The sequence below is a fragment of the Manis pentadactyla genome, chromosome 9 (genome assembly GCF_030020395.1).
Source record: "Manis pentadactyla isolate mManPen7 chromosome 9, mManPen7.hap1, whole genome shotgun sequence".
NCBI classification, from domain to species: Eukaryota; Metazoa; Chordata; class Mammalia; order Pholidota; family Manidae; genus Manis; species Manis pentadactyla.
The window spans coordinates 74,311,220-74,372,167 of NC_080027.1; the positions used below are offsets into that span (position 1 = coordinate 74,311,220).

Genomic DNA, 60,948 nt, shown 5'->3' on the forward strand with positions numbered 1-60,948 from the left:
AAATATATATGAGAAAATTAGGGCAAAGGGAAATAAAGGTCTGAATAATGATTTATTAATCTATAACTTAATTGCAACACTGATTTTTAAGTTGGTATCTTCACTTGAGATAATTAATGTTACTAGTGCCAAGATTTCTAGAATCAATAAAATCTTTTGGATTAAGCACCTCTCGTTTTGCCATAAATAGATCTACTTATATTTCACTGTACATTTCAGTTGGCAGGAAAGGTCCTGGAAAAACAGCCTCTCTTCCATTGGGTTAAGTTGGTCGGTTCAGTCTAGGAAGGTATCCAGTGTATGTATGGTGATCAGGTGGGAAGCAGTGGAGGCCAACAGGTAAAAACTAGAAAGCAGCTAAAAAACAAGCTTCAGACTCCTGGCTTTATCATTTATTAGGTATGGACCTTGAGCAGGTCATCTTTCTAAGCTTCGGTTTCCTTGTCAGTAAAGTGGGTGAATAATAGTACTTGCAACATAGGATTGTTGTGAGAATTAAATGAGGTAATCTGAATAGCATATAGTAAATTTTCGTAAATGTTAGCTAATATCACCATTTTAGTTAGTGGAGAGAGACTGGATTGCAGGAAGGAGAGGGTCTCTGGTTCTTGGGCAGCTGAAATTTTATCGTAAGGCTAAGTGGGTGGGTATTAATTATGACACTTTGGTAGCCAGTCGAATAGAGGTAATACTGGTAGTTTGAAAATTCTTAATATGCTTTTATGTTTAGCTTGTCAGAGCACATGATCTTCACCCTAGTCTTCGTGAGGCATCCTTCTGCCTAGGGAGATTAAAAGCATTACAGAGGAGTGCACAGAGGAAATCCAGCTTCTGGCACTCAAAATTCAGACTTTTCTGCACCACTCTAGCTTTGAAAGCCAGACTATTAAGAGAGGATTGCATATTTTCCTTTACCTCCATCTTTATTTATCAAGGTCCAGGCTTGTAGAGCTCCATATAGGAAGAGGAAGAGAGGAAATCCTGCCCCCTTTTGACCCCAGAGGCATTGTAGGAAGAAAGATAAAGAAAAAGAGGGAAACCAAGTGTTTAAACGTGGGTCTCAGTTTTCCCTGTCTGGGCTTTAGCATGAGTCTGTTGCCCTGTTGTCTATATGGTCTCTGGGAAGGAGACACCTTGATAGCCATTCTAAGGCAACAAGGAGAATAGTCAAACAACATCCATTAAATTTGGGAGCTTAGCTTGGTGCAGAGGCAATCTTAAAGTTTAGGTTTCCTGAGCTGCTCTGAAGCACCAAAGGCTGCAATTAGCCTGCCATGCTGGTTCAAAGCCATCTACCCCACCCAGAAGCTGGTGGGACCCTAGTGGGGGTGTACCCCAGGCTGGGAACCAGATGGGTGAGGCAGAGGCTCAGCAGTCTGTAGCCAGGAACAATGAGAGGAGGCCAAGACGGCAAAGGGGAGAACTGACTGCATCATCCACTTCAACTGTCCGTTACTCGCCCCCAGAACATTGAAAGAAGCCTGTTCTGTATGACCTTGACAGGCCCTTTAGCCACTCTGGACATCAAGCTCCTCATCTGTAAAATAAAGAGGTAAGCGGAATAATCTCCAATGCTCTATTTAGTTATGAAATTCTATGATCTATAATTCAAATCAATGTCAAATCTCCTAATACCTACAATTTGTAATATTAAGACAACTTAGTGAAAACCTCTGGGAAGCTTGATATTCCAAGAGTTGCAGCAGATTTATAAGGCCTCATACTTAATGAATTTCAGACATGCTACCTCTGACAAAAATGTCCTGTGTTATCATATTAAAGTAAAAGATTACACAGAATTAACAAACTTCTATTTTATGAATTTCAAGATCAGATATTCTTACTACTTGGCAATAAAATGCAACAAATTATTGATACAGGCAACAACATGGATAAATCTCAAAAAAAATACTATTCTGAGTGAAGGAAGCCAGACATAAAAGAGTGCAAAATGTATAATTCCATTTGTATGAAACTTCCTGTCTGTAATGACAGAGGGAAGATAGGTGGATGCTTGGGGTTGGGGTGCATGGAGGGGATTACAAAAGGGGCATGAGGAGACTTTTGGGGGAATGGATATGTTCACTATCTTGATGGTTGGTAATGGTTTCATGAATGTAAACATATGACAAAATTATAAAAATTGCACACTTTAGGTAGTTTACTGTGTGCCATTTACACTTTCAATAAAACTACTTGCCAAAAGATTTAATTTTAAAAAGCAAAAGAAACTATGTATTCCTTCATTTGTCAACTTTGGTAGGAAATATATGATGAAATAAAAAATTGAACTTTTAGCTACTATATGTGAGGAAAAAGAAATGTATATATACATACACACACACATACATACACATAATAGATTATATACATGTGATTATATGAACTCCAAATAAGGCTTCCCCCTTTAATGGTCACAACACTCAAATATGACTGGCTAGACTTGACTAGAAAGTGGTCATCCCACAAAGTAACAAAATATGAAATGCCGTACATTTCTAAGGTATAAATGGTGCAAGCTACTTAAGCTTCAAGGACCTAAGTAACAATATTGCCATTTGTTTTGGTTTTACTCAATCAGCACCTGAGATGCTGTTTACTTCTTCTTGGATGATTTGCCCACAACTAAAGTACGCTGTCACCATGGAGCAGTTCTCTCTCAGTTTTAGCAACCAGGTATAACTGGCAGGTCTTCCACCTTGTGAGTGGCTGAATGAGAAAAACCAGAAATGAACACTCACCTCTAAAGGACTAAACAAAGACTTTAAAATGATTTTTTAATCCATATTGGTTATATTCCTTTGTTTGAATTTTAACATTTTTTAAGAAATCAGTACAGAAGTACAATTTTATTATTTTCTTGCAAATCCCTCATTGTTATACTTTTGGTCCTCTTCGGAAAGAAAAGCTTTTAAGAAATAAGCACTGCAACTCAGAGAGAAGCATGAGAAAAGTGTGTCGAAGCCCAAAACAAAAATCTCTTGTTCTGAAAAAATGTGTGGATTTGAAAAGATTAGTAGAAGACAAGCTCAATTCATGTAATGGTATACACATTCTTAGTATAAATTTAAAATGCTTTCTGTTTTCAGGGTGCTAAGCTAGTGTGCAACAGGATTAAGACCATATCCATCAAACTGTGCCTGTTTGAAGTCTCAGGTTGACTTTAAATTCTAAAGTTGACTTTTTCTTCTTTTACAGGTACTGAGATTTTTAAAGCCGAATTTCAAGGTATATGGTGACTGAAGGTTTGTGGGGATGGGTTGACAATTTCAGCCTTATTTCAAATTCATTGAAGGACCCCTTCATTCTGAAGTAACTGAAAGCTTAAACTTGTGGCTATCCTTGTCTCATTATCCTCATAGCAATGGAGAAGGAAGCCAGGATACCAGCAATGGAGAAGAATCTGCTGGAATGTGGATAAGGTTAAAAGAAAAAAGAAAAAAAAGAAAAAGAAATCATTCTATTTGGGATGATGGATGAGAACTCCTTTTGGGTCCAGGACAAAGTGTTTGTAGTGGACATTTTCTCTCCTGGTAATAGCCGCCAGGTTTTGTTTTGAGGGGATCCCCCATCCCCCATCATTTAGCCATGTGGTCTGGGTGGGATTGAGTCCAGCTGCAGTCCTAGGATGGGCTGTACTTGGCTTAATGCACCCAAGGCTCCATGGCTGCCAGGGTCTTTCCAAGACAGGTACTCAGTGTGAACTGAGATTATTAGATGCAAGGAGATGTTGGGATCTGGGGGAAGTTTCCTTTCTCTTCAGGGGTAATTCACAAAAGGAGCCGCTGTAAGGACTAGAGGCCTCCCTGCTTGATAGTCGTTTTACTCCTGAGGATGGGGGACCCAGGGCTGCCAGCTTTGACTTTGTGGAGGATAAAGTCAGCCCAGCAGAGGACAGAGAAAAAATATGGAGAGAAACAAGGCCTTAGTTGAGGTCACTTTAGCTACTGGATCAAAACATAACTGAAATCAGATACCTCCGTCCTTTCAGTTAAATAAACCAATAAACTCACTTTATGGCTTAAATGAATTTTCTGTAACTTGAAACCTAAGAAGTTCTAATCACTGATCATTTTATAAGGGTTGTAGACAGCCCTAAAACTGCCCGAGATAAAAGTGGTTAAGAAGGTAAATTGTTACATATATTTTACCATGACTTTCTATTTTAATGTAGCAACATTTGGGGAAAAAAAGATGCCCAAACTTATGAGCCTGGAGTTGGTGAGTACCCCAAAGGTCCCTGGAGAGGCTACTCACTTGTTCAAAATCTACCTTTGCCATAGTCCTCTAAGAAGGCTTTTTATTCTGCAGGTCTGTATAGGCATCCCACCTTTTATTCTTTTATTATTGCTGGATTATTTAGGCCCTGGTAGAAAAACGAGAGCTAACTCTCAATTGGGTACTATGATGAGTAATTTATGTGCATTCATCTAATTTTGTTTTAGTAGCTACTATTCTTATTATCACACCTATTCTACAGATAGAAAAAAGTGAGGGGTAGAGGAACTAAGAAACTTGCCTATGCTCACACAGGTAGCAAGTGACAGCAGTAGGACTTGAACTCTTTCAGGACCATGTTGCAGGATAAAGGCTCTCCTTAATAATGTTAGATATCAGTGGAAGAATCCACAGAGGCTGCTCCAAAATCTCTAGGGCAGAGAGACACTCTAGACAATGTTTTCTCCTCTCCAGGCCATAAAAGCAGAGAAGAAAACATTGGTTAGCAGCACACATACTTCCGCATCAATTACATGAAACCCAGGATCATTTAGTTCTGATTAGAAATCTCCCAACAAATTCTACGTTGGAAAAAGAACTGAAATTTCTTATGCTTTTGTTACTTTTGCACTGTCGTTATATGTGTTAGGTTGTGGTCGGTAAAGATGTGGGTGGGGCAGGACAAGAGCTGGAAGGAAGACTGAAGAGACATTCAAAGGGTCCTGAATGCTTTCTAACATTGTGGGTTTTGAGCAAGATAGGCATGGACAACTGCCCTAAGGACAAAGGTGAATCTGAGATGTAGCATAGATTGGGCTCTGAGGAGATGGACTGGGAATGCCCCAAATTCTACAAGGGGCAGATTTTATAGGAAAGAATGGGCAGAGACTGATGTCCAGATCTCCAAGTTTGATAGGAATGCGCTATTGGATTGTGTAGGCTTGGACAGATGTCCAAATGTCCAGGCCAGGAAAAAGAGCAAGGAGTTCTTGTTGGAACTGTGGCTAAGCCTGGGCACAAAGGAATGTAATAGCACCTAACATTTGAATGATCATTTGGTATTTGGCACAATGCAAACTTTACTTACATCATCTCATTTAACTCTCATCTATGGTGTAGGTATAGATGAGGAAAGTAAAGTTTAGAAAGCCGGTTAACTTACCCAGATTCCCAGTCTGTCTAACTAGACACCTGGTCCTTGGTATATTCTCCCTAGGCAAGGAATGAGAAGGACCTGGGAACTGGGAACAGCATCTTGGCTGTTGGTCTAGGATTAGAAGCTTGATGCTCTGCTCTGAATTTTAACTGATCAAGTAAGTGAGACTCTGAAGATTGTGATAATTGCAAATGCAGAATTGATTCTCTGAGTACCCATAACTTTCATCACATGGTCAGAACAGAATTGTTGAGCTGTATCATGGCCAATTGTCAAAAATTATAATATTATAATGGCTGTGAATTTTTCCATTTCTTGCATCATACGTAGATGAGTCGAATCATTTGACAAACATTTACTGATGTTTGTGTGTCTGGCACTGTCTTAGGAGCTAGAAGTATAAACAGGACACAGCCACTGCCTTCAAGAATTAAAGTCTATTGAAGAAAATAAATATTGGAGAAAATAAAATACTATATACTAAATGCTAAAATAGAAGTATGTGAATAATTCTGCTAAAGATACTTCAAAAAGATAATATTGGACCTGAGTGTTGACAGATTAAACAAATTCTTCTAGTACATTACGGGAACGAAAGATTCTGGACAGAGGATTTGGGGTTTATAAGGATGTGAAGAATGCAGTATGCCTACAAATCAAAATCATGATTTGTGAGGCTAGAAGACAGGGTGCAGTAAGAAGGATTTGGTGGGAAGGGGAGCAGTATGGAGGAAGTAAATTTAAGTGTCAAAAGGGGACTCAACTGCAATATGTTTGTTTATCTTTTTTGAGGTGGCTGAGAGGTAAAATAGTAGGGTATTAGTTAAGATTTGTACCAAGATATATCAATCTGCATGTAATCTGAGGAGAGAAATCATAATAGTAAAATAGCAAGTAAAGTTTAATATAAATAATTATTAACTATACAGGGTTTTGAATAATGAAAAATTGGCTAGTAAGAGATAAAATGAACTCTAAAGAATATAGGAATAACAGCTATAATAGCAAATCTATTATATAACATTATATGTAAGAGTCATTGGCCCTGAGGTTGCCTTAGAGCACTGAAGGGAGAGCCCCCATGTCCCCTAAGGTTGAGATCCAGATCTTATTGAAGAGGGCATGGTCATGGCTCACAGGATGGCAGAAAAGTCTGTGGTATTGTGTAAACAGAACGTACCAGAAGTCTGCTCTCTGGAGTGCACACCACTATCAAACTGCCTGAAAGAGGTACCAGGGAAACCTGGCCATTGTGCCACCATGTACTTCAGGGGTAGGACACTGGAAAAAAGTCCTCGTGCAGCAGGAGCTGAGCACTGGGGAACTCACATGTGCTGCAGAAGACTGGTGATGGAGGAAGCCACACAGGAACACAAGTACGCTGTAGGAACCAAGAAGTAAAATCCTTTTGTCTGGTGTCACTCCAGCACCTTCTACTCACAAATATTCAGTGTCAGCTGGCAAAAGACAAATATTTAAAGGCCCAGATCCATTTTCAACACACAGCCCAAAAGACTGAATTTGGAGCTGAAAGGCAACCAATATATAACTGACATGCAAGGACTGGTGCAAATACTTCTGCCATGCTGTGGGGAAGTTATTTCCAAACTAAATTCACAGTTTCAAAGTGTTGCAATAAATAAAATATTTTATAGCAGCTAAAAATGCCAAATGGTTCAGGATCCTTCAAGACTTGCACAGTCATACCCCACTTACTAACATTACCTTACTAATACCAAGATTGGAGAAAGTTATTTCAATTTTTATTTGTGATTAAAGTGGTATCATGTACCTTATTTTTAAATGGTAGTCAAAAACAAAACAGGACCTTTAGAGTTGACAAATCTGAGTTCAAGGTAGGTGTGGCCCCTTACTAACCCTATGCCCTCAGGTAAGTTATTTGACTGATTCCAGCCTTGATTTTCTCATCTGTAAAATGGGATAGTACTTACTTTGTGGGTTTGCAGTGACAATTAATTGAGATAACAAATTTACATTTCTTATGCACATATTATCAAACTTCTAATAATAGCAGCTCAAAGAATGATAGCTACTATAATAACACTTAAAAATAATTTACTATGTACCAGGCATAGCAGTCACTTTAAAATATTACTTATTCACCTAATAATATATATCAATTTTTATTAATTAAATCTTGAAATTTTGGAAAGAGATTGGTTACAAATGCCAAGGAGTTATATCAATATGGCAATTAGAATGCATCAGCCTTTTCTCCATGCTTTTGAAATGCCTTATTTACATACCTATTATAGTACCTATGTCATTGTCTCTTGTATCATGGTATCAAAGAAGATGGTGTTCACTAGACTGTGATATTTCTTCATGAACAATTCTGAAGTCATTTTTCTTTTCCCTCCAGACTTTTAAAAATTATGTATTTTGTGTATAATAGGCCATAGATATTTGCCAAAATGGAATTTTCTAACTTTATCACTAGTCTTTTCTTATTCTTGCATATCTTGAAATTTTTACAAATTTCTTATGAAGCTTTAGAAGGAACAAAAAGTTTAATAATCTTGTTTTACAGTAGAGGATCCTGAGTGAGTTACCTACATAAGGTCACACAGCTAGTTCAAGAAGAGGTCCAGGACTAGGATCTAAGTTTTGTTTATGTATTAGTCATTTGTCAAATATTGACTTAGGTACCATGTTGGGCTTTAGAGGTCCGTAAATAAAGCACATAGTCTTTGCTTTCAAAGAGATGGTAATATATGGGGGTGGGGGACATATAAAAAGAATCCAATGAATACCAAGCAATGTGTTGAGTGCACTACAGGGAAATCACGCCGATGCTCCAGCACCCGGGCATGATGGTCCAAATACTGAGATATTTTTATACCATTGATCAATAACCACCTCCCCTGCTACCATCTCCCAGACAGTCCCATGATCCAGAAACTAAAGGATTAGTGCATGAATGTCCAAAACACTGTTCCTGTTTTTGGGACCAGACTCTCTTCTGATTGGTCGTTCCCAAAGCAGAGCCAGTTTTTATGTATCATTATGTATTGTGAGTATCGCTGGGTATAGGCATGGTGAATTGCGATTTCACAGAGTGTGGCTCAGGAGAGGAACATAATCAGAACAAAAGGTTAAAAAAAAACAACACTTTCAAGAACTGGAAAAAGGCTTTTTTTCCCTAATGATAACATTGTAGAAAATTTGGGAAATACATACATAGTCATGTAAGATGGTATGGTATGAACCAAATGAAGGGTAACAATACCTCTCTGTACTAGTTTTGCATCTTCCTGTGAATCTCTAATTATTTCAAAATTTAATGTTTTTTTTTTTTAATGTGAAGGAAGCCTATCTAGGTTGGTACCGTTAATTACAAAAATATCCAATATACCATTGTAAATGGAATTTTCCTGGTGCTTAATTAAAATACAAGCATTTTAATAAAAAAAAAAAGATAGCCTAAAATAGAGTTGAAATATTCCACTTCACCACTTTGGAGCATAATTTAGGTCACTTCTTTTAATAGTCAAATATAAAGAACTTGGACTTCTAGGAAGTTCCTTCTTCTGAGATTCTCCCTCACAGATGCCCATTCTTTATGATGGATGTGGAGCCTGCTACACTTTGCACCTAGGGAAACTCAGACTGCTGGAGTAGTCCTAGGAAATGCTGATTCACTGCTGCCATTATCACTTCCCTTGGTAATTACTTGGAGAGCTTGGTTAGGAAGGTTCTAGAATCCACTACTTTTTCAACCAGGAGGTATTTGTTCCAAGCAAAAGCAAAGTCGTCACCCTTAAATTCTCCCAAATTAAAAGCAAGCCCCACCATGCAAAAGCAATCCTAATAGTCCACATTACTTCCCTTCTACTCTCTGACCAGTCTAACTGAAATCACTAAAGTACTAGGAAGTCATTTCTTTTTCTTCTTCCGAGTCACCTGCTGGCTGAATGCAAGCTCAGTTTGCAATACTAAACAGAATACAAAACCTCAGTCTGTAGTATCATCGTGCAGATTTAAGGTGAGCTGCATAGCTTGCTTGGAGATCAGTAGGTGAATGTTTGCCTTATATATAAATAAAGAGTCCATTGTGGTGAGTTTTCCAAAACCAAGGAATCAGCTCCAAAGGTAACTCCAGAAGCTGAAACAAATGACAGTTCCTTTGTATAAAAAACTTTGTACACAACATGCATACACACCTACAACATATGTGCACACATATTTACACATTATTCTTAGAGTTTTCTTTTTATATATTTTTTAGTTCTTCTGGTATCCTATAAGGTAATAAAATAGATCACCTATAAACACAAAATCACAAATAAAAGAAATTAAATTTTAAGATTATATCTTTTCACTCTCCTTGGTACATTTCACTTTCCTTTAGCAGTATGTACTAATTCACATGTACAATCATTTGTTATACAAAGTTGAAAATAAAAGGTATTACATATATTATTGTATGTTGTGTGCTATTCATATTTTATAAAAATAAAATGTAAAGCACACATACATACATATGCATGTATATAATGTACACACACATACATGCATGCTTGCACACACTTTTCCCCCAGAGAGCCAGTTGTTGAACATTCACCAGCACCATTGGGCTTACCTCATCTTAGTATACCTTTCTGAAGTTATAATCTGGAAAAGATCAAGTCCTCAATCCTTTTACTCTGCAATTGCAAGTCACTAAAATCTGCCAGGATGGACTTGGGTGACCCTTGGGTGCCTGTGACAGGAAATACAAAAAAAAGCACTGTGATAAAACTGCCCGTGAGGATAAAAAGAACATAAACCGGTGGGCTAACTTCTGCATGATGCAAAGTAAAATGAAGTTCCTGAGTCTATAAAAAGGCCTTGACTCAATGTCCTTGAAATCAGGCCTCCAGAGAATGACAGTATTGAGAATGCTGACTTGCTGTGACATAGGGCGTTCAGGGTGATCTTACCCTGGGGTAAAGATCATCAGCCCCAGTCCCATACCTGGCCTGCTAGAGTGTCAGCGGGCAGTGAGACCAGTGTTGAGCAGAACCTTCTCTTCACACCAGTGCAGGTTTCAGTCAGCAAGCAGGCAGCATCCAGGCACAGATGTAGAAAACTTCAGGCTCAAGCAGTTTAGTTTGACTTTGAACCCCAAAGCTGGAGAAGCCAGGCTGTGCTAATCCCCCAAGTCCCAGAAAGCTTTTGGCTCTAAGTGAAGTTTTACTATCAGATGAGATTAGTTTTCTGCAGAAGTAGCAGAAGCTTAATTTTAAAAGATGGGGAAGGGAAAAAACAGTTTGCCTGGTCTTTAACAACTGACAGGAAGTTGGATTCAAATCTAGCCTCATGGCAAAGGGCAGGACGTTCATCCTTATGGCAAAAGTGGAATGGAAGGGAAGGTTCTCATATACACAAATCTTGGGAGGTTGCCAAAGGGTAATGTCTGAGTGTATAGGAGAACTTGCCACCAAAGCCAGAGGTAGGGAGAGAGAGAAAGGTAGAGAGTGTCTCCTAAAGAAAGTACTTTAAAATGTCAGTCTTTCATAATGACTGTTTTCTTGCCCTCTAAATTTCATGCCCAGCATCAGACAAAGCTTCAGTTAACTTTCACCTAAATTATAGCTCTAAGTCTTAGCTAAATCATTTAAAGGCTTTGAGTGTCCAGTCTCTCATATGGTAGAATAGCACCCACCTCATTGGGTTATTGTGCAGATTAAATGAGAACACAAAGAAGTGCTTGGCACATAGAAAGTACTCAGTAAATGGCAGTCATAATTATTGCTATTTAGGTCTTTCAACCAGATGAGATCAGCAGGGCTTCATATTAGATTACTTTTTAAGTCTGAGAAAATACTTGACTTTACTTAGGGTTTCTTTCCTTAATTTTTGCTCTGAAACTAGCAATTGCTTCATTAGTGATTTCTACAGAAGAGTTATTGAAGATGTTTGATAAGAGTAGGTTTCCTGGGACTTAGGAAAAACAGTCCAGTTTGACAGGTAGTCGTATACAGGTACCATCATTCATCTTTTCTATGTTACCTAAATTTCAAGCAGAATGTGTGGAAACAGCCTCTGAAGGACCCCACAAAGCAAATTCATAAAGATGTGTATTTTAGGGAAAAAGTGCCACTTGTGATTTTGATGTGTGCTCATAAATCTTTACTTGAATGAATGAATTTCCAATCCCCTAAACCCTGCAGTGGAGAACCTTTGGGAGCCATGCTCCAGTTCTGCTGCCAAGCCGTGCTTATGCGCCCTGATGCCCAGTTAACTTTAGCATGCCACGAGGGCACATAGCACAATAGTTTTAGACCTTCTAAGGACTTGCCAGACAGGTATTTCATATCTTGGTAGATCCCTGTCTCTGTAAGGGCTTGCCCTGCCCTTTGCCCCAAGCCAGGGTATTTATGGGAAGCCCTACTCTGTTCCCACAGCCAATTTAAAGGCAGGGCCCAATATGAATTCAGTTTCATCTTGAGAAGTGACAGAAGTGGGGTTAGTTTTGTTCTTTTCATGGGGCCTAATAGGCTAAGTGCATGTGACTTTGGGTCATCAGCGTCCTCTGAACACTTTGTAGAATCCATTTGTACCCCTTTAGGATATTGGTGGCTGAGAAGGAGTTCCACCTGCAATCCCCAGAGAATTGGCTGGGCTCTGACTCAAAATGCCACTCTTTTCTCTACGGTAGTTCCTACATTTTGTTCAGACTGAACTTTCAGAATTATTCTGACTCGCATGCTCGTGTTTTTGTCTGTAAGGACACACGTGACTTCTCCCTTTACTAGTAGGCTAGCAGCAAATGATGGCCAGGAGTGAGTCACATGTGTGATCTTCCTTGGGAACTTCACAAATGTTAGGAGAGAGGGAAAGCTGACAGATATCATACCATCGTCAAGTCAACTAAGACAGGGCTTGGAACTCTGAGTTTCTGGATTTAACCTTCAAAATTATTCCTGGAATTGAAGCCAAAGAGTATCAATGAGGTACTCTTAAATAAGTATCCCAAACTTCAGTTCTCCAACCCTCCCCAAATAGTTTCAGGGAAAACTCTGGAAACAGTTTAAATGCCTGCTAGTGAATTAGGTAAAGTGTTGGAGCATCAAGAAAAGGGGTATTGGTGTATTAGGGGTATTGATATTGGGGTATTGTGACTTCATTTATATAATCCAGTCTGTGAAGTCCGAGACCTTAGAGTTATTTCAACTCTATGTTATTGTTCTGATCAAGTTGCCCAAGCCTGACAGTCCATGGTTCTTTCAAGCCCTGTCACTGTACTTAGGGGAGCTAGATGCCTGATTCTATCACTGCTGAGCTAGAATTCACAATCCAAGCCCCAGCAATTCCACTGGATGCACTTGCAGGCCAGCATCCATCCACTGGATCATGCATAAATATCCTTCAATTCACAATAGAGCATTGCTCTGTGCTGGTTCCTGGGAAGGATGCCCCATCCTAAGATCTCCATGCTCACATGCTCTCCTGGTTTTCTTACTGCCCTTTTCAGTTTCTGTGTTGACTCCCATTGACATAACCTGTAAATGTTGGTGTTATCCTGTGTCCTCTTCTCTTGACTTTAATATCTCAATAGATCTCACTTATTCTCATGTTGTAGCTTCAATTGCTATCTATATGTGAATGAATCCTACATTAAATGTTTAACCAACACTTTTTTTTCTGAACTCCAGCTCTGACTCAAATATCTGCTTAGCAAATCATTTGGGTGTCTCATAAAACCTACAAATGTAACGTCTATGAAACTGAACTTTTTCTCTCTTAATACTCCATCTAGTCTTTCTGCAAAGATGATTATACCATCCACTCAGATGCACAAATCAGAAACCTAGGAGTCATCTGTGACTCCTCTCTCTCCCTCACCATCCCCTCAGATTCCATCAATTACCACATTCTATTTATTCTCCCTCTGAAATATGTGAAATACATATTAAGTCCACTCAGTTCCCTCCATGTCCCCTGTCAATCTCTGGTTGAAGCCACCATCACCTCTTGCCTCACTGACTACAGTGGCCTCTTGTACTCCTGCATCCATATTTGCCTCCCTCCAATCTATTTTCCATTAAGCAGCCAGAGTGATCTTTTAAAAATGCAAATCTGATTAAACCAATATATCCCGTTTCACTCCCCTGGAGTTCAAAATGAGGTCACATTCCTCTTAATGTTCAAATTAGATGACTTAGAACCTTCAACTTGTCTCCCTCGTGTGATAACGTCAGATTCCAAAGGTTCAGATTGTCTTGATAAGGAGCTGGAAAGTCTGCTCATATTCTTTTTGACTGCTATGATTGTCAGTAAAACACCAGGCTTCACTGGTCCTCTGTCCTTGGGTTGTCTGTATCCATTGCTGACCATATTCATGATCTGCAGTGACCGGGCATAAATGTCCGCCAAATAGCCCGAGGTGATCCTTATTCAGTGAAAGAAAGTGTTTTTGTGATCTAGGTCCAACAGTCTTTCAATTCTTGAAGTAGGGGGAAGAAATTTCTTTCCAAGTGTTATATTAAGCTTTGATGGCTCAATGCCATGGTAGGCCTGGGCCCCAAATGTTAAAACTCTTCCCATACAGCTCTTTTAATTCACAGCAATGGATAGAGTGCTGGTAGGTGTCATAATCTGCTTCCATTTCCCAAGGCAAAGCCTTAGTGCCTTTGTGAATTAGTGTATGTGAATTGATTTGTTCCTGCCCAAGCCTACTCCTGCAACACAGAAGGCCCAAATGCAAAGGATGTCACCAAAAGCCAGCAGCCTATGTCTCCATGTTAATCAGGACACACTTGAATCCTAAGGAGTTAGGGTGTAGTCTATTTCTTTCCAAGAAAGAAGGTTATTTTTAATCAAAATAGTTTGTGTCTTTGGTAGGTGGTCTGACCAAGGAGCTAGAAACATAGCAGAATCCCAGAAGCTATCTTTTCCCTTAGCCCTCACATCTAATAAGGAACCCATCCTTGACTCTACCCATGAATATTCTGATAATTTAGCTCTGAAACTCTTACTTCAATCCTTTATCTGTTATTTTGCCATTTTAAAGTGATTCCTACATGTCACTCTGGCTCAACGTCAATCTAACCCCCATATTGCTTTCACTGATCTTTCTAAAATACAAATTGGGTCCTGCCTCTGTTCTGTTTAAAGCTGTTTTATTAATCCTCATTGTCTTTTGCAAGAATAGGATTCCCAATCTGAGATGCATAAAGCGGGAGCCGATGGATGGGCATCAGAGGAACTGCGAATTCTGTGCAGAATTTTATATGTGCATTTTTCCAAAATGATGGCCCATACTTTTAATGAAACTTTCTATTTCCATAGAAAGGCAAAGACCTATAGTTTAAGCTCAAGCTGTTTGGCTAGGATAAAAGGGATTTTCATGATCTGGTCACTGGTTATCTGGCCAGTCTTATCTACAGCTTCCTCCCTACCTTCCCTCCCCAATAAATACTCCAAAAATATAGAATGGCTTTGATTGCTGAAACATGCCATACAATTTTATCCCTGCATGTGCTTTTGAGCATCCTGTTCCCTCTGCCTGCAATGCCTTTCCCCTTTCCTTTACCCACTTTTGTCTGCTTGTAAAAAATGATCGTTCAAAATTCAGTTCTGGGAACATTTCCAGAGAGCCTTCCCTAATTCCCTCCCATAAAAAGGTAACCACTCTCACTTATGAGCCACCTCTCTTGCTTGTACAGGCTTCTGGTTTTGCCTATCTTTGTGCCCATAAAAAACTGAAATGTTTTGAGGAGGCATTTTTATTGAAGCATAACATAGCTCTAGAAGTCTGCGAACCATAAGTATGCAGAAGCTCAGTGAATACACCTGTGAAACTACCATTCTGATCAAAAAAGAGAATCTTGCCAGGACCTGAAAGCCTCTCCCATGCTTCATCCCAGCCATTACCTAACTTCAAATGAACCCACCGTTCTGATTTCTTTTACCTTGCCATTAGTTTGCCCATTTTTTAAAGTCCCATATTTTTGAATCTAGCTTCTTTGATTCAACATTCTGTGTGTTAGACTCATCCATGTTGTTACTAGTATCAGGGGCTTGTTCATTTCCACTGCTACATAGTATTCCATTGTATAGATAACACTGTTTACTTATCCTTTTCTTCTGTTGCTAGGCATGGAACTATTTCTGCTTTTGACTACTAAAAACAATGTTGCTATGGATATTGTCTCTGTCTTTCAGTTACCATATGTGTACATTTCTAGTAGGTATATATCTGAAAGTAGAATGTCTGGGTTACAGGGCATGTGAATATTCAGCTTCAGGAGATACTGCCAAGTACTGTTCTAAAGAGGTTGGGTCAATTTATACTCTCATTAATAGTGTATGATATCTAATTGGTCTACATTTTCACTGTTACTCGTCCATTTCAGTTTTCAAGTTTTAGCCACTTTGGTTACTGTCATAGCACCTCACTGAGGTATATTCCACTGACTTTATTTCTTTATATATCAGTCTACTCTTCTCAGCATTGATTTTCTTGAGGCCATGGGACTGTCTTATTCAGTCTTTTGTATCAACATGTACAGTGCCTGGCACACACTAGGTGTGAAGGAAGTATTTTTTGAATGAACAGCAGGTTAGAAAATAAGGGGCTGAGAAGTCTGCTTGATACTAAATCAAGCTCTTTAAGTAAGTGACCACCTACCTTGCCTAAGTTTAAATCAAGTCCTAGTCATCAGACATGTTTGAGTATCCACCCCCTGCCAGTATTATTCTTCTAGTATTTTCTAAGGGCTCACCAGCAAGGTACTTCACAGCATTGACTGGGACTGTATACACTAGAGCTGTAATAAGTCTAACCATAAAATTAAAAAGGACCTTGAAATATAATTGGTGTTTCCCCTGCTTTCTGGAAAAATCACCTAAATCAGGAAAATAAGCTAATCCTTGTTTAAAGATACCTAGTGATGCAAATCGAACCCACAGTGGGATATCACTTCTAATTGAGACACATTTACTAGAATGGCTATAATAAATAAATAAATAAATAATATAATAAGTTGGCAAGGATGTGGAGAATTGGAAGCCCCATATACTGCTGGTAGGAGTGCAAAATGGTGTAACTGCTTTGGAAAACAGTTTGTTAGTTGCTCAAAAAGTTAAATAGAGTTACCATATGATGCATAAATTTTACTCCAGGTATGTATCTAGAAAACTGTAAACATATGTTCATAAGAAAACTTATACATGTATGTTCACAGCAGCATTATTCATAAAACTGAAAAGTGGAAATGACCCACATGTCCACAGCTGATGAATGGATAGACAAACTCTTGTGTATCCTTACAATGGAATGTTATTCAGACATAAAAGGCATGAAATGCATGCTACAAGATGGATGAATCTTGAAAATATTACGCTAAGTGAAATAAGCCAGACACAAAGGCCACTTACTGTATGGGTCCATCTATATAAAATGTCCAAAACAGGCAAGTCCATAGAGGCAGAAATTAGATTAGTGGTAGCCAGGGGCTGGAGGGAGGGATAGATGTGGAGATACTGCTAATGGGTACATGTTCCTTTCTGGGGTGATAAAAATGTACTAAAATTAGATAATGATGATAGTTGCATTACTCTGCTAATATACTAAAACCCACTGAATTATATGCCTTAAAAAGGTGAATTTTATGGTATGTAAATTATACTTCAATCAAGCTGTTATACAACACATTGAACTGCTACATTTTACTTTTTTTGCATAATTCTTACCTGAATTATTTGTAAGGAGCTTGTATTACTCTTGCAATTTCAAAAAAACAAAGGTTTTAAAACATACTTATGATTTGCAAGGTTTTTCCCTGTGATAAAGTTGCTCAAATGTATTTCCTGTCACATTATCACCTCTCCTTTTTCTCTCCTCAAGCCAGCCTGCACGATCCTAAAGAGCCGGCCTCTCTTTAGGTGGATGTTAGCATAAGGCTCATGACAAGTGTCACCAGCTCTAACTCCAAAGAATGCCAAATCATAAAGATCTTGCAGTACGACAGGGCAGCCAGAGGCATTTGGTTTCAATGAGAAGAACCTAGAGAAAAAGTTGCTTGTTCCTTCCCTCATTGTCTTCTGGAAGCAACATCTTAAAGGAGTTTGACAAGCCTGACCAATATTTTCTGCTTTTTTTTTTCTTCTGGCCTCTTGAGGAGGAAAATACAAAATGAAGAGTAACAATATAAAACGTAACAGTAATATACTATTGTCACCTTTTACTACTTTTTATATTTTCGTCTTCCTTAGTTTCCAAAAAAAATTCCTCTAATCCTGTGCTTCTCAAAATGTGGTTCCCAGACCAGTTGCAACATCAGGAGAGGACTTGTTAGACATGTAAATTACTGTCCCATCTCATATCTAGACAATCAGACACCCTAGGGTGGGGCCCAGTGAGCAATGCGCATTAACAAGCCCTCCGGGCGAATCTGAAACACCCTCAACTTTTAGCACTACTGCTCTAATTCGGGTTACGTTTTCTCAGTCATCAGCTTTTCAAGTATAATAGTCATTACTGGGCGCTATGGAGTCCTTGAGTCACCTTCCTTTCTCTTACCCTATCCTTTGCACTCACTACCCTGCTTGGATTCTCTCCTCAGCATATTTCCCTCAACATTTTCTTTCCCATCTGGGAGTCTGATCGCTCCTTCCTAAATCAGCAACTTGAATTTATGGTCCTTTTCCACCTATCTGGCAATTGTCAACATGCCCTACTTAAGAGATCCTCACAGCACTTTGTGGGAAGAAAGAAAAGAGGATACCATGAAAGAGTAATTTTTGTTTGAACATGTGTGGTATTTTTGTGAAAATAAGTGTGCTACTTGTATGGAGCAGAGATTTACAAATTTGAATGTGCAAAGGGGAGTTTGATTTGATTTTGTAAATGCATATTCCTAGGTCTCAGATTCTGGGATGCAGATGCAATATCTGGAGTGGAGTTAAGGAATCTACATTCTTTCAAGGGTTTCAGGTGATTATGAAGGTGGTGGGCCTTGTCCCTTTTGAGAAGCCACACGTAAAGGATGAGGCTTAGGGGCAGAGGGTTCCACCTCTCCTCTTTGCAAAGTCTACATTCACTGGGAATCTATACAGGAAAAAATATCAGTAACACAGGATCTACATCTTTCCACACATTTTTCTTGTCTTCAACTTAATGATTTAGTGCTTAGGAGACCTTTCAAGCAAGTTCTTAGACTCAAGATAAAAAGAAATGTTTTTAACACTTGGAGGGCAAACCATTAATGTAGAGGGAGTTGTGCTGTTAGGTGTAAAAGTTATTCTTGAAATAATACCTATCTTGACCAGTTGTAGAAATAATCCTGAATAAGCTCATACCTTTATAGGCAGTCTCCTGGTATGTAACTTTGAGATACATAGTTATATGTCTTCCAAAATTTGTAAATCAGTTGTCACTCTGAAGGAAATTCTTTTCCTCAGAAGAGTATTGTTCACAGTGGGTTGAATGTATTATTGATAGTATTAGTGAGAGAAATTAACATATATATACTATGCATCGCCTGAAAAAGACCATGATTATGTATCAGTTGCTAAGATGCAAGACGATCGTTGTTCACCCATTCACAATTCAGTGTTACTTTCTTTCGAAAGCCTTTTTTTTTTTTGCCAGTATCATCTCAGTATTTTTACTTGTAAAGTGCTGGAACAAATAAGTACATTTTTGGTCTCATAAAGTAGAATAAAGTTGCCCAAGCTCAGCATCACTGACATTTTGGCCTGGATAATTCCATGTTGTCCTGTATGTTGCAGGACTTTTGGAAGCATCCTTGGCCTGTACCCACTAGATGTCAGTATCACCTCCTACCCAAGTTGTGCCAACTTGAAAATACCTCCAGACATTGCCAGAAGTCCTTGGGCAGGGTGGGGGGAGCAAAATTGCCACAGACTGAGAACTGTGGAAGTAGAAACATTAAGTTAAGGGAATGTACAATTCACATAAATACATCATACATTCTATTGTCAGTGGTCAGAGTACTTTTGCTTTTATGTTGAAAATAGTGTGTAGTGTCTAATAGTGTTCAATAAAAAATAATGGCATTTTGTGAAATCTGAAAAAACTATTTTGTACCTATTGGACCTCCAAAAAATATGAAGTGTATTTTTAAGCAGAATATTAAGAAAACTAAGAAAAGGTGGACTTAAGAAATTGTTAAGTGGGATGTTATCTCAGGTGATAACCACAGTGTAACAGAGTAAAGAGGCATATGCACCAATAATACTGCCACACTAATATGTTAATACAGTAGGCAATATATTGATAAAACATTTGTGCTGGGCATATTACTACTTCTGAGGATACAGAGATGAAAAACAAAATGACTGACTTCTTCCCTCTTAAAGCTCAGAGTCTAGTGGGGCTCATGGACACAAATAATTACATTGAATTACTGCAAGAAGGGAAGTGCTGGAAAAATCATGATAGAAATGTCTACTGCTGCACTGTAGTAAAATGATTGAAAAACAAAATTAAGAGACTTTAAAAGGCTTAGCTGTGTGAGCAGTGTGGTTCACATCTAGGCCAGGTTTCTCACTGTCAACCTGGTGCAGAGAGGTGTCAGATGAAATTCAGATTGCTACAAATAAACCTGACATTAGCTTATTGGGTGATTCAATTTGAAGCAGCTGAAAGATTTTGCCAAAATGACCAGGATAAATAGTAATTCACTTCACCTGACTGTGGAGACTTCAGCGTGCTGTGGTCTAATGAATTAAACAAGTAACCATCAACTTGGGAGATTTGTGTTATTATATGAATATTGCACTTAACTTTAATACCAAGGTTCCTGGGGAAAACATTTTTCACTTACATTCTGCTCTCCCACTGGTTAGGTGGTAAAACCCTTTAATTTTCCTATTTCATCAGTGATACAATGACTCCAGGCTACTGCTGGTTTTGGATTAGGAAAAAGGTTAAAAAAAAAAGACAATGAAGTATTAAAAATGCACATAAACATAGTTTCTGTCTCCTTTTGGTCAGGTAGGAAATAGACAAATTTAGTTCAGTGGGACCATGGCAGTGGGCTGGGCAGGAAGGCTGACTGAAGACACTGCTTTGCCTTAAATTGGTCTTCCTGGACTTGCTGAACAAGCACCCACTGAAATGTCAGCACAGCAGGGAAATGGGATGGGGGTGATGTATTGTGAGAGCACAGCCAGCCATATCTATTCACCAAATTATTTGCCAAATATTGGTTCACCTGGCTTCCTACCAGAAGGACAGGATAGCATCTCTTGGTTGGATAGCATCCTGTGATTCTTTCTGGGCAATGAGGTGTGAGTATTTGACTGTGTGGAGTATTTGACTACTTGAGATATACCTGAATTCTCTCATGGCACAGCAAATCAACAACACTTGAGATACGATTTTTCATCAGCCAGGATATACTGACTACTGTGAGCAGAGCTTTCTGCTGAACCATTGTGGATATATTTCATTTATTGTTTTAAGCCAGCAATTAGTAAACTTTTGTAAAGTATAAGAAAGTAATTGAGGTTTTACACAACAGATGGTCTCTGTCACAACACTGCTGTGGCATAAAAGTGGCCATAGAAATTATGTACATGAAAGGATGTGGCTGTGTTCCCCAAAAGCTATTTACAAAAACAGCCGGCTGCTCCCTCTTTCTGGGGGCAGCCATTTTCTCTCTCAGATAGTAAAATCACTTCCGTGGGAAAAAAGAAAAAAAAAAAAAACAGCAAAAGGACTACTTTAGCCTACAGTTTGCAGATTCCTTTTTTAAGTCATACAGTTTTCAGGATGGTTAGAGCAATATAACCTAGCCTATCTTGAAATACTGTGGGTTGTGAGATGGACTCTGTCTTGCCAATGGGTTTCAGCCCCCCGGCAAGTTCGCTATGGATTCAGTGTGACCAAAGAAATTAACAGCAAAACGTTCTTTGGGGTGAAAGGGTTATACCCAACTTTACTTCCAGGTGGCAGGTCAGTCACTAGAATCCCATTCACTCAGAGCGAGTTCGCATGCAGCAAACCAGTCTCTGCTTCTGGGCCCCTCTGTCCACACAGTTGTCCTCTGGGCTTCTCTGCACAAGTTGTCCCACACAGCCGTCCTCTGGGCCTCTGCTCTCCTGCAGCCTTGCAGCCATGCCACCTGTCGCCCAGAGCACTGGGCGGAGCTCTTTATATAGAGTCAACAGCCATGTATTGCCCACAGGTGTGCAGTGAGCTAGTCAACCATGGCTGTGTGAGAATCCTGGCCACAGGAACTCTTCATTTTATCCACAGACCCCAAAGGAGAATCTTTGTCATCCTGCTACCTCAACAATTTCCTTTCCTTTTTCTTCAACGAAATATCTAATTTAACCAACCATGAGTCTGTGTGCTTTGGTAACTGCTACTGTGTAAGGCAAAGGGGCCTTACCTTCCTACACCTTATCACTAGGCTTCTTCAACTTCAACTTAAGCCTGAATCATTCATTAGATGTCTTCATGTCATTAGTTCTCATACTTTAACAGGCATTAGAATCACCTGGAGGGCATTTAAAAACATGGATTACCGGACTTCATCCCCAGAGTTTCTGACTGTATGTCCAGGGAGAATTTGCCTAGTACAGTATTTCATGTCTGACCTTAAAGCCATTGGTCAAGTTCTAAGGAATAAACAAACCAGTGATTTTTTTTAACTTAGAATAGATGCAAATCAGCTGGGATCTTGTTAAAATGCAGATTAATTTATTAGGTTTTGGGAGGGGCCTGAAATTTTGATTGTAGTGGTCAGGTGAAGTACACCAAGGGCTCCAAGGAGCTAAAGGATTCTAATCTTCCTTTCTAGCCTCTGGGCTTAGCATGGTATTTAGCAGAGTGCTGAGCACTGTTCAGGTGCTTAAATCTTGAATAACCTTAGGTCAAGTTTGACTTCTCTCACACCCAACATACAACTGACTAGCAAATCCTATTGGTTCTACTATCACAAAGCATAGAACATCCAGCCACTTGTCACTGGATTGTATTATTTCAATAGCCTCCTAATTGGGCCCCCAGCTTCTGCTCTAGCTCCACACTCTCTCACCTCTAATGTACATTATTCATTCAAAATTCTTTATACAATAGCAAAAAGATTGCTTTAAAACACAAGATTGGTCATGTCACTGCTTAAAACTATGCATTGCAGTGACTCCCCATTTCACTGAGCAAAAGCTAAAGTCCTTACAAATGGCTTATCAGGCATCGAAAGACTGCCCTCTTTTCCATCTTTGACCTCATCTCCTACTTTTTGCTCTAGCCACAATGGCCTCCTTGCTGTTGTTTGAACCCACCAGGCACACTCCATCTCAGATCCTGGAAATTAGTGGTCCCTCTTTTGAAGAATTCTTCCTCCATGATACCAGGTGCTTGGCTTTTTCACTTGTTTCAGTCTTGGCTAAAGGGTTAGTAAGGCTTTTCCTGACCCCCGTTTTTTCCTACCACTTCACTATTTGACATGCATTCAATTCTCTCCACTTAGCATGTAAGCTTCATGGACAGAGACTTTAGTTCACAGACCCTAACACAGAGTAAGGTGCTCAATAAATATTTGAACGAATATATAACAGGTTTTGTAGCTAACTGGAGTATCTTGAGACTGAAGGCTGCTGTTGTTTCTCCAGGCTCCCTCCGGGTGCACTGTTGCCAGCCAGTATTACTCATTTTATTCTCCAGGGAACAGCGGGTTTGGTAGAATCCTCTTCTAAATTTTTTCATGGAATTTAAATGATAAATTGGCCATTTGCTGTTATAATACATTATGTTGCTGAATTTTCCACTGATTATATTCCTTTTAATACATTGCCTTTCCGCACTTGGCTTTTCTGTTCTTTGTCCACACCCACCCCCACCCCACCCCTAGGTTAATTACAAGGCTGGAATCATTCTCTTGGAGTGAAAAAAAAAAAATATATATATATATATATATGTATTTTGTATTTCATTCAACATTTTCTTAAAGTTAGGTAAATCTAAAAATGGGAAAAAAAAGTCTTAATTCGTAATACTCAGGCCTGTTTGATAAATGTCATATTAAGGTAGCTAAAGACTATTTGTAACATGAGTCCAGAGTTTTAAGACTTTTAAAAAGCCTCCTCTCTTAATAATTTCCAACGTGTTCCACAGATAATTCCTAGGTTATTGGGTGATTGCTTTGTGGGGGAACGGCGAGTTGTCTTTCAAAAGACCTTTTGGGGTGTGGGAGTTTGCCTGCTCTGCTTACAGAAGGAATTCTAGAAGCTGGGATTGCACCACCCACCGCACGCACCCCTTACATGCAGAAACCTTTGCACCCCCCGCCCCCCATACACATTAAGGGCTCTTCACTGGGCAGCCGCCAGCACCAGATCCAGCTGCTTGACACCTATTGTCCCTGTTTGGACGTCAAATGACTTTGCCTGAAGGACCCTAGCATCGATTTTGCTCAAAACTCAAGGCACCGCTCCGGTAGCCTACCCACGGCCGTCCTGACCTGCGGCCGAGTGACCGCTCCCTAGCGCAGGGACACAGACAGTGCAGGTAGGAAGCCTGGCTGGCCCTTCCCAGCAGGCGTTCGTGCCGGGCAGCCCGAGAGGCCGCGAAGGCCCCCGCCAGCTCCTTCTCCCGCCCCCTCCGCCTCTGGGAGCTAGCTGCTAAGTCCCTCCCGCGACCGGCCCTCCGCCTCACTAGCAGCGGCTCTCGGTGCAGCGGGGATAGGGCGAAGCGGCCTGTGCCCACGGAGCGCACGACACTGCCCGGAACGCACACCGCCACCCTTGCCCCCTTAGTCGCCCACTCGGGATCTCCAGCGGCCTTCGCGCGCGCACGGTGAGCGCCACCCCGGGCAAGGCGCTGAAGGGGAAGAGGGCCGCTGCCCCGAGTGTCCTTTACCTCTGGATCGGCTGGACCTTCGCAAGGGGCTTGCCCTTCAAGTCTCTCCCTCCCCCACGGCCATTTCCAGTGCCTTTCTCCACCCTTCTCTGCCTCTTAGCCCCGACCTTTCTTCCCTCCCACCCTCGGAAAGCGACGAGTGCCGGTCCACCCCGGTGGGGACCGTTGCACAGGCCGTTGGCGGCCAGCGCCGCGAGGCCCCGCCCCCGGCGCGAGCCTCGGTGCCCCGGGGCTGACGGGCCGAGGCTGCGGCCGGCGCGAGGGGCGGTGCAAGGCCGGCCGGACGCCCCGCTGGCGGGCCGCGCGCGCGCGCGCCCGCGGTCCCTTCCTGCCCTCAAGGCGCGCCGGCCCCTTCCCCACCCCCACCCGGTCGCGCAGGCTCCCGCTCGCTACGCGTTTTGTCCCGCGTCTCGCCCCGTCCGCCGCCTGACTGGCCGCTCCTGTCCTTCCTCCCGCTTCTTCTCTCCATTCACGGTCTAAAGATGCCTTCGGCCACCAGCCACAGCGGAAGCGGCAGCAAGTCCGGACCGCCACCCCCGTCGGGTTCCTCCGGCAGTGAGGCGGCGGCAGGAACCGGGGCAGCTGCGCCGGCTTCTCAGCACCCTGTAACCGGCACCGGCGCTGTCCAGACCGAGGCCATGAAGCAGATTCTTGGGGTGATCGACAAGAAACTTCGGAACCTGGAGAAGAAAAAGGTGCCCGGAGTTGGCGGGGAAGGGAGGGTTGATGCTCCGACCCTGACTGTGGCGTTCAGTCTTCCCGTCTCTGGCACTTCCCCTCCACCCCCCTCCTGTGCCCCACGTCCGGTCTCCACAGTAAACGGACCTTGGTGCTTAGAAAAGGGGCATCTTGGAGAGGTGCTTGTCACCTGACCTGGACGCGACGCTGACCCCCAGGCCTCTTTATTAGTTTCTTAGTGTGAGCCAGGCATTTTGGCCTTGGGGACTGGGATGTGTAAGGATGGAGGCCCATCTTGTCGCGGGACGTAGCTGTGGGATGCCCTTGCCTCGGTTACCGAGGCCCAATTTCTTTGATGGGGTTCAGCGGGGAGAAATGAAGATGTCCCGGTGTAGGGACTCAGGGCTCAACCGACTGCCTCGTGGTGTTGGGGCGGCCTACGTCCTATATCCGTGGGGTTGTCCGCTCCGTTACCGTGTATTTGAGGCCTGTTCAGTGTCTCTTGGTTCTTTTAGCGATTTAGGATCTTGAACCAAAATTGCCTCTCCCTCAGGCCCCTTTTGAGTGGGTCTTCGATTTGCTACCGCCCTCCCCCATCTGATGGGCGCCCCTACGTTTCCTTTGTTTCAATTGTCTAGGTGCCCCCTGAGCCTGAAGCTCAACTATAAATCCGGAGATTTTCTGCGGCGGCTTTTTGTCTCGGGGACTCTGCAGTGGGGTGGTAGGGAGACTGCAATGACTACGATTGTTTGTGGGGGAGGGTCCGGGTTAGAGGGGATCGCTAGGTATTTGGGCACATGGAGAGCGTCTAATATGGCGGCGGCTGCGGGTAGAGGGAAGCGCTTTACAGGAGCTGCATTGTGAGCACAAAGCGAAAGCAGAGGGGGAGGGCAGAGACCAGGCAGCCGCTCCGGCTGGCCTCCCTGGATCCCCCCGCCCCGCAACCCCCAAATCGAGCCACACCCACAGTTCTTTTGGATTCAATAATTATCCTTTCTAGGTCACACCGTGAGGTTTATCTTCAAGTCAGCCTTTGTTTTATGCTTTCTCTGCAGAATAGTGTACCAACTCCATTTAGAGGGACGTGTGTGTGTGTGTGTGTGTGTACGCACGCGTGTGGATGTTGTATATGTATATGTAGAGAAAGGGTCTCTGCAGTGTTAGTAATTCAACCTTAAGATTGGAGGTGGAGGGAAAAATAAGAAATGGGGTAATTACATCTGTGACTATTAGGCAAACTTTTACCTTTTTCTTAAAAAGAAAGTAGTAACTTTGCTACCTTGCATTTGTCTCCCTCTAATAAAATACATTTATTAACATTTTGAATTTTGAGGAGGTCATTTAAAAATGTTTATTTAGCCAGCCACCTGGCTTAAACACAGATAGTGTTACTTCAGGTATTGAAATAGTAAAACTATTTGGCTAAAATTTGGGCTGTGGAAACTAAATTGAAGAAAACTGGTGATATTTAGGCCTTAATTATTTTAATTGCTTGTTTAATGGTTTATTTTACATTTTAGGGGGGGTTTAAAACAAACATTTTTAGATTTGACATTTCTCCATCTCATTTTCCATACTGAAAATTTTACTTGAATTTCTTGGACTTTATTTGAAATCGAGAGGTGCACTAATACTGGATTTCTACCTTTTGCTGATCCTTTGTTTTGATAAAAGTGTGGTTTGTTGTAAATGAAGTAACAGATTTATCGATATCAAAGCAAAAGGGATTTTAATTGTAAAGTAGCTACATTCAGTGTTCTATGTAATAGAAAAAGCTGCCCATGGTCAGAATCTTCTGAGTCACCATGGTTATTTAGTTTTTGCTACTCTGCCTGAAATTGAGACTTAGGTATCTTTTTAAAACCTCTTTATACAATGAACACTCCTGTCAGTCTGGTTGGTGCTTGAATGGTTTAATTTTTTTTTAGGAAATTTTAGTTTTCTTCTAGGATAGAAATCAAGAAAAATATTAATGATGTAATATTTTAAGTAGATATTTTAATGTAGATATTTATATTTTAATGACTGAAAAGTAATTCTTCAAAGATGTGTATATCAAGTCTGGCACTGACTGTTAGAGTCTAAATGGTTGAATGTGTCTGAAAAAAGCAAATCTAGTTTATAAAGCCCCACTAAGGGCCTGAGCAATGGCAGGTCACTCTTGTATAGGTTTGTATTATTGTTTATTGCCAAGCCCTACCTCTCACTCCCATTATAGAAGAGAAGGTAATATAATTATTATTACTGAGATTATAGACTAGGCTAGTAAGTACTGAAAAATTCCCTTGTATTGATGGAGATTTAACAAAGTAACATACACATTCGTATCTTCTTTTCTGTTTTCTCTGTTTCGGGTGCTAGTGAAAGGTCAGATCATAGTTAAGTGAGGTTTTTTTGATAATTCAGACTGAGCTACCTACTTGTTAAATAGTTAAACTGAAGTTCTGACTTAATTGTCATTAAAACAAGTTTTACATTTTGAGAAACTCACTGCATCTGAATTTTCCTCTAAGCACATCTGGTTTCTAGTTGAAATTGATTTTTTTTCTGTATCTAGATGAATCATGGTTAAATCCTTTCATACAGCAAATTACTTCAGTGGTGAGTGAGCTTTTCTAATACACCTAAAAGAGCATTTACTTTACAGATCAGTTTTGAACCTTTTTAGAGATCTATGGAGTAAAGTAAGATACTATTTATAACTGAATTTCTTTTTACTTCAGTCCACTTAGCAATTTATATGTGAGTGGTATTTCAGTCTTGATGGGAACCTTCTGGATGAAGTGCTTTTCTCTATTCTAAAATTAAGTATCCTGACAGATATTACTACTAGATACACAGTATCACACTAAGACATAGAAAATTGAAATAATTTTATTGCATTTCATTTAAAAACGAAGTTATTTGTCTTCTAATAAGTAGAGCCATTTAGAGGGAAGGGTAAAGCATCTGTTCAGTGAGAATGCATGCTTAACATTGGTGAAATATGATCCTGTTACATAATACAGCTAAGTGGCCTTGTAGTTTTTGAAATTTGGGCTTACAATGACTGCATAAGTGTTTAGCAATGAGAAGAAATGTAGCTATAAATAATAAGAATCAAGTGTGAGACTCTGTTTACAAATCTTTAAATTGAATGAAGTACAAATAATAATTGAGTGCCTAATTTTCTTCATTAGTTCGTTGCTATAGAATTGGGTCATAGGCTATGCAGGATGATGCTTTGAACCTAAGTCTTAATTTTAACTGAGGAGAGAGCTCATACTCAGTTTTGATGTAGAATAAAAGATTGATGATGTTTAAAATTGTCATACTGTTTGTAAATATAATAGGTTTAGACACTAGTAACTTTGTAGGTAAAAGATGAACCAGTGTTCTCTTGTAAAACAGCCTGACAGCTTTGTAACCAATATGTGACAGCCAAAATGTACTGTTTTTCATACTACTGCTAGGTCTTTGTGCTCTTTGTATCTTGGCAGTTTATTCTGGTAAAGGATGCTGTTAGGATAACATTTCTTTCCAGAGCATTGCAGTGTGCCTCTACTTAGAATTTTTAATGCAGCTGTTGTACAAAATTGAAGTATTGAAATAAAAGTATTAACAATTTTATAAGTAAAATCTTTTTTGGGGGCTGACATCTGAAGTTTTTCTTGATAGTTAAAATCTGGATATGTTAGTTTCTCCATTGGTTGCATGAACTATATTCCTCTGCAATGCAGAGGGCAAGATTACTTTGTTTTGCATTCACCTTGTCACAGAATAAAAAGCATTTATAATGCTTCATTTGTTTCTCTCTGCCTGCCTGGGTGTGCTGTGTTTGTGTCTGTATGTAACATAAGGAAGTATTTAAATTTTGAATTTTAAAAGGAAAATATGTGAATTCCCTCATAATAATACAGGTACCTTTTTCTGGGATGAGTGGAATCTGAGGTATCATAATGTGAATGTATTGTTTTGACTCTTGTCACATTATTTTACTCTAGGGTAATTCTCATATGGGAGATACTTGTATGATAAATTTTGTGTTACTTAGAGATGGAGCATACAATTTGTCATAAGTTTATGTAATTAATGTCATAGTTTACATTTAGTACTTGCTAAAGATTAGTACTGTTTGTTTATTTTATTTATTTATTAAGGTGTCATTGATATACAATCTTATGAAGGTTTCACATGAGCAACATTGTGGTTACTACATTCACCCATATTATCAAGTACCTGCACATCCCTTGCAGTCCCTGTCCATCAGTGTAGTAAGATGCTATAGAGTCATTACTTATCTTTGTGCTATACTGCCTTCCCCGTGCTCTTCCTATATTATGGTGCTAATCATAATACCCCTTAATCCCCTTCTCCCTCCCCACCAACCTTCCACACCCTTTTTCCCTTTGGTAACCGCTAGCCCCTTCTTGGGTTCTGTGAGTCTGCTGCTGTTTTGTTCCTTCAGTTTTGCTTTGTTGTTATACTCTAAAACGAGTGAAATGATTTGGTACTTGTCTTTCTCTGCTTGGCTTATTCTACTGAGCATAATACCCTCTATCTCCATCCATGTTGTTGTAAATGGTAGGATTTGTTTTCTTCCTATGGCTGAATAATATTCCATTGTGTATATGTACCACATCTTCTTTATCCATCTACTGATGGACACTTAGGTTGCTTGTATATCTTGGCTATTGTAAATAGTGTTGCAATAAACATAGGGGTGCCTATGTCTTTGAATCTGAGATCTTGCTTCTTTGGGTAAATTCCTAGGAGTAGAATTCCTGGGTCAGATAGTATTTATATTTTTAGTTTTTTTGAGGAACCTCCACATTGCTTTCCACAATGGTTGAACTAATTTACATTCCCACCAACAGTATAGGAGGGTTCCCCTTTCTCTGCATCCTCACCAGCATTTGTTGTTCCTTGTCTTTTGAATGTTGGCCATACTAACTGGTGTGAGGTGATATCTCATAGTGGTTTTAGTTTGCATTTCCCAGATGATTAGTAATGTGGAGCATCTTTTCATGTGCCTGTTGGCCATCTGAATTTCTTTGGAGAAGTGTCTCTTGAGATCCTCTGCTCATTTTTTAATCGGGTTGTTTGCTTTTTGGGTGTTGAGGCGTTTGAGTTCTTCATATATTTTGGATGTTAACCCCTTGTTGGATATGTCATTTACGAATGTATTCTTTCCCATACTGTAGGGTGCCTTTTGGTTCTACTTATGGTGTCCATTGCTGTACAGAAGGTTTTTAGTTTGATGTAGTCCCATTTGTTCATTTTTGCTTTTGTTTCCCTTGCCAGAGGAGATGTGTTCAGGAAAAGTTGCTCATATTTTCAAGAGATTTTTGCCTATGTTTTCTTCTATGAGTTTTATGGTTTCATGACTTACATTCAGGTCTTTTATCCATTTTGAATTTACTTTTGTTTATGGAGTTAGACAGTAATCCAATCTCATTCTCTTACGTGAAGTTGTCAAGTTTTGCCAACACCATCTCTTGAAGAGGCTGTCATTTCCCCATTGTATATCCATGGCTCCTTTATCGTATACTGATTGGCCATATATGTGTGGGTTTATATCTGGGCTCTCTATTCTATTCCATTGATCTATGGGTCTGTTCTTGTGCCAGTACCAAATTGTCTTGATTACTGTGGCTTTGTAGTGGAGTTTGAATATGGGGGATGTAATTCCCCCAGCTTTATTCTTCCTTCTCAGTGTTGCTTTGACTATTTGGGTCTTTTGTGGTTCCATATGGATTCTAGTTCTGTTTTATCTTTAAAAAAAATAATAAATACTTGCAAAAGATTAAACTTAAAACAACATGGTCTTAATTTTATTACCATACTAAAATAGAATTTCAGATTTTTTTAAGACCTGAAAGCCATCTTAGAGTTCAGTCCAATTCATTCTATGTAAGGGGAAATTGAAATGCTAATGTAAAATGGCACAGGTTGGAATGGGTGAATTCCAAGGTCTCTTATAATGTTATATGGGGGTAATTAGAATTTGTAATAGTCTGGAACATAAGTGTAATTTTCCATATTTAAGCTGATTCTGTAGAACCAAGTAAAGCTACTTACTTCAGATCCTTTAGTTTTAATTAGAATTCTTCTGTTTTAAATTGCTGAAGGCAAAAGAAAAAAGCTATTCATTTCTTCATTGTTGGGCCTTTATAAATGTCTTGTTAAATTTGTGCTTGTAGACTGGTCAGGTAATGGGGCCCCTAGAATAGCAGTACAGGTAAAGCCCCAGCATATCAGGTATTACTGGGACATCATATTGTTGTAGTGAACTGAACTTTTGAAGTTGAAACTCTGAAGTTTCTCTTTGTGCTTAAGCCCCCAAAGCACATTTACTAGTCTCTGCTCAAGCTTGTTATGTTGTAGACCAGAAAATTCAGGATAAGCATTACCAGTAGAGAGAAGTAGGAGGTGTGTCAGTTTTTACACCTTAATTCTGGTATTCCAAGCTTCTGAATTTTTTTTTTTTTAGTAATTTGTCCCTTTTTATGGGGGAAATGAAAGGTATGTATGCAGTAGAAAAGAATGAGAGGGAGTACATAAGAGAAATTCAGCCAGAGTTGGAATTGTAAATTGTTTGGTTTCTCATTTGTTCTTTCTCCCACTAGCTATACTAGTGCTTTTGTTGGATGACTGGGATGTTTTGTTGGGTATAAGAATATGGGTATAGAAATATAGATAAAAGAGACTTTTCAGCAGAGTTGAGAATTCCTATTTCCTGAGGAAAGGGGAAGGTGTGCTGTCTTGACTGTACTTGACTAAAGTAGTCTATTTTCTTCACTTCTGTACTACCTATTGCCTTGACATTTTTACATTGCCTGTGTTCTTATGTTCTTAGGTATTTTTCTAAGTATATAAGAACTTAGAGACTATTAAAAACATCACAGTGGGCCATGTACCTGGTATATGCTAAGTAAATATTTGATGGTTTGACTAAATCATTACATAGACTTATTTGTTGCTTCACCAACAAAACACAGCTAAAATGGATTATTAATACATGAGGGATAAAATGCTTTTTTGTACAGAGCTATTTACTTGCAGTGTTTTTTACTGAAATGGAATTTTTCCTGAAGGATTTTCTTTTCTTTGTATTAATTTTTTTTTAAGTGAGCAGAGTTCATCAAATGGCAAGTAGAACACACTTACTTTAGGTAATTTAAGCAAGATTTGTGAGTAGTCTTAGGAAGAATATAACTAACTATTGGTCTTTGAACTATTGTAAATTATTAGAAATTTCATTGCATTTCCCCTAATACTGTTATCCAAACAGAGAAATATCTGAAATACACTTTAATTGTTGGGGAAAAAAAACATTTTTTTCTCTATTTTAAGTGAATTACAGTTCACATGTTTTTACATTGGGATTCCCAACAAGAGTGTGTAAGTCATTCAGTTGGTTGTATGGCTCTTCTTAATAAGTACTTGGTTAAAGCAACTAACAATCCAAAAGACACCCATTAAGATTGTCAATAATCATGTATTTTTCAAATGCACAAACTTTAGACTTTTTAAGAATATAATTCAAAGTAGGTGATGCTCAAACTGATAACATTTACTTTTTCATTTTCCTACTAGGGTAAGCTGCATTTATTCATTGAGCCTTTTTAAAGTTACAGCCATGGACCAGGGAATAAGGGTTTTTACAGGAATATCTTTTATCTCTCTGATGAAGGTTTTTTTTAATGCTAGGAAATGGCTTCTTTCTTCAGAAATAAAGTACTTAATACTCATTTTATGTGGGTAGTGTGATTAGTTGATCGATTTGGCTTTACCCCTACTTTGGTAGGCAACCGTCTTCTAGCTTAGGGAAGACAAAAAGCTACATTTGTCTAGAGCCCTTTACTCCTTGCTTTTGCCCCTATGTTTTTATTGCAGTTAATGTTGGATTAGTCAGTGTGACAAGCAAGTCCTTGTTTACATATTGATTTGGTTCATACTGCAAATTTTAAACCCAAATAGATAGTTTTTCTACTTGGACTTAATTTAAGCCATTTGAATAGAATGTGACACTGGGATTGAAACCAGTCAAGATAGTGTCATTTGTCTGAGCAGTCTAGTTTTTCAAAGATTAGGTAAATTGAAGTTTTGGGACCAGTGCAGATACCACATCATTTTCCTTATCTCCGAAAGCTACTTAGAAGTGAGCTGGGATTTCATTTTGAAAAGTAGAAAATTAGACTAGATAATTGTACTAACAGGCTTTCTGTTTCTAATACAAAATTTGGCATTTATTGTTGAGTTTAATCATAAAGTAAACTTCTGAAGCTTTGCCTCTCAATTCGAGATTTAATGAAAGTACTACTTATGAATGGAAGATGGTAACCCTTCAGTGTTCAGATCATAAATGGATCTTCCTTATGCAAATAATTATTAGGTTACCTAGACTTATAAGCTGGTCTGGAAAACCACCATTGAAAAATTTTCTGAGTTGTTTAAAGCTGGATCTTTAACCTATTTTCAAATGAGGTCATATCGTGGTTTCTAGGATCACAGTTTGTATCATATGGTTGATTCAGAATAATTTCTTAATTCTACATTCTATTGGACTCACTATTACAAGGGAATCAATGTATTTAGTCTAGGTGAGTGCTTCTCAAACTTAAGCAAGCATTAGAATCACCCACAGGGCTTGAAAAAACACAGATTGCTGGGCTCTACCCCCAGTGTTTCTGGTTAAGTAGGTCTGGGGTGGTGCATGAGAATTTGCTTTTCTAACAAGTTCCTGGGCGTTGCTGATATTGCTGGTTTGAGAACCACGCTTTGAGATTCACTGACCTAGATCAACATAGGGTCTCTTCAGTGGAGTATGATTACTTATAGTAGTGAACAGAGGTCCCTTAAGTTTGTATTCCATGTTGGCAAAGTTCTGTGCACCTAAGCAGCCATGAGATCCTATATTTTACTAATAAAGAAAAAACTAGTGTCCTTTAATGTAGAACAATTTTAAAACTGTCATTCTGCAGTCTTTTTAGTTAAGTTTTGATGTTTCCTCAGGTGAGGCTATTTATTAGGAACTTTGTCCAGATCCAGGATCTTGCTTTCCTGAAGCTTGGGCAAGGATAGGGTATAGGGTATTTATAAAGTAATACGGAAAGTGTTAACAGCTTATCAAAGAACAAATGTAAAACTATAATGAAACTTTTGTTTTATTACTGTTAGAAAAATGTTTAATGGAAAACTTGTAGTTTCCATTCATTTGATTAACTACATTTTTTGATTGGATTGCTGTAGATGTGTGAATTCAACTCACCATGTGTAAGGAATTAGGGTTTGCTTTTTGAAGATCCTCTGATAAAGATCCTTGAGATTTTTCCATTAAAGCATGACTTTTTTTACACATTTCTTCCCTCACAGTAAACTGTCAGTTCTTGTGTTAGTAGTAGTCCTTCTTCCTTTAAAAATCATGGCTTTTAAATTATTATGGATTGAAAGATTCAAAACATTTACAGTAATATAAAGTCAAAATAAATAGGTCTATGAGTTTTAATAAAATAGATTTTTTATTCAGCTGCACAGAGGTTGCTTTGCATATTTTAGTGATGGTATTTGATGAAGACATGACTGAAACTGAATTTCACATAGTAGTTGAGTGGCTGCTTTCACTTTTTTTTTCATTTCCATTTAAACCCATGTTCCAGTTACTGCTGTTTGACAAATTACTCTAAAACTTATTTTATTATGCACACAGAACTGCCTGTCAGGGATTCAGATAGGACACACCAGGTTGATGTCTGCTCCACCATGCCTGGGATCTCAGCTGCGAAGAATTAGGACTTGTTCACTCACATGTCTGATGCCTCTGGGCTAGTATGATTCTAACGTTAGGATTGCTGACCAGAATTCTTATATAAGACCTTTTCTTCATTGTTTTCTTCCTCATAGCATGGTGACCTCAGGGTTATTGGACTTCTTATGTGATGGCTTGGGGCTCCAAACACCAGGGATTTTAGTGACCAGATAATGGGGCAGAAGATGCGTTGCTTTGACTCAGCTTCAAACACGTACTCTTTTGGTTGAAACCCACACAATAAGATGACAGGGGAATTGGACTTTATGGGGGAGTGCCAAGGTCTCATTGTAAAACAGTATGTGGGACTGCAGATATTATAGCCATCTTTGGAAAATGAAATCTGCCATAGATCTCTGGGTTGGAGGAATACTAAATTTGCTATTGTGTAGAAAATTGGAGCTTTCCTACTATAGCATAGCTTGTCCTACTGTAGAGTCATACTCAAGGATTATTATAGGTGAAAGTCCTGACTCTAACAATGTGAAGTCTGTCAGTCTTAACATCTTTTATATGTTAACACCAAATCTTAATTTTTTATTATACATACTTTATATATTCATTGCAGAATATCTAAATGTACAAAACAAAGCAAAAGAAAAAAAGTTCCACCTGTAAGTCTACCATTCAGGTACCATTCTTAACATTTAAATGAATCTTTCTGTATTTATTTAAATACATATAAGCACTTTTTAGAAATTTCATTTGACATTTTGATTAGAATGAATGTTTTAAATTCTTAAGACACTAAATGGTAAAGTTAAGCTAGGTGTATAGAACTCTTCCCCTGTGAAGAATATATAGTACACTCACTGTGTATTCTAAATTTAGAAATTTCCTTGAAAAATATATAACATGATACAAATGCCAAATAAATGCCAGGCGTTTTTCTTTTGTCTAGTAGCTAGTTAAGAATTTTAACTGTATGAGCACTAAATTTCAGGCCCTCTTTCTGATTTGCATATCTTCTATTATCTATATATTTCTAAACAGGAATTCTGCCTATAATACTATTTTATTCTAAATCATAATTAAAAGCAAGTCTTGTTTAAAGAAAAGTAGACTGCCTTTTTAAAAAAGTGATTGAATTGTCTTTGTTCATTCACAAAGTATTCTGAGGCAATTGAGCGTATCTTTTGCACCTGGGGGTAGGCCTGCCAGATCTGTGTAAAAAACCTGATTTTTCAACCAGTAAACTTGAATTTTGTACTTGTTTAACTGGGTGTTTATTGTGTGAAATAGTTCACCTAAGGATAAAATTCATCAGCCCTTAATGTTTTAATGATTATCTTGGTTTTATCTATCTCCAGTATAACTAAGGAATTGTGATAGACTTTTTAATTTAGGGTAAAATGGTTGTGCAAGTTGACTGATATTTTTGGTACAAAGAAAATGGATCATTTGACTTAAAACAACTTTCTAGCATTGCATTTAAACTTGTTTCTGTGCCTCTAAATGCACTTTATCAGAAGCTTACTTAGTATTTTGTTTCTTGGTTAATTATTGCTAAGTATAAGGAACTATATATGTTTATAATTTATGGTGGTTATTTAAAAATTTTACCCTCTTCATTTAAATTTCTACTTAATTCCCTCTCCTCTGATCCTAAAAATAATAACTGAATTCCTGACTGTTGTGGAACCTAAATATCTTTTATTTGGGGTCTTGTCTAGTAATGGTATCCTGGGAAAACCCCTGCTATTGTACATGTAACTCCCATTTGTGAGAAAATAACAAAGTAAACCTGTTGACCAGTGTACTGTCCCTAGGCAACATGATAGCTTGAGGTATCTCATGTTGTTCAAGAGAAATGGATGAGCTACATCAAAGACTGTATGCATGTGGGTTTATTTAGGACATGCACACTCTTTATATTATTCAAATGAATTCTCTTGTCAGAGGGATGGAAGGATGGAAATGTAACAACACTCTATGGAAAGTTTGATATGCTCACTTGTGTATAAGGATTTTAATCAAATTGTGGCCCTCACCCATGTGTAGGAACCATACCATGTACCTGAGCCATCTGATGCATGTCTTTTTTGAGAAACCTTAAGAATAAACAATGTTACTTCATTGACTTACAAAACAATATTTGATATCAGCAGTGCCTAGAGTATTTAAATTCGTTTTTTAGCTAGCTTTTAGTTAAACTAGGTACTTAATAAACCGACTTAAACTGAAATTAACTAAAAACTATACTTAGGGCAGGATTTGAGGATTGTGTGTGTTTTATTTTAGTATGGTTAAACTGATGTGGAATATATAGATTGTAATTCTTTTTTTCTTTTAATATAGGGCAAGCTTGATGATTACCAGGAACGAATGAACAAAGGGGAGAGGCTTAATCAGGATCAGCTGGTAAAGATGTTACTTTTTTTTTTTTTGGTTACAGATTTTATGCTTACTGTTTTTAATAAGAAAATTAACTTTGTGGTTCTTAATGTTTCCAGTAAAGTTGGGATCTGTCTTGTTATTTCAGGATGCAGTATCTAAGTACCAGGAAGTCACAAATAACTTGGAGTTTGCAAAAGAATTACAGAGGAGTTTCATGGCATTAAGTCAAGATGTAAGTAGAAGGCAGTATATATATTTATGAAATAGTTAAAGATAATGAAGGCAGAAGGTCTTGTTTTTTGGGTTTTAGTCCTCATATTATCATTGATACGCTCTCTGTAAGGTGAGAGAATTAGATCCAGTTATATTTAAGAATCTAAGATACTTTCCAATTTTGTGAAGTTTAATGTAATACATGAGGTGCCTTTTAAGATAATTAAGTTTCAGATATGACAGACATACATAATAGTTATCCCAAAGATCTCACTGGTTTAAAAATTAACTGTGCAAATATATATAAACATGGTAGGCATTTATTTTCCATATATTCCTTTATACCTAATGATCATCTTAACAATTCTGTTAACTAATTTCTTGAAGGTTGAGACCAAAAAAGTTAATATCCTTCTGAATAGTGTTTGTTTATTGGAGAAAGGCTAGCAACATTGAAATATAAAGTTGCCTCTGCTTTGGTGAAATGAATTTAAAAAAAATTTATTATGAGAGACAGTGTAGCACAGAGATGAAAATTCTGATTTGAGAACCAGACTGTCTGGTTTGAATACTGATTCTGCCACTTTGACTTAATACTTGTGTGACTTTGAGTGAGTAACTTCTCTATTCTTGTATCAGTCAGGGTTTTCCAGAGAAACAGAACCAGTATGATATAGAAGGGAGGGGATAAAGGAGGAGAGTCTGTCACATTGCCTCAGTTTTCTACTCTGTAAAAAGGTGATGATAATAGTACCTATCTCATCATAAGGTGCTTAAAACAGTATTTGAGGTATAATGTGTTTCATGCACTATTATTGTTACTATTTTATTGGATTAAAGATGAATAATACGATATTCCTCAAAATGGAGTAAAGGAAATTTAGTTTACACACAAGTAGAGATTTGTTCCACTTAGGTCAGAGCTTCCTGTTTGATGAACCTTGCCCAATTTCTTTTTCTGATTTTTTTTTTTAATATGGGCCATAGAAGTTGGATTACTATACAATTTAATATAGTATCTACTTCTGAAGCTACTGTTATTATGTAAATGAAAATACTTGTTTACTTTTTTGCTTCTATTTTAACGCTAGTGTTTTCAGGAGCTTTTCACTGGGCCTTTTTCATTTCATTAGCAGTCTTAACTAATTTCCTTTGTTGTACTTTGCATAATTATTAAATACCTTTTTCATTTTACATTCAAGAACTTTAACAAAGCTCCAGCCCACCTTTTCTAGTCTTCATGTCTTGAATTGCTCATTTCCTCCAAAGTGGGTTTATTTTCTGACTTCCTTTGCTTTCTTGACTTTTTTTAATATTCTTGCCTCTCTTCCTATAGTGTTTCCTGCCTCTGGCTACCTTGATTTTAAGAAGGTTTGCCTTCTTAAATGTTACCACAGTGCTCCTGCCAATGTGGAACAAATGGACAAAACAGACCAAAAAAGACCTGGAGTAAGGGAGAGATTTAAACATGTTGTTTTGCAGGCTGCGAAGATTAGGGGGTCCATGAGTCAAGGCCTGTAGCTGGGTCCTATAAATAGAAAAATCAAAGCAACTGAATTCTTTTCCTGGAGGATCCAGAAGGAACCCAGCCTAGCAGACATCTTGATGTTAGCTTATTGACACCCATTGTAGGCTTATGAACTACCAAAATGTAAGAGCATAAATAGGGTTGAAGCCAGTACTAGGGAAATTGGTTACCACAGCAATAGAAATCTCATTTAGAGAGTTATATAGTAGTATTTCATTCAAGGAAATGGATTTTTAGTTTCTCAAATCATTCATTAGGCTTCTTCCCATGGTTAAGGGAATTTCACACTGAAATTTCATCTTAGGTAGAAGATGATACGATACTTAAGTTAGCTTGGAGATAGTCTTCCCCATTCACTGATTCCCCTAGCACTAAACCTAGTCCTAACCCTAACCATAACCTCATCCTAATCCTAACCCAGGCCCCTAACCCAGACCCTGACCCTGACCCTGACCCGTGAATCCTAACACTTGACTCTAACCCTGTCTTCCTATAGCGAATCATATCCAAAGAAACAACCATGTCCTGTTGTGTCCCCAGTTACGTATGCTAAAGGACTGCAGCAGAATAATTATTTTGTTCCTGATACCTGCTCTCTAAGTGCATGGCTCTCTTGTTAGTCCCACCTTTATGCACATGATATCCTTGCAGGACACTGGTATTAACAGAGAGGAAATTTTTCCTGCCAAATCTCTGTTCCCAGTAGACTGGGCTATAAACCAGATAAATTGAGTTGTTTTTGTTTTCTGTTTCTTCTCCTGCCTTCCATAGGTCTAAACTTTCAGCATTTCCTTATCTGCATCCTGAGTGAACATTTTCTCAGACCGAGAAACCTGTACTGATTATTAGGCTTCTTGCAATCTTCAAAACATTGACTTATTATAGACACATAACCACTGATCTTTCAAGAAAACTAGTTCCCCCTCTTCAATAAAGTGGAAAACTTTGTTACTTTATTCTAAAACTTTGGGCACTACACTCCTTGGGTTTCATGATAATTTTGCCAAAACAACAGTTTCATTGTGATACCAGTTTAGAGCTGTCATATACTCCTTCATCATATAATGTTTGTTCATGACAAGGGATAGCTTTAAAACTTGTTACACACTATAAACTAGGCTTAGCATCTGATATGGATTGTGTGATTCAGTTTTTAGAAAAGTGCATTCTGTGAGTTGCTACTCTTATGAAACCCATTTTCCATGCTAAAATGGGGTTTGGAGGTTGTCCATCCAGGGTTATAATCTGAGTTAGGGAATAAAGATCTCTCTACCCTAAAATGGTACCCTTCTAATAAGATTGAAAGTGCCTCCGTCTTAGAAGTAGATGTTACTTTCTCCTTGAAGGTTTTTTGACTCTCTAGCTTAGATGGATCTCATCTCTGTTAATATGTACTATTCACTTGCCACTTACTGCTAAGATACTATTTAATCTACCATATTCTCTGCTGCCGTTATAGATTTGCCTTATTATTGTAACCGTTTATCATTCCTTCCTGGTCTCCTTTCTCTATTTCTCCCTATTACACACTTCATATGTCCTTAGTTTGGTTTTCTTTGTTGCAAGGTATCCTAGTGAGGCTGGAGAAAGGGGAGAAGGTAGGAAGGAAAACACTGTCATGGCTCTTGAAAAGATTGATGTTTTCTTTGACCCCAAACTGATGTTAGACATGAGAAAAGAGAAATATTTGCATTTGGCTGATGCTGTCACTGTAACCTTCCCAGGGAAGAAAAAGAGTCATGGAGAGGAAAGGATAGTGGGAACCCTAGGCATTCATACCTAGCTTTTATCTGTCTTTTAATTCATACCTAGCTTTTATCTGTCTTTGGCCACCTTTTTCTTTATCAGCATCCCTTTATTTATAAAATAAAGTCAGTTTTAGTTACTATTTTCAATATAGTGGAAGTATATAATACCAACAGTAGATTGTTGGGGTGAGGGGTTAGTAGTGGGTTTTGGCGGCATCTTGTGGGTAGTAGGCACTTGAATTTGGACCTTTGGACCATTTTTCCATTGAGGAGGGTAGATATAGGTAAGATTTTTTTGTTGTTGCTGTGGTTGGGTTTCTTTTTTAATTGATCAAGGCCTTAATTAAACATTTTTATACTATTTATTAGGGAAAATTTCAAAACTGAAGGAAGGAATGTACTCATACCTGGCTTCTTCAGCTATGATCTCATGGGCAATCAATATTTCATATATACCCACATCTCCTCCCTTGCTCCATGTCTGCTGGGTTATTTTGAAGCAAATCCCAAATGCTTTGTTTCATTGGTAACATTTCAGTAGTACAAAACCTTCTAGGGAAAAATACGTGTTTGAGTTTCTAAAAACTGCTTAAAACATCATGTATTAAACTCTGTAAGTTGGAAATCAACCTTTTGTGTAGTGGGTCACATATGACTCACTGAGTAAAATACGTCTTTTTTATAATGGACCTGAAATTGAACTAAAGGAGTTCAGTAAAACTCATTTCTGTGTCATGTTTATATTCTTATGCAGATTCAGAAAACAATAAAGAAGACAGCTCGTCGGGAGCAGCTTATGAGAGAGGAAGCTGAACAGAAACGTTTAAAAACTGTACTTGAGCTGCAGTATGTTTTGGACAAGTTGGGAGATGATGAAGTGCGAACTGACTTGAAACAAGGTTTGAACGGAGTGCCGATTCTGTCTGAGGAGGAGTTGTCGTTGTTGGATGAATTCTACAAATTAGCAGACCCTGAGCGGGACATGAGCTTAAGGTATAGTAGTATTGGATAATGGAAGCTTTTTAATGTTGCCTTAAGTTGACAACTGAAAGGTAACTAATTAGCTATTTAATTATTGTTATAAGGTTGAATGAACAGTATGAACATGCTTCCATTCACCTGTGGGACTTGCTGGAAGGGAAGGAAAAATCTGTATGTGGAACGACCTGTGAGTATCACTGGTAACTTTGGTTTTTGTAACCAAGACGCTTTAAAAATTAGTTTCCTATTAAAAAACAATGTTAACTGAAGAAAGTTTGTAACTGTACAAATAATATTCATCCAGTTTGGTTTTTGGTTTATTTCCTTTTTGTATTTGTTTTGTGTGTATATGTGTGCAAACACCAGCAACTAACAAATCTGAAGACGGGAGTGCTAACTTAACATGATTTGTTTATAATGTACTCTGGTTGAAGTGGACAAATTAATGCCATACTGATTTTCCAGAGATATTAGATAGGGACTGGTTTTCCTTATGGCTGAAATTTTGTGAAAAGCATTTATTGCACTGCATATATTTTACTCATTGTCATTGTCTTAGTCTTTCTGTAGTTTTTTGTAGACATCTACTAATTTGGGCACATTCATCTTTTGCTGAATTTTAAAAAAGCTGAGACCTAGTTCAGTTTTCTATATGTGAGCTCCTTAACCTCAAACATGTAATTGTATGTTAATTTTTTTTAAAAAGACATTTAAGTTTTAGTGCCTTAGTGCATCAGGGAGTAGATTTCTTTCTGTCTTAGCTATTTATAGAGTTGATTTAGGGAAGTAGATTTTTGAACATGTTAAGGTAAAAGTATCTGTTTTCATACTTTGTTTTTAGCTGTTTGGTTGAAAATAAATTGGATAAGCTTTAATTGGCAAAACTGTATGATACAGTTTGTAGTGTATTTAAGGAAAGGGTCAATAGGAACCAATCCTTACATATCTTTTCATGGAAGAAAGTTTTCTTGGTTTAACTTGTTATCTGTATTTCTTGGTAAAGAAATTTTCGGCTTGATTTTAGTTCTGCTACAAATATATACTGAATTTACCACTTGAAGTTTGATAGGATTGACATGTGTATAAACTTGTTAGATTAAAAAGTAATTTTGGGTCAAGCCTGATAAATTTTTCAAAAGCATTATTGAGGAGTAACAACCAGCTAAATATCTAAGTTTGTAACATTGAGGAGTTACAAGGGCTAACTTTATAAGTTTGTAGCTTGTTTTGGTGTTATTCTCTACCTACTGTTAAAATTACCACATTTTAGAAATGTAACATTTTTATCTGTAGCTAATGGAAAGGTGCTAATGTACTAAAATTAGTGTTTTTATGTGCATTGCATACCTAAGTTTTTAAAAATAAATAGTTCTGAGTCATGAGCCTCTTAAAATAGGGGAAGGAAAATTGGAAGTGTTCAGCATTAAAAAAATTTTTACTTGTTTTACTGTTAGTAGGATTAATTTTACAATACTTTGATATAATATGGACTGAAGTTTTATTTTTCTGCATAGTGACCTATTAGGGAATAGCATTATTTTACATCTACTATATAAGACCAAGAAATTGAGATTAATTCTTGACACACATCTTTGCCTACTACCCTCCCTCTCCCCAACTTACATCCTAGAGTACTAAATTCTGACAATTTGCCTTTAATTATCTTTTGAGTCTGTCTTCTTTTTCTTTTCTGCCTTTCTCTTGTCTGTTGCAGTCTCTTAATGGACTCTGTCCCCTAGTCTCTCTTCAGAATCTTTTAATGGCTTTATTTTATTTATATTTTATATACGGTTGTCCTTAGCTTCAAAACCTTCCATGTTCTGGCCCTTACCAGTCTCTCCAGACTCATCCTTTATGCTTCATCCGTAGTGCAGTTTCATTTTCTTGTATTTGGCACCTTTCTTCTTTGTACAGGGCTTTGTAAATGCTATTGCTTCTGCCTTGAAACATTTCTACTACTCATTCTCCAGATCTTTCAGGTCTTGCAGCACTTACACTAGCAAAGCCTCTTGTGGTCTCTGACTGGTCCAATCCATTATACCTCTTCCAGTCCCTTAATCTAGTCTAGTATGTTTCAAAGATATAATTTTATTGTTTTTGTGAGTATTTGATTACTTGCTATTGGATTGTAAGTTTAGGGAGGGTAGATACTCTATCTTTTACATACCTGTAGGCCTATTGCCTAGCACATTGCCTAACATATGGTTAGGTGTTAAATACTTATTGAGTGAATAAATGATAATTGTCAGCTTTTTTTGGGAACTAACTTAAAATACATAAAGGTAGGATTTATAGGTTCTCCTTGTTCTATCATTTCTGTCATATATTTATATTGATGGAATTTAATGTTTTTACATATTTCAGTAACAGCCTATGAGGTTTTTTTCTTACCACAGTATTTTGTAGCATGTTGTATCTTATTCATTATTCAAGTCAGGCATCCTCAGATTGTTTAACACTATAATCCACTTTCTGTTTTTAGATAAAGCTTTAAAGGAAATTGTTGAGCGTGTTTTCCAGTCAAACTACTTTGACAGCACCCACAACCACCAGAATGGGCTATGTGAGGAAGAAGAGGCAGCCTCAGCACCTGCAGTTGAAGACCAGGTAGCTGAAGCTGGTGAGTGCTTAGGTGGATATGAGCTTTAGTTTAGGGTCCTAGTTTTACCGTCCTTTGCCACAAGTTCAGGCCATACATTTATTTAGTTATCTATGTACACAGATTTTTAAAGGACCTTTCAAAACATGACAAACTATTAAAGCACCTTAAGGGTAATTGCCAGAGGCATTGAATATTGTCATTTATCTTGCTGGTCTTGATCACTGTTACAAACTGGTATTTCTGCTCTAATACTGCTGGCAGGAGTATGGATGAAGGGCAGATGTTGTAAGGCTTTTCAAATAGATTTTTGGCTGACACTCCAGATTTATTTAGTGTTTACTATGCCAGTATATAAAGTGTAGGGTAGGTTGTTTTTTTTTTTAATGACAGATTATAACTCAAATCTTCAACTATACAAATTCCTTGATGACAAGGGATCTTTTCTAATTAACTTTAACACCTAGCACAATATTAATAAATAGGTAAGCTCTTACTAACTTTATAGTTACTTATGTTGATGAGTAAAATTTTGAGTACAATTGGAAGCATTGGTGCAGTTTAAATTTTTTTTTTGCCGCTTATCTACTTGAGATTTACTTTTGTTTAATTAAGGTATTATTGATATACAATCTTATGAAGGTTTCACATGAGCAACATTGTGTTTCAGCATTCACCCATATTATCAAGTCTCTCCCACACCCCATTGCAATCACTGTCTATCACCGTAGTAAGATGCTATAGAGTCATTACTTCTCTGTGCTATACTACTTTCCCCATGACCTACCTGTATTGTGAGTGTGTAAATTTTGGAATGGTTGAAAGCACTGATTCTAGAACCAGACTGCCTGGATTAAAATCTTGACTTAAACACTTAGTAGCTATATCACTTTAGCCAAATTGCTGAATTTCTCTGTACCTCAGATTCAACCTTTGGAAAACACATGTAAAAGTATGTATGTAGTGCCTGGCACATGGTAAGCACTTCGTACAGATGTTGGCTATGAGAAGGGAAGATAGCACATTGGTGGAATTTGTGGTTGCAGTCTTCTTTTCCCCTTCTTAACCACTTTTAAAGCTGAGCAGATAAAAATGGAGTGTAAGATTTTAATTTGCATATTGCTTTATATTCTAAGAAGTTTTAACTGCTGTGTTTTACTGGTGTTATACCTGATCCAGAATAACTATTACTGAAACTAAAGTAGTTTATTCTGAACTAAATGATAAAGAAAATTCTGTTGTAAGAGTTACAAAATATAGAAACTTGCTGTTAGTTATAACTTTGTAGATAAATTGAGACAATGTGATGGGAAACTGTTTACTTATTTGGAGTTTAAATGAATTGTTAACTTTAAAGAGATTTCTTACACTCTTTTTTATCATTTTTTAACCTCTTAGAACCTGAACCAGCAGAAGAATACACTGAACAAAGTGAAGTTGAGTCAACAGAGGTATGATTTTTATTTAATGATAGTTTTCCCTTTCTGCCTTTCATACAGAGATCTCAAACATTTACTTTACCTTGCAGTATGTAAACAGACAATTTATGGCAGAAACACAGTTCAGCAGTGGTGAAAAGGAGCAGGTAGATGAGTGGACAGTTGAAACAGTTGAGGTAAGAGTTCTTTTTATTGCAAGATTGGTGTCTTTTGTCTTTAGTTAGTGATTTTTATCTGTCCTAGAACAAATTGTTAGACTTTTGCATAATTAGTAAATTTATTATCATTACAAACTTATTAAACATAACAGGACTGTTAAACATAACAAGACTTATGTTTAAAAGGTAATTTGTTTATCTCTGTAATATTTAAAAGAATCACTGCTTTGCTGATCTGATTAAAAAAACTACAGAGTTGTCTGGGTATAATTTAGGGTTAATCTGTCTGTTAAAGTACATGATTTGTCTGTCTATACTAGGTTGCTCTGTAAAAATCTGGGCTCCCACATGGATAGCCTTCAGAAAGGCCTACCTTCCAGGGGGTACATTGGAATGTCATCTTAGATTCTTCCTTCACCATAATGCTCTAGGCTTACTCTATTGTTTCTTAATTTTGGCCCTCAAGATTACCTTTTTTCAGGTCTGCACCTCTAGTTCAGGGATCCCCTTCATATTTCTCTTCTCTGACTGCCTCAGGCCATTCTGTTCACTTCTGCAGGTTAATTACTGAGTAAAGAACTTGCCCCTTATCTCCAAAAGTTACCTACTTGGGATAAAAATACTGTTCTGTGAAACTCTAGCAATATATTAATGTATTTGTTAGGAATGCAGTTTAGAAGCCTTAGAGGAGGGTTAGAGAAAGTAGATAAAAAAGATGAAAAGAATGATGATTTACGTAAGGGGTATGCAGACTTGTTAGGCCTTGACAAAGTAGAATTGTATATATATTTTTAGGAGAGGCAGATAATAGGTAGGTATTAGCATGGACATGGAGGTAGAAATGGATTATTAGCATATTTGTTTTATTAAATACTAGATTGGAAAGTATGTGCTGGCATAAGTAGGAAAAGGTTGGGAAGTAATATATACAGTGCTTTGTAGTTAGTTAATCTTTGCCCTTTTATTTTTTTGGAGAAAAAAAGCATATTACTATTTTTAGCATTGTCCCAGTATGTTTTGTTCTTAGTATGGTAGGTGGGCCTTTCTAAAGACTATCCAGATAGGACTCTAGGAATTTTTCGAGTAAACTGATAAAGATAATAGACAGTTAGTTGGTCTTGATGATAATAACTCAAGTAGCAATTATCTCACTATTACTTATAAATGAAATAAGGTTATGACTTACCCAGGCTCAGCAGGTATGACTTCCCTCATCTTTTAAAAGCCAGACAGAGTATAAATTTGATATAATGAAAATCAGTGAGATTTCCCACCAGAGTAGAGAATTATTAAAAACAGTAATTTGAAGTTATCAGAGCTTGGAAAAAGCTAGAGTGAGTTTTGGCTTTTGTAAAGCTTTTGTAGCAGTTCAGATGAAGTGGTAGAGCATGATCCTAAGGTATTGGCAGGATGAAATGGTAGGAACTCAAAACTTCATGGTAGTAACCACTAACATTTCTTGAGTGCTGACTATTTATCAGGTACTGAGATAGACATACATTTGATACAGATCTGTAGATTAACTTAATATAGAAAGTGTAACAGTTAAGCAAAACATTATTTTAGGAAGTAAACATGGATACTCTTTTCTTTGGAAGCAGTTTAAGTAAATCTGCAATGCTCCATGGTGACCTGGTGGAATTGAGAACATTATTGAAGAGAGAGCACTGATCAGAATGCTAAATTTGGCATGATTGTGGAGTTTGATTAACTATATTAAAACCTATAATTCTGCTTACAGTATAGATGACATACGTAGTTTGGGGACTTGTCATGATGGTAATGAAGAGCTGTTTCATTCTACCAATCTGCCTGCATCTCTTCTCCCACTTTAGGTAGTAAATTCACTCCAGCAGCAGCCTCAGGCTGCATCTCCTTCAGTCCCAGAGCCCCACTCTTTGACTTCAGTGGCTCAGGCAGATCCGCTTGTGAGAAGACAACGAGTACAGGACCTTATGGCACAAATGCAGGGGCCCTATAATTTCATACAGGTAGATGCAGTTTAGTTAAACATTGTGTAGTAGAAATTTTAATTGTTTACATTATTTAACTTAATTCTATTATATCCTAACTTGTAGGATTCAATGCTGGATTTTGAAAACCAGACACTTGATCCTGCCATTGTTTCTGCACAGCCTATGAATCCAACACAAAACTTGGATATGCCCCAGCTGGTTTGCCCTCCAGGTTAGTAACGGTACATTTTTATGTGAGAAATAAAGTATAGTGCCATTGCTTTTGGGTTTTGTAAAGTTTGTGAACATTAATTTTTTTTTTCTATTTAATGCTTGCTTAACTTTAGAATCTTATGTCTTTTAATTTGGTAAGAAACATAGAAACATTGTTTTTTCCTATAACATAAAGTTACTTGGTTTTAACCTTTTTTGGTGTATAGACTTAAAGAAAAGTACATGCAGATGTACATTTTGAACTGAATACAGCAACACCCAGAGAGAGATTACCTAAACCTTAGAGGCCTCTTGTGTTCCCTTTTGGTCACTAGTTACTCTCTTCCTCCTGACTTGTAACAGTATTTAATAATAAATAGACACGTTTTGCCTATTTTTGTAGTTCAGTGAAATTTTGTTTTGCTTTTTAAAAATCAAAAATAATCTAGGAATAAACACGTAAGAGTTATATTTCTCTGAAGGATGCTTGCAGCTTCTTAGAAGATCTTATGAACATTTTATGACCTATATAAAGAAATGGATGTAACAGTGAAGTGGATAAGGGGATGCTTAAGAGGCAAGGGGAAGAGAGACCAAAAAGCAGTTGAAGTTTTAACTCTTACTAGTCTTATACCATTATTTGAAATAGCAGCACTAAATAAGACTTGGTGCCTGTCTTGGGTAAATGGCCCATCTCTCCATGACCGTTAGTAATTTTGTCATGTTTTTTTTTCCAGAACATGTCAGCTTTAAGGGCACAAAAACTGAACTAAAGAAAATAACATGCTTAATGTTGTATAATCTTAAATGTCATAAAAGGGGTTGCTGAGTAAAAGCATGTTTAATGACATGGTTAATTAGTTCAGTAGGATTTCTCTGAACTAAAGGGAGCTCCTGTCTCTGTCACTTCTCTATGAAGAGTTAGAAAACAGATGAGGGTAGGCCTTCAAGAACAGAATCAAAGTTAGTGGTGTTCATTTTCTGAGCTCTACCAGAAGAAAGTACATTGTTTTCTTGTAAGCTGTGCCAAAATCAGCACATTGCAGCACTTGATATAACCTGGAAAGCTATTTAGGTATTCGGGTAATACTGATTCCATTAGACTCTCCAGTGAAAACAGGTGATTTCTAAATGACTAAAGGTCCTATATTTTTGGTTATCTGTTTAATCATGGTTGGGGAGGGAGTAGAAGGATGGTGGGAGTTGTCAATAATAACCACACTGAGTCTAATATAGGCATATAGGCTTTTTAAAGGCATATTTATTTTTAGTTTTTTTCCTGTGGGAACATTTGAAATTATACTAAAAGTTATTAAAATATTACTGCACATTAGCTAAGGTTTTGAGTAGAGTAATGCTACTTTATAGTTAACTGCTTTAAAAGGCTCTTTTCCATGGGTAACACTGACATTCTTAACTATTCTGCTTTATATATCTTCTAGCATCTTACCTTTGCAAAACACAAAATGAAAGCAACTGAGAGTTGATTAATAATGACTACCAGTAAACCAAAATTTTCACTTGAAAGCCAGAATCCTACCTATACTTCACAATTTTTTTCATGCTCACTAAAAAGTTTATTTAGGATATGGCTGTAGATATTTGTTCAGCAACCAAGTGAAAGGTATTTAGACATCTCTGAAGAAACTTTATTTTGTACTAATATTTTTTTGGTCAATTTTGCAGTTCACTCTGAATCAAGACTTGCTCAACCTAATCAAGTTCCTGTTCAACCAGAAGCTACACAGGTAAGAGTGATGAAAATATTTTTGCAGGTTTATTTGATCAGTTCTTGGGTCTCTTTAATTAGCTTTTATGAAAGTCAGGTAAGAATTTGATCACTGTCCAAGTCTGGCATTGATAGCTATCAGCCTTTATGTTCATGTTTACATTTATTTTTGTTGTGATGACTTAAACATTTTCCTGTTAATTCTTATGTTTAAAACTTCATTGTAATGAAGATGCTTTTAATTTTGAACTGAGTAGAATTTGGGAGGACATATTTTAGATGTCATAATTCTAAAATTTGGTAAGATACTGCCATCTTAGAAGCTTTTGTGGAGGACTTCATAACTGAACTAGGGTTTATTTAGCTTTAAGCTTTAGTAATATATGTATTTTTAGCAGTCGTTAATTTTTTAAGTCTCTTTACCAGGTGTATCTATTTCTTAGTTGTATCTGTATTAGAATTGGTTTATAACAGAAAGCAGCTTTGATTTTTTTACTCTGTGTAGGTTCCTTTGGTTTCATCCACAAGTGAAGGGTATACAGCATCTCAACCCTTGTACCAGCCTTCTCATGCTACAGAGCAACGACCACAAAAGGAACCAATTGACCAGATTCAGGCAAGTTCTGTTACCAAGTCATACAAACTTAATGAAGCACTTATTCATGAATCGGAGAGAGGTTAAATTACCATTAATCTAGTGACTCTTTCTGGACCTAATTAATGCAGTGTAGTATTTTGCTTTCAGTGGTTGAGTTTGTTAATATACATAAGGGTAGTAGATTTGGCTAAAGTGCATCTATTCACTTTGTGTTTAGGCAACAATCTCTTTAAATACAGACCAGACTACAGCATCATCATCCCTTCCTGCTGCATCTCAGCCTCAGGTATTCCAGGCTGGAACAAGCAAACCTTTACACAGCAGTGGGATCAATGTAAATGCAGCTCCATTCCAGTCCATGCAAACGGTAAGCAAATTCATTAAACTAACATTAAATGCCTAGGTGTACTATCATCATGCTAGAGTATCAACAAAAAGTCATTTAACTTTGTGCTTGAGTCTGCCTCTACCCTAACTGTGGGATATATTTAATTGAAAATAAGCTGATTTTTCCTGCTCCAAGCAATAAATTTGGGCCTTAGTGTGCCTGCTTCTTCTTGTTTGTAGTTTCACTCTTGATTTGAAGAACAAGCAAGCAGAAAAGTAGACTAACATACCATCCATAATATAACTCATTACCCAGATTTAGCAGTTTATGCCATATTTTCTTAATCTTTTATGTTAATTATCAAAGTAAATTGCAGACATTATGATTCTTTATCTTGTATCCTGTAAGCATCTCTAAATTGCGAAGTTTCTAGAACATGATAGTGAAAATACTATTAACTGATGGGATACAGTTAAATTGGTGCTCATAGGAAAGTATATAAATACTTAATACTAACTTTTAATTAAAATAGCAGTAAAAATAAAATGAGTAAAATATTCAGTTCATAGAAGTAATTTCTGATACTGTATCAGTGGTTTGTGTCTTTAAAAAAATTTCTTATTTATGGTAGCATTTCAAAGGCTGTGGATTGTGTATCTTAGATTTTTTTTTAGTCCCACTTATATCCTCCTTTAAGTGCTTATGTGATGAATATATATATATATATATATATATATTCTCCCACCACCACCACAATGAAGTGAGAGATTGAGGGATTTTTTTGTATGTGTGTGTGTTTGATGTTTGTGCATTTGAGACTTCTCTGGTGTTCTTTATTTAATATTTGAGGTAAAAACCAGCATTGAAATCTGCTATATTAGAAGTAAGAAACTTATTAGTATAAAGGGATGAACTAATAATCTACTTTATATGCTGACAGGTGTTCAATATGAATGCACCAGTTCCTCCTGTTAATGAACCAGAAACTTTAAAACAGCAAAATCAGTACCAGGCCAGTTATAACCAGAGCTTTTCCAGTCAACCTCACCAAGTAGAACAAACAGAACTTCAGCAAGAACAGCTTCAAACAGGTAGGAAAAGCTAGTGTCCCTTCCATGGGACTAATTGCTTTCTGATGCAGTTATTGACAGTGTTGGAACAGTTTAGACGTTAGAGTGGTGCCCAAGAGTTTTTGCTTCAGTAGTAGACCCTATGAATTTTCCACTGTGGGATCCTAGTTGAGTCCACATTTGTTGTATGTGAATTACATGTGATTTTTTGGAGCCCTTATACCCATTTTCTTTGGTCAGTGAGTTTTCATTATATCCCTGTTTCATGATAGGGTTTTAGTAAAACTAAACTTGTTACTCAAATTATGATCAACTTTACTTTCACTTGGTAATTGATTAAAGCCAGCTGCTATGGTACCTGGCAGCATTTCAGTTATACAAAGTCAAGCAGTAGAGTTGGCTTGGTTGTCATTGTGCTGATTAATTAGTAAAACATCCAGAAATGTCATGGTGGTTGCATTTGGTGAACTAGGTTGAAACCAAATCCCTGTTGACAGGTAGGGTCATAATTTAGTCAGTTGCCATGCCTGTTACAGTAACAATGTAGCTAGAGATAGTTAAGATTTCTGAAGTTTATAAGACATGAAATATCTTCTTTAGGTCTTTGGTTATTTAGTTCTGGGAGTTTAATTGGAATTCCACAAAAACTAGCAAATCCTGTTAAAATCATAGGTATTAATACTTTAATTTTATCAGGCTGGTTTAAATAACTATGAAATTTTCTAATTGTCCAGTTTCTTGAAACACCTGGATCAACATTATAGATTTTTCAGTATTAAATTCTTACATATCCCTGTAGAATTCTGCACCACTAATTAGTAGGGAGATTAAGTCAGCCATAATCTGATGGAAATTTATCAGTTATGCTAAGTATGCTCAGCTTCTGAATGATGAAACTGGGCTTCTTGTTCTCAGGCTCTTATAATTATTTTATTACCATGTACTCATAAATTTGTTGTAAAGCAGGTATATTTGGGGCCTTTAGACATTGTGGTGACATGCTTAACTATTTTGCCACTTTTTTCAGATGTCACGATGTAATTGAAAATAATTATATATCATTTGACTTCATTTTGTGCCTTGTGCCAGTTGATTTCAAACTGTCTAATATTCTACTCAACTTTACTAATTGACTGTGAAGCACTTGAGCCAGATAACCTTTTGTTACCATTTCAAAATATACATTATTTATAAAAATTATCTTTATAACATTAACAGATAGTTTCAATAAAAAAATAAAATGAACCTGTGTACTTTGCCTAATTCAGGTATCTCTTCTCTGGACTATTGCAATTACCTCCTAATTTGTCTCTGTTGACTCTTGTTTCAGCCCAGTCTTGTTCTCTATATGGTAGCCAGAGTGATTATTCTGAAATGTAAATCAGATGTCTCTTCTGTTTGAAGGCTTCCAATGACTTCCCATTACATTTAGAAAAGAAATCGAGGTTCCTTACTTTGATTTATGAGAACCTATATTATCTAGCCCCTGCCCTAATCCTTTTGTGTGTCCTATATTTTCTTTCTAATGTACCAATACCAGCCACAAACACAAAAGTTCTCTCCTCTCTCAGGGCCTGTACACGTTCTTTCCTTTTGCCTGAAACTTTATTCCACTGATGTTTGCATGGATTCTTGATTCCTTTTAGATCTGTGCTTAAATAGCACCTCTTAGAGACCTCCCTTCATCATCCTTTTCAAATTATAGTACACTCACTTTGGTCACTCATTTATCCTATTTCAGTTTTTTTCTTGTCACTTGTTATCTAGCACAACAGATGTTTTTACATGTGTAAATTTTTTATTCACTTGTTAACTTCATGTTAAAACTTCCATATGGGCTAAGACTGGGTTTGGAACTGATAACTTCCTTTGTGTCTAGAACCATGCCTGGCATATTGATGACACTCTGATACTTTTTTAACAAATCAGTATGTCCCATCATCCCAGAAGTTTTGTTCTAATTTGAATTAGTATCTAGTCAGGAACAACATTAAAAAAGGATCTTGCAAGGATTTGGGGCTATTTTTTATGGACTAGAGTTTATGCTTTATAAACACTTAAATATGGAATTCTTATATTTTAAATAAAGATAGCATTTTAATTGTTCTGTGAGTTTATTGCAGTGAGATAGGACCAAGATTAATGAAATTCTTACTGATAAAAAGTGAGCTGAAAATTCAGCTCTTCTCACTACGTGTTACTTGTCCTCAGAATATTTGCTTGCAATTTGAGATTTCAGGAATGTAGTAAAAGAAAATCTGTGTAGAAAGATCACATAATGAACAGTACAGTCAGTCCATTAATACATAGTTCAAAGAGGAGCCATGACCCCTTCACTTCCTGGGCATTCTCTAGCCTTTTCAATGCAAAATAGCATCCTAAGAACTAGTAAATGTATTTGGGAATTATTGAAGATACAGGTGGAGATTTTTCTTGCCCAAACTGGGGTGCGGCCCTTTGGTCTATACCTTCTTCACCTCCCAAAGGTATTATTAACACCATGTTTTTTCTCTCCTGGAAATAATTGGGGTGATATCAGATAGGTACCTCAGTATTGAAGGTTTCTAGAAGTGTCAAGGGAAATTTAAAAGAATAAGAAAGCTTCTATTGAGAAGCTTTATAATGAAAAGAAGTAATTAAATAGTGATTATACTAAATGTTTTGGTATGTAAATCCTTTGAATTTTGTGAGTCTCTTGTGCTTCTCAGAAGGTGTTCATTAATACAGCCTTTCAAATCATTTGAAAGGATAGAACTGTGTTCTGTCACACAATTGTGTGCTTTCAAAAGTTTAGAATTTTTGGAGAATTTTATTCCCCTTAGCTTAATATTTGGGTAGGAGAAAGATAGGGATATCATTAATGGATAGTGTTTCCAAGTGTTAATATGAAGTCTGTTTAGAGACAGAATTCAACTATGAGGAGACTGTGTAAGACACTTCTTAAACCAGAACACATGTGGGAGAACAAATTATAATGAGCTGTGTAACTGAGTACATATGTAGACACACACATATGTATTTTTTTTATTATAGTGGTCGGCACTTATCATGGTTCCCAGGACCAGCCCCATCAAGTTACTGGTAACCACCAGCAGCCTCCCCAGCAAAACACTGGATTCCCACGTAGCAGTCAGCCCTATTACAACAGTCGTGGTGTGTCTCGTGGAGGCTCCCGTGGTGCTAGAGGCTTAATGAATGGATACAGGGGCCCTGCCAATGGATTCAGAGGTATAAAAAAACCAAATCATGTTCTTTTCTGATTTGTAAAAGAGAAATATGTTGTTTGATTTTTGGGAAAGATAGGTATCTGCATTAGCCTTTTGTGTACAGTTAAAAAAATTTTAGTATGTTTTGATATAGTCATTTAATTGACAAAATTGGAAAGTTTCTTTGTATGTGTCCAATACATGTCTTCCACTGTCTTCTAGGGGATAAGTGTTTTCTGTATGTTATCGGGCCTTCAGGGGATCTTTTGTTCTGTTTTTGTGTGTGTGTACATGTGTGTACATTGGATGGGTGAGAATTTCATCCTTAATCACAGACTGGATAGGAAATTAGTTTGAATAACTAGCATGGGTTAACAGTTCTTCAATTCTTCCCTTGCTCAATAGTAAGAAAGTACAAATACCTTGCGAAGATAAGAAAATTCTTTTCTTGTCCTAAATTTTAGGAGGATATGATGGTTACCGCCCTTCGTTCTCTAACACTCCAAACAGTGGTTATACACAGTCTCAGTTCAGTGCTCCCCGGGACTACTCTGGTTATCAGCGGGTAGGTAAAGCTGTTTTAAAATATAAACCTGGCCTAAATACACCAATGAAAGGGACTGATGTAGATGCTTAATGGGTATCTAAGTAACTAATTTGGGGCTAATTTTATAAAATGAAGGATATCTTTGTACAAGATACTTTATTATGGGAAGTGATAGTTTTTGCTTTTCTTAACACTCAATAATAGGTAGTCATTTATTTATAGAGTCTGTTAAAAACAAGGATTTTTAAGAGCAGAGAAATAGGGGGGCTACTCCTTACAGTTGAACTCCTTACAGTTGAAAATGTGCATGTAACTTTTGATCCCTAAAAAGCCTAACTACTGATAGTCTGCTGTTGACCAGAAGCCCTATATATAACAGAAACAGTTGATTAGTATTTTGTATGTTCTATGTATTATATGCTCTATTTTTACAAAAAAAGTAAGGTAGAGGAAAGAAAATGTTCAAGCTGTCACAAATCTCTAAAACCTTTTCCAATATATTTGTTGAAAAAAATCTTTTTTAATGTATCTACACAGTTCAAACCCATGTTGTTCAAGGGTCAACTATTTATTTTACCATATGTTCTTGAAATAATATAAATACAATGATTACAGAATAACTTAAGATATGATATATTGAAATGTCTAAAAGAATAATAATTTTGTGTTTTGTGTTAGACTGTAAGAATAGACATAGGTAGGCACTAAAAGAATACTTTTTCTGTCTAATACTAACTAGCTTGTCTTTTAGGATGGATATCAGCAGAATTTCAAGCGAGGCTCTGGGCAGAGTGGACCACGGGGAGCCCCACGAGGTAATATTTTGTGGTGGTGATCCTAGCTCATAAGTGGAGCTTCTGTTCTGGCCTTGGAAGAGCTGTTCCATAGTCTGCATGTAGGTTACATGTTAGGAATACATTATCATTTCTAGAATTGTTGCTAGGGATTAAATGAAATGCTCTGTTTCTAAAATTTATTCTTGAACCCAAATTTAATTTTTTGACTTTCCCTGTTACTATATAAACTGTCTTGAAAACTAGAACATTTCTTCTCAGAAAAAGTGTTTTTCCAACTGCAAATTATTTTTCAGGTCCTAAAACCTGCTAAATGTTTTTAGGAAGCACTTACTGAAACATTTTTGTAAGACATTTTTGGAATGAGATTGAACATTTATATAGATTTATTATTCCTTTCATTTTTGAAACCTGCATATTATATTTTAGGGCCAGAAACCCTTTAATGGCCAGATGAGCCATAGTTAAATTTAGAGAACCATTTAGAAATGATAAGTAGTTGTAGAATTTTCAATGCCTTTTGGACCACTATTAGTGACATAAAATACCAAATTACTTCTGACTTTTAAACAAAACCTCCAAAATACTGACTTACTGAACTAAAAAATTACAGGTTTAAGAGTTTTTGGTTTTGTGTGTTATAGAAAAACTACTTCCTTATTTGGGCAGGAAGTCAACCTATGTAACAAGTAGAGGTAGTATTTCATGTGATCTGAAGTTCTAAATGGTTCTCTGATTTGAGGGAAGTTAAATCTAATAGGTTTCCTATAGATATTGGCCATAACATGTATAAAGTGTATATTGAGGAATTACAAAGTACTTTTGAGTTCAATGCTATTAGATACTGGCCAGCAAAAAGGTGCATTTTTTTTTTTTTAATTAATGGATCACTTGGGGCTTACTGACTTGAAGTATCAAAGGATATTTGCATGTGAATGTGGGTTATGTTCTTCTCACCTGTAGCATATCCTATGAAAGTTGAGTTGACTGGTAGCTAAAAATCTGTTTTAACAGCATGTAAAAAGTTATTTTATGTGTTACAAGTCATACAATTTTGAATGTTATGTAGTTTCTTTTTAATAGTTTAGGTAATAAGGTCTGTTTATCATTCTGGTGCTTTTATTAATTTTGATAGTATGATGTTATTTACTACTGAAATGTAAGTTAGAGTGTACACTAGAATGTAAGCTCCATGAGAGCAGGTACCTTGTCTGTCTTCATTGCTGTATCTATTTCCAACGCCTGATGACAGTGCCTGGCACATAGGAGGCACTCAATAAATACTTGTTGAATGAATGAATGAATGAGTACTGGTGGAATACTCCATTAGCTCTACTCTTCTTTTAGCTAGAAAACATGGGCAAATTTGCACATGACAACTTCCAGGACAGGTGAAACTTGAACACTGAAGAATTGACTTCTTAAACCTAATAATGTGACAAGCTGCCCACATACTTCTTGACATCAGATAAAAATCTGCTTGAAGGCAAAACAAATAATATTTGAAAGAAAAACCAAATGCCATTTTTGTCTTCTAGGTCGTGGAGGGCCCCCAAGACCCAACAGAGGGATGCCGCAAATGAACACTCAGCAAGTGAATTAATCTGATTCACAGGATTATGTTTAAACGCCAAAAACACACTGGCCAGTGTACCATAATATGTTACCAGAAGAGTTATTATCTATTTGTTCTCCCTTTCAGGAAACTTACTGTAAAGGGACTGTTTTCATCCCATAAAGACAGGACTACAGTTGTCAGCTTTATATTACCTGGATATGGAAGGAAACTATTTTTACTCTGCATGTTCTGTCCTAAGCGTCATCTTGAGCCTTGCACATGATACTCAGATTCATCACCCTTGCTTAGGAGTAAAACATAATATACTTTATGGGGTGATAATATCTCCAAAGTTGAAGTGGCTTGAAAAAATGAAAGATTGACTTTTGACATTGGATAAAATCTACAAATCAGCCCTAGAGTTACTCAGTGGTAATTGACAAAAACTAAAATATTTCCCTTCAAAGGAAGATGGAAGAAGTGGAGTGTGGTTTAGCAGAACAACTGCATTTCAAAGCTTTTCCAGTTAAATTGGAGCACTGACCATTTAGATGCATACTGAATGCATGGGCCCTTAAACATAAAAGGCTGGCTCCCAGCTTTGACAGCACTATTCATCCTTTGGCCAAATGACTGTGGTTAAAACACATGTAAATTGCTTTTTAACAGCTGATACTGTATAAGACAAAGCCAAAATACAAAATTAGGCTTTGATTGGCACTTTTTGAAAAATATGCAACAAATAAGGGATGTAATCTGGATAGCTGCTTCTGTACTTAATGTGAAGTATTTAGATACCTTTTTGAACACTTAACAGTTTTTTCGACAATGACTTTTGTAAGGATTGGTACTATATATATCATTCCTTATGACGTACATTGTCTGTCACTAATTCTTGGATCTTGTATTGTCACCTAAATTGGTATAGGTACTGATGAAAATCTCTAATGGATATTCATAACACTCTTGGTCACATGTTTTTCCTGTAGCCTGAAGGTTTTTAAAAGAAAAAGATATCAAATGCCTGCTGCTACCACCCTTTTAAATTGCTATCTTTTGAAAAGCACCAGTATGTGTTTTAGATTGATTTCCCTATTTTAGGGACATGACAGTCAGTAGTTTTCAGTTTCTGATGGTATAAGTAAAACAAAATAAAACATGTTTATAAAAGTTGTATCTTGAAACACTGGTGTTCAACAGCTAGCAGCTTATGTGATTAACCCCATGCAATGTTAGTATTACAAACTTTATTCAGCAGCTATTATTACTGTAGTACTTGCACTTACCTTCTGTCTAACCCTAATTGAATTACCTTTTTCACATGGAGGCATTTATATTCAAAGTGGTGATTCCTTCCTGAACAAGCATAGGGAGAGTCACAAGTTTGATGGAGATGGACAGTTGAGTAATTTATATACAATGTTGGAATTTGTGCTAGCAGTTTGAGCACTAGTTCTGTGTGCCTATAGACTTAATGCTGCTTGTCATCCCACTTTGATTTCATGGAGAAGTAATCCCACCTATTAAGCAAAGGCTACTAAGATAATGGTATTTTCTGTGCAGAAAGTGAATTCTGTTTTTAGATTTTAGCTAAGGAATTTTTCCAGTAGGTGCTCAGCTACTTAAAAAAAAAATGACAAAACTATTCTCAAACATTCATCCTTAGACAACTGGATTTTTTGCTGGTTTTGTAACATACTAAAATGGATAGGTTGTTGAACATTCCACATTCAAAAAGTTTTGTAGGGTGGTGGGGAAGGGGGGATCTTCAATGTTTATTTTAAAATAAAGTAAGTTCTTGACTTTTCTCCTGTGTGGTTGTGGTACATCATATTGGAAGGGTTATGTTTACTTTTCCAAATGAGTATTTCTTTTGCACCTCCCCTTGTGTGCTTTAAATGATATCTGCCTGGGATGTACCACAACCATATGTTAGCTGTATTTTAGAGGGAATAGATAAAATATTTGTGGTTCTCTGGGTAATCTCTAGATGTGTTTGCTTACAATCCTATATATACATAAAACTAAATTTGCTATCTGTAGAAAATAATTTCATGGCATTTAAAATTGAAGTAAATAAGTTCTTTATAAGGTGGTCTTTATGAATTAGTTCAGAGATGGGATGAGGGAGAAATGCCTTATAGGTTTTTAAATTTCTGTGCATTAGTGCAGATATGAATCTGTAAAGGTGTTAGTAGTTTACTTCTATGTATGTTTTTAAAAGAATTGTTCTTTTTAAAAACTTTTTTTTTTGGCATTCTACCACCACAGACTAAATGTAAAGCTTTTATGTCTCAATTCAGACTATATTTTTTAAAGGAGTGCCTCATTATGGGGCAGAGAACTTTTTAAAAAGTCCCATTAAGATCTGAGTCTTGGTACTAAGTGTTCTGTATAATATGTGAATACTTACCCTACCTGCACAAGGCCTTTTTGTTTGGTCAAATACATATTTTAGCAGAGTAGCAAGAAAACGATTTTCACATGTCACTATAGCTTCCTGGTATAGTAAGACACCATATATAAAGTACTTTTGTAAATGTACAATATCAGTCATCTCACATGGATAATGAGATTACCTTTTAAAGCTTTAAGGTAGAATGTCATTGATGATCTTGATTAGGGCAGTGTTATTTCCAGATCCTAATATCCTTAAAGAATATAGAAGTTTTTTTCTGATCATTGTATCTATGTTAATATTAAAACAAATATCCTTTAAACATTTTTAATTAGTTAGCTTCTGCAGTTCTTTTATCTCCTGTATATGCAACTTTTATGTGGGAGACTTTTCTACTATAGGAGATAGGAGAATGTGTGTTTATTCTCAGAAGCCTTAATAGCCAAGGTGTTCTGCTGACAACCAATCATAAAGTGTAGAGGCAGTTGAGTAGTTGGCCTTCTAAGTGAGGGAATTTGTATTGTTCATTATATTTTCAATACCTAATTAGGGAGAATGGGATACAGGTAAGCACTGAGTTCAAATATTCTTCATTTCATCTTGAAGCTCCTGAATCCCCATCCACTTGAGTTCTTATTAAGCCCTCTAAGTTTTGACTGTAAATTATATCCAAAAGTAAGTATTGCCCTTGAGCTTCTCTCTTCTATAGAGTCAATGGTGGGTTGGGGGGACCTCAGGAAAATGAGAATGAATTGTTAAGGCTCATCTCTATTCCTTTTCCTATTTTGAATTCTATAAAAATACTGGCAAAGACTAGTGAATGTTTTAAATTACATTAGATTAAATCTTATTAAAACCCGATT

General features: G+C 37.3%; 1 protein-coding gene across 1 annotated transcript; it reads left to right on the top strand.

Moving 5' to 3' along the window:
• Positions 1-23,972: 23,972 nt before the first annotated feature.
• CAPRIN1 (cell cycle associated protein 1) lies at positions 23,973-60,411 on the top strand. The gene is made up of 19 exons (XM_036891677.2): positions 23,973-24,155; positions 24,701-24,913; positions 36,985-37,047; positions 37,169-37,255; positions 41,267-41,505; positions 41,598-41,680; positions 43,976-44,113; positions 45,491-45,543; positions 45,621-45,707; positions 47,525-47,680; positions 47,768-47,876; positions 49,544-49,605; positions 50,092-50,202; positions 50,402-50,551; positions 51,453-51,603; positions 54,616-54,810; positions 55,253-55,353; positions 56,087-56,150; positions 57,668-60,411. Exons 2-19 carry the CDS (start codon positions 24,701-24,703, stop codon positions 57,730-57,732), a joined length of 2,127 nt encoding a protein of 708 aa, XP_036747572.1. The 5' UTR covers positions 23,973-24,155; the 3' UTR covers positions 57,733-60,411.
• The last annotated feature ends 537 nt before the right edge of the window (positions 60,412-60,948 follow it).

What these genes read in the sequence shown, in the direction of transcription:
- CAPRIN1 (XM_036891677.2), top strand. Translation starts at nt 24,701, where the DNA reads ATGCCTTCGGCCACCAGCCACAGCGGAAGCGGCAGCAAGTCCGGACCG. An exon ending in AGACCAGGTAGCTGAAGCTG is followed by an intron (nt 44,114 to 45,490) that starts GTGAGTGCTTAG and finishes TTAACCTCTTAG; the next exon opens with AACCTGAACCAGCAGAAGAA. An exon ending in ACTACTCTGGTTATCAGCGG is followed by an intron (nt 55,354 to 56,086) that starts GTAGGTAAAGCT and finishes CTTGTCTTTTAG; the next exon opens with GATGGATATCAGCAGAATTT.